The sequence below is a fragment of the Lagenorhynchus albirostris genome, chromosome 13 (assembly GCF_949774975.1).
Source record: "Lagenorhynchus albirostris chromosome 13, mLagAlb1.1, whole genome shotgun sequence".
In the NCBI taxonomy this organism is placed as follows: domain Eukaryota; kingdom Metazoa; phylum Chordata; class Mammalia; order Artiodactyla; family Delphinidae; genus Lagenorhynchus; species Lagenorhynchus albirostris.
The window spans coordinates 12190559-12245227 of record NC_083107.1 but is presented as its reverse complement, the minus strand read 5'-3'; the positions used below and the strand labels follow the sequence as shown (position 1 = coordinate 12245227).

At 46.0% G+C, this 54669-nt stretch overlaps 1 protein-coding gene across 3 annotated transcripts; it reads right to left on the bottom strand.

Annotated features, from left to right (window-relative positions):
- Positions 1–14505: 14505 nt before the first annotated feature.
- IL1RN (interleukin 1 receptor antagonist) lies at positions 14506–29708 on the bottom strand. 3 transcript variants are annotated; one of them, XM_060168800.1, is made up of 6 exons: positions 29690–29708; positions 29396–29556; positions 20807–20858; positions 18279–18367; positions 17044–17156; positions 14506–15831 (listed from the first exon to the last, which is right to left on the bottom strand). In XM_060168800.1, the coding sequence occupies exons 2-6, from the start codon at positions 29406–29408 to the stop codon at positions 15616–15618; spliced, it is 483 nt and encodes a 160-aa protein (XP_060024783.1). In that variant the 5' UTR covers positions 29409–29556; positions 29690–29708; the 3' UTR covers positions 14506–15615. The 3 variants fall into 3 exon arrangements, with proteins under 3 accessions (XP_060024783.1, XP_060024782.1, XP_060024781.1); XM_060168799.1 differs by lacking the exon at positions 29690–29708 and having other exon boundaries at positions 29396–29627; XM_060168798.1 differs by lacking the exons at positions 29396–29556; positions 29690–29708 and having other exon boundaries at positions 20807–20937.
- Positions 29709–54669: the final 24961 nt, after the last annotated feature.

Here is a 54669-nt window from a genome sequence, read left to right as displayed (position 1 = left end):
TCTGTAACTGTTGACTTACAGACAACTGGTGAACTTTCGCTAGCTGGTTTGGGGATCGGTGGCTTGGAAGCAAATAGTGGTGTCTTGAAACTTCCATTTGTTTTAGCAAACATGTCCTCAGACGTAGTGATATTGGCAAGAAGCTCTTGTTTTTTAATGTTCCACTTGATGCCACTCTCTGGTTTCCAGTTCTGTAACTATATGTGAAAATAGAAGTTGATTCCATTTTTCCAGTATAGCCAGTGATATTTCAGCTTCCACAGAGATTGACAACGTGGAGAAGTCCGTCTCTATGGGATGCTGAAGGTCCTCAAGCAACAACAGCAGCTAATAATTTATGAGTGTTATTGATGCGCCAGGCACTAGCTCTCTACCTGTCTTAATACTTAATCCTCACAACCGCCGTACAAGGTAGGCAGCTTTCCATACAATAAGGAAACTGAGGCACAGAGAGGGGAAACAACCTGACCACGGCCACATAGACCGTCATCACTGTAGGATCAGCGATCCTACAACTTATTAGTAATTCACTTGTTAACGCTACAGACATTTATTGTGCACCTACTGTATGTATGCCAGACACTGACTAGGCACTATGGGATAGAAAACTGAACCAAATACTCCAAAAGTTTGCAGCCTAGCAGGAGAGATAAGCAGTGATGTGATGTAGATGGGGGCTGGGAGGTGAGGGGTCGCTCCCTGAGGGGAAGAATCCTGGAGAGGAGGGAACCACAAAGGGGAGAGGTCCAACATCTGCCTGCAAACTTCCCTCAAATCCGTGGCTGACTCCTGAATGAACACGCCTGAGGCAAGAATCCACATGACCCAAAGGAAAAGTATAGCTGAGCAGAGATTTGAGCAGTCAGCTGCCTGCTGCTGGGGAATGTGGAGTCAAGTCCTGCTACCTTAGAGGGGGTTGGCAAGCACTTTGGACTGTCCATTGACACCTCAGAATGACCACACTTAAGGGGTAAAGACTGCATTCCAGGATTAAGGGATCTACCCCAGGATTAGGGACGAGCCAAGAGAAATCTAAAACCAAGCCCCCGCAAAATCAAGGTGCATTTCCAATAATGTAACTTCCTGCTAGAACAAAATTTGACACTCTTCAGAGGAAAATAAAAGAATCCAGGGCATCTACAATGCATCATTCACAATGTCTACCATACAATAACAACAAAATAGCAGACATTGTGAACAGAAAATGTGAACTGTGGTCAAAAGGGGGAAAAAAATCCAGTCAATTAAAATATACCCACTAAACGAAAACTGTTTTCCTCTATACTCTCAGTACTTCTGACATCAAATATGTGGGTTTTCCCCTCACATTAATCAGTTCTCCAACTCTTCAGACCAACAGAGTGTCCTACAATTTAATTATGACACTACCCAGAGTTAGTGCAGACCTCACAGGTTAAAGCCTCAGTCTCACAAGATTGCCCCCCATTGCAAGTCCCAGGTTGTCACCTGTACTTCTGACCCACTGGCTATAAATTGAGGACTCCCAGGATCCCCTCCTCAGGTTTGTTAATTGCTAGAATGGCCCACAGAACTCAGGAATCACATTACTTACTATTAGCAGCTTATTATAAAGGATATAACTCAGGAGCAACCAAATGCAATGAATACATAGGACAAAAAAAGAGTGCAGAGTTTCTATACCATCTCCAGCCACACCACCCTCCTGGCACATGGACGCATTCACCAACCCAGAAACTCTTCAAAACCAGTTGTTTAGGGTTTTTATGGAGGTTCCATTACGTAGGCATATGATTGATTAAAGCATTGACCACTGGTGACTGAATTCAGTCTCTAGCACTTCTCCACTCCCTGGAGGTCAAGGGGTAGGACTGAAAGTTCCAAACGTCTAATCACATGACTGGTTCCCCTGGCAACCAGCCCCCATCTGTAGGACCTTTCCAAAAGTCACCTCATTAGCATAAACTCAGGTGTTGTTGAAAGCTGCCTGTTATGAATAACAAAAAACTCTCACCTTTGTCACAGCAGAGCTATTTCAAAAACTGGGGACAAAACAAACAGACAAACAAACCAAAAAAACCCAAGTATTACAACAAAAGATGCTCCTATCACCTTCTCACTCAGGAAATTACAAGAGGTTTTAGGAGTTCTGTGTCAGAGACCAAATATGTGTTTCTTATTATATCACAATATCACACGTACAGACAAATAAGATGTTGGAATCAAAAATTAAAAATAAAAATTAGATAAAAATAAAGAATTAAAAATAAAAATTATGATAAAAATGTTAGAGAACCTACAGCAAAAGGTAGATATAAAGGGTGAAGAGAGAGGGAATTTCAGCAGAAATACGATCCCCATTACTTTTAAAATAAACAACCAAAAGGAATATAAATATATCTCCTCCAGGGAGGGAAACATCTCTATCTGTATTAACCTGGAATGAAGAGATACCTCAATCTTTCCCTGCCAGAGGGGAGATAGGCAAGTTTGTCACTTTCTGCATAAGATCAGAGCCTCCCAACATTGGGCTTCCTCTGCTATAGCATGGCCCACTGTCTGTGCAGGCAACATCTGGACCTCATCATATCTCCCTGTGGGAATTGGGGTAGGGAGACCTAAGCAACAATGTTCCTCTCCTATTGCTATGAGTCATAAATTATCTCTTATCTCCTGCCAGTGTCTACGAAAACTGTGACATGCTAACTTGCTGGCTTACAAGCAGAGTAAAATCAAATCTTGGATTTTTTCACAGTTCCTGACTTAACAGAGATAAAGAGAAAAATCTTATAAGGACCCAGGGGAGAAAATACACATTGCATACAGTGACCCAATGATAGGAATAACGGCTAACTTCTCATCAGAAACAATGTAGGCCAAAAGACAATGGGACATTGATTTTAAGGGCTGAAAAAAAAATCTATTAACTTGTAGCTCTGTATCCAGTCAAAAACATGTTTTGCTTTTTTTTTTACAACTTTATTGGAGTATAATTGCTTTACAATGGTGTGTTAGTTTCTGCTTTATAACAAAGTGGATCAGTTATACATATGTTCCCATATCTCTTCCCTCTTGCATCTCCCTCCCTCCCACCCTCCCTATCCCACCCCTCTAGGTGGTCACAAAGCACAGAGCTGATCTCCCTGTGCTATGCGGCTGCTTCCCACTAGCTATCTATTTTATGTTTGGTAGTGTATATATGTCCATGCCACTCTCTCACTTTGTCACAGCTTATCCTTCCCCCTCCCCATATCCTCAAGTCCATTCTCTAGTAGGTCTGTGTCTTTTTTCCTGTCTTACCCCTAGGTTCTTCATGACATTTTTTTTCTTAAATTCCATATATTTGTGTTAGCATATGGTATTTGTCTTTCTCTTTCTGACTTACTTCACTCTGTATGACAGACTCTAGGTCCATCCACCTCATTACAAATAGTTCAATTCATTTCTTTTTATGGCTGAGTAATATTCCATTGTATATATGTGCCACATCTTCTTTATCCATTCATCCGATGATGGACACTTAGGTTATTTCCATCTCCTGGCTATTGTAAATAGAGCTGCAATGAACATTTTGGTACATGACTCTTTTTGAATTATGGTTTTCTTAGGGTATGTGCCCAGTAGTGGGATTGCTGGGTCATATGGTAGTTCTATTTGTAGTAGTTAAAAACATGTTTTAAACAGAAAGCCAAATAAAGATATTGTCAACTAAATAAAACCTGAGAGCTTTTGCCTCCAGCAGATTCACACTACAAAAAAAAAGTGAAGAAATTCTTCAGGAAGATAGGAATGATATAAGATAAAAATTAGAATCTACAGAAAGGAACAAAGATAACTGGAAATGATAAATTTATGGGTAAATATAAAAGACAATTTTCTTTCTTGTATTAAACGATTTAAAAGTCAACTGACAATTTAGATAAAAAACAATAATATTGGGGGATTTATAACACACGTAGAGTAAGGTATATGACAAGAAAAGCACAAAGCATACAAGGGGAAGGTAAATAAAACCATATTGTTGTAAGGTTCCTATAATGTGAAGCTTTATAATATTAATTCAGAGTAATATCAGTATAGGATATAAAAATAACTACTGAAAGAAAGAAGTCAGGAAAGTAAGGAAAAAATAAACAAAAAAAAGAGGGGACACATAAAACAAATAGCAAGATTGAAAAGTTATCATTAACTACATTAAACACTTCAGTTAAAAGGCAGAACTTGTCAAAATGTCTAAGAAAATACCCAACCCTATGTTTAGAAAAGACACACTTTAAGTATAAAAGATATACTCTAAGATATAGACAGGTTGGAAGTAAGTGGATGGATAAAATATACTTTTAAACATTAAGCCTGAGAGAGCTTGGTGTGGTTATAGTAAGTGTGGACAAAGCCGACTTCAATACAAAGAGTATTCCCAGAAATAAAAAGTGTCATTTTATAAAGATAAAAGGATCAATTCATCAAGAAAACATAACAATCCTAAATATGTATGAATCTAACAACACAACTTCCAAATATATCAAGCAGAAATTAACAGAACCAAAGAGAGAAATATAAAATTCACAATCACAGTTGAATATTTTAACACCTCTCTCAGTAATAAATAAAACAAGTACAGACAAAGTCAATAATGGTACAGAAGATGTAAACATTATCATTCATCATTACCAAATCGACATTATAGAATATTACATCAGCAGCAGGATACATATTCTTTTCAAGTGCACATAGAACATTAACCAACACCAACTATATAGACTATAAAACAATCTCTAAATTTCAGCGGGTTGAAATTGTATAGACCATGTCTTCTTGATCACAATGAAATTAAACTAGAAATCAACAACAGCACTTTATCTAGAAAATGCCCCAAAATTTGGAAATCAAGCAATACACCTCTAAATAACCCGTGGGTCAAAGAAGAAATCCCAGGGAAAATTAGGAAATACTTCAAACTGAAATGGCATAAAGGTAGATAAACAGATCAATGTAATGGAAGTAGAGTGTCCTAATATAGGTTCACACATGTATGGTCAATTGGCATCTTTTGGCAAAGGTATGAAGGTAATTCAATGGAAAAAGGAACGTCTTTCTACAAATGGTTCTGGAACACCTAGAAACCTGTATGGTAAGAAAATGAACTTTGGGACTTGTATCTAGAATATATAAAGAAAACTTTCACCTCAATAAAAAAATGGGCAAAGGATCTGAATAGACATTTCTCCAAATAAGATACACAAATGACCAATAAACATATGAAAAGATGCTCGGCATCATTAGCCATCAGAGAAATACAAATCAAAATGACAATGAGATACTACTTCACGTCCAGTAGGCTGGATGTAATAAAAGATAATAATAAGTGTTTGTGAGGATATAGGGAAATTGGAATCCTCATGCTGCTGGTGGGCTTATAAAATGATCTAGCGGCTTTGGAAAACAGTTTAGCAGGTCCTCAAGGTTAAACATAGAAGTACCATATGACCTAAATCCCATTTTCTGCTATATCCCCAAGAGAAATAAAAACAGCGTCCACATAAATAAATAAAAGCGTCCACATAAAATAAAGCGTCCACATAAAAATTTGTTTATTTTTTTATTTATAAATAAATAAAAAAATTTATATAAAATTTTAAAATTTTATATAAATTTAAAATTTAAAAAATTTAAAAATTTTAAAAAAAATTAAAAAAAAATTTTAAATATTTTTTAAATTAAAAAAATTTTTTTTAAATTAAAAAAATTTTTTTTTAAATTTAAATTTAAAAAATTTTTTTAAATTTAAAATTAAAAAAATTTTAAAAATTAAAAAATTTAATTTAAAAATTAAAAAATTAAAAAAATTTTTAAATTAAAAAATTTAAAAATTTAAATTTAAATTAAATTTAATTTTAATTTAATTTAATTTAAATTTAATTTTTAAATTAAAAATTTTTTAAATTTAAATTTAAATTAAATTTAATTTAATTTTAAATTAAAAAATTTTTTTTTAAATTTAAAAAAATTTTTTTTAAATTTAAAAATTAAAAAAAAAATTTAAAATTTAAAAATTTATATAAAAATATTTTTTTATTTATAAATAAATAAAAAATTTTGTTTATTTTATTTATTTATAAATAAATAAAAGCGTCCACATAAAATAAAGCGTCCACATAAAAATTTGTACTTGAATGTTCATAGCAGCATTATTCATGATAGCCCAAATTGGAAACAACCCAAATGTCCATCAACTGATGAATGAATTAAAACAATGTAATGGGACTTCACTGGTGGTGCAGTGGTTAAGATTCCACGCTCTCAGTGCAGGGGGCCCGGGTTCGATCCCTGGGCAGGGAACTAGATCCCACATGCATGCAGCAACTAAGAGTTTGCATGCCACAACTAAGGAGCCCTCAAGCCGCAACTAAGACCCGGCATGACCAAATAAATAACTAAAAAAATATTTAAAAAATAAAATAAATGTCTCACCTTTTAAAAAAAAATGTAATATATTCATACAATGGAATATTATTCAGCCATACTGGCCCATGATACTACAATATGGATTAACTTCAAAACTTTATGCTAAGTTAAAGAACTCAGGCACAAAAGATCACATATTGCATGACTCCATTTATATAAAATGTCTGGAATAGGCAACTCTATAGAGACAGAAAGTACATTAATTGTTGCCTAGGACTGGGGGAAAGGGAAAGTGGGGAGTGATTGCTAAAAGTTATGAGATTTCTTTTTAGGGTGATAAAAATGATGAAATTGTGGTGGTGGTTGCATAACTCTACAAAAACACTTGTATTAGCCAGGGTTCTCCAGAGAAATAGAACTATTTCTATTCTAGAGAAATAGAAAGAGGATTTATTTATTCATTCATTCATTCATTCATTCATTATAGGAATTCTCTCCTGATCTGGCATCTGCAAGCTGGAGGACCAAGAACCCACTGGTATAAGTCCCAGTCTGAGTCCAAAGGCCTGAGAACCAGGGGAGCCCATGTCCAAGGGCAGGAGATGATGGATCTCTCAACTCAAGAAGAGAGAGCAAATTTGTCCTTCCTATGCCTTTTTGTTCTATTCAGACCCTTAGTAAATTGGATGATGTCCACTGGCAATAGTGAGGGCCATCTCCTTTACTCAGTCTACCCATTCAAATGCTAATCTCTTCCAGAAACCCCTCACAGTCATGTCCCAAAATAATGTTTTACAGCTGTCTGGGTTTACAGTATCCGTTAGCTCAGTCTAGTTGACACATCAAATTAACCATCACAATACTAAAAACCACTGGAATGTACACTTTAAATTGCATGACATATGAATGATGATATCTCAATTAAACTTTTTTTTTTTTCGGCCTTGCCGCATGGCTTGTGGGAATCTTAGTTCCCCGACCAGGGGTTGAACCCGGGTCTCCGACAGTGAGAGCACAGAGTCCTAACCACTGGACCACCAGGGAATTCCCTCAATTAAACTGTTAGAAAAGAAAAAAAATCCAAAACAATCTTGTCCCTTACCTCACAACACACATAAAAATTAACTCAAGACAGATTATAGACCTAAATATAAAAAACAAAATATCTGGAAGAAAACAGGAGAAAACCTTTGCAACTTTGTGGGTGGCAACGATTTCTTACAAATGGATAAAAAGACCTGATAAACAGAACTTTATAAAAAAATTTTAAATTCTGTTAATCAAAATAACCTGTTAGGAAAATGAATAGACAAACCCCAGGTTGGGAGAAAATATTTACAAAAAAATATATCTGACAAAAGAGTCATATTCAGATTATATTCAACTTCTACAATTAATTAAAAAAACCTCAATTAAAATAATGGCCAACATGAAAATATCCTCACATCGCTAATTATTAGAGAAATGCAAATCAAAACTACAATGAGATATCTCCTCACACTGGTCAGAATGGCCATCATCAAAAAGTCTACTAATAACAAATGCTGGAGAGGGCGTGGAGAAAAAGGAACCCTCCTACACTGTTGGTGGGAATGTAAACTGGGGCAGCCACTATCAAGAACAGCATGGATGTATATACATTACCACGTGTAGATAGCCAGTGGGAAGCTGCTGTATACACAGGGAGCTCAGTGCTCTGTGATGATGAGAGGGGTGGGATGGGGGTGGGCGTGGGAGGGAGGCTCAAGTGGGAGGGGACATGTGTACATATAGCTGATTCACTTTGTTGTACAGCAGACACTAACACAACATTGTAAAGCAATTATACTCCATTAAAAAAAAAAAAGGAACAGCATGGAGTTCCCATTAAAAACTAAAAATAGAACTACCATATAATCCATCCATCCCACTCCTGGGCATATGTCCGGAAAAGATGAAAACTCTAATTTGAAAAGATATATACATGCACCCCAATGTTCATTGCAGCACTCTGAACGCGAGACCAAGGGCCCCATCTCTGCACACAGCTTCCTGTGTTTCTTCTCTAAACTGGGATCAGCCCTACCGAGATTTTTGTGGTTCTCACAACAGGGACACAGAGACACCCAATTTGTCCCCGCAGACCCCCATATCTACCCCAGGAGAAGGAACCGTTATTTTCCCAATTCACCCCACAACACACAAGAAAGAAGACAAAAACTGGAAATACCGATTAACTATGGGAAAATACTACCAATTACGCGTGGGTATTTGAACTGGTTTCCACTCCTGGCTAAGCTCGCTAGGGGGCGCTCTGTGTGTCATCTCCAGCACCTGGAACTGACGCGGAGTCCTTGCTCCATGAAGGTTGTTGAATTAATAATCAGGCACTGATGTGGGGAAATGTCCTTGCCCTAATGGAGCTTGAGATGTAGTAGGGGAATAGACAAATAAGCAAACAAGCAAATATATAACATGTCAGGAAGTAATCATTGCTAGGAAGAAAAATAAACAGGCCACAGAGAGAGCGAATGAAAGAGTCACAGGTGGCTTTGGGTGAAAGAATGCTATTTTAGGCAGGATAGTCAAAAAAGACCTCTCGGATAAGGTGCCATTTGTGCAGATGTCTCAGTGAAGAAAATGGAAAGGGAAGAGTAAAAGGGAAATGCACATGAAATTAATATACTTCAGAACGTATTTGCAACAAGTTTTACAGGTATCCCCCGCTTTTCGAAAGTTTGCATTACACCGCTTCTCTTTTACAAAAGACTTACTTAGTACCCGTTTTCACCAATGGAATCCGAAGAGGATTTTCGCTTTTACAAAAAAAGGAGAAAAGCAAAAACAGCATCAGCGTTTGTTTTGCAGCCAACCGTTACAGAGGCAGCACACACTCCAGAAGCAGGAGTAGCACCTAAGCACCCCTGAGCTCCTTCCCTGGGAGCTATACTCAGCATCTCAGCATCAAGGCACCATAGCTTTGAACTGTGTCTGTGAGCATCTGTGCTTTATCTCGATTTATTTTGTGCATCTGTTAGCAAGATGTGTCCTAAGCTAATTTCTTCTTCACTTTATGCCATTCATGCTTATGAAAGGTTTCACAGGAACACTCTACTTCCGGACAGGGGAGAAACCTAAAATCAGTTTCAGGTAAGTGGCTAGGTGCTCTGGGGGGTTGCAAAATGCAAAACACTTAGTCCCTACCTTAGGTTATTCAGGGGACGGCTGAAACATGCCCACCTGGAAAGACCTCATCAGTATTATGCAAATCAGTGCTCTGAACCACAGGTCCTAGTGGAAGTTTCAAGAAAGTGGGCTTAATGTGGGCTGGCATGGATGGTCCTCAATGCCTTCATGGAAAAAGTGGCCCAAGAGCCTGGATTTGAAAGTTGAGTAGAAACTAGTTGGTGCAGAGAAAGAGAGTGGACACTCCGAATTAGGGCACAAGGTGGTGGAGGGGTAAGGGATTCAGAGTTTCCAAAGCCTGTTCCTGCCTTAGGACAGACTATAATGCTAGCCATCACTAGCCAAGCCCAGCAGGATCTAGCCCCTGCCTACCTCTCTCCCGTCCTCGTGCTCCGACCACATGGCCTGTGACACAAGGAAAGAAAACATCCATGACTCATAAGGAATGCTGCCAAGGAGAGAGAAGAAAGTGGCAGAGTGACTCCATCACGGCCCATGGAAGGGGATGCCTGACTCGAGGACATAGACCTCCACTCCCTTTGCAGGGAGACCCGCAGAGTGGAGGTGGAGTAACAAGAGAAGCTGTCTGAGTTCACTGGCCACCAAGATCATTCCTCCACTCTGACTTCAAGTCAAATTTTCCGAGTCATCTGACCCTGCGCGGACTTTCCCTGGGGAGAGGATGCAGGCACCGCTGTTCGCTCTATAGATCCAGTCCTCATTGTAATGAGGGTCTTGGCTTTTTTGTTTATCTGTTATGGAGAGCTCCAGCCACCACCCTCCAACATGAAAAAGTGCACGTCTCCCTTGCAGACATGCCGCAGGGGTTCCTGTGTTGAGTTCCGGCAAGGTGGGTGTGTGTTCTTTCCTGGGTGGAGGTGCGGGTGGGGGTGGGGGGTGGGGTTAATTCCACATGTCAATCAATCATCCAGGTAAGCGGTCCTTAGCTGGAAACAGGACTACAGTATGTTGGCTTTCAAGCAGGTGTAAGAAGACCCTTAGAATCTCTCAGGTCACACCCTTTGGAGAATAGACATGGATAAAAGACAACATTTGCTGGGTGCTTGTCAGGGGTCAGACTCCTATGTGTAAATAGCCCATATCAGGACTAAACTACAGCTCAACTGACAGGTGAATGAGAATAAACTTTCCCTGGAGTGAAAAACCAGGTTTTTCTTAGGGAATCTTTGAAAGACTAAATCTTCACCCCTGAGAGCATAAACTGAAATAGTTATTTGTCTTCCCAAGATTTTTCCCAAAACAAGAGAATAATCGGACTATCTTCAAGAAAATGCTGACCCCTGGTGGACATTTCTTGAACTGCGTTTTCAAACCCACCCCCCACCCCTCCCCGCTCCCGCCCCCCCAAGTCTGGGTAACAGCAGTAGACCCAGAGGCAAAATTTTCTTTTGAAAGTTGAACATCTCTCTAAGTTTTCTCAGGCTAAGAACCCCCACAGAAATAGGGTATTTCACTATCTCTCCAAACTTTTCTGAGAGCTGGGTTTAATATCAAGCATGTTGAGATCTGCCATTACGACTTAGGGATTTCATCGTTATGTGAAGAGAAAAGACAAAATTATTTGGTTTGCCCAAGATCTGCAAGGATTTTGCCCCGATTCAACACCTTCAGTTATAGCACAATCTATGTCCCCCCAAAATTAAGCTCAAAGTGTCTTAACAAGACTAAGAAAATAGAAAACTTTCTTCTCCTGAAACCAAATCCCCCTAAAACGGAGTTCCTCTGCCGAGTTTAGGATTAACCTCTCTATCCAAAACTGTATTATTCCCTTTCTTGTCCCATACCTCTCCCGCTTCAAGATTGAGGTGTGTCAAAGAAAAGAGGGATTGTAACCAAGAAGCCTATGGGGCCTTCCCAGAACAGACCCACCCTGGCCCCCCGCATGTCCTCTGCTGACCTTTGCAGCTCTCTGACCTAGAGATTCCTGCTGTGCTACTGAGTGACATCGCCTACACACAGGAGCTCCCCTCGCCCAAGTCCCCTTGCCCTCCTCTCCTTCTAAGCAGGGACCTGCTACTGTGTAGCCTCTGGACGGACCCCTGCTGTGATGTACCTCCCCGAAAACATCATCCAGTAAAGTTTTTGTGCGCTGCTGCCACCTGGTGGTCAGATCTTCTTCCTCCATCAGCCTCCAGATACCTCAAGCCTCCTAGACTCGGAGGCCTTTCCCCTTCTCTAGGTTTCTTTTAAAACTTCCCCGGTCCGAGTCCTCTCTCTCCTTAAATTTTCTGACCAATGAAATAGGTTAATCCTACTGAGAGGTCAGTGGCCGATTTATTTATTCACCAAATATTTATGGAGCACCCAGTATCTTCCAAGCTGGGTACTTGGCATACACCATGGAACAAAACCGATGAAAGCTCTGCGTGTGTGGAGCTGATGTTCTAGCAACATGAGGGCGGCTTAAAGCTTTTCCTCTCTTAAAGAACATTTCAAGCCAAAGTGAAGAGATGGTAAGAGGGGAGTTTTCGGTACCATCAGGGAGCTACTGGGAGGGATAGCAAGGATGTTTGGGTTTGTAATTACAAGAGTCAGTTTAACAAAAATGCCAAAATAAAACCCAAAATAACAAAAAAAACCCCCAAAAAACCCATGAAGGCTTCCCTGGTGGCGCAGTGGTTGAGAGTCCGCCTGCCGATGCGGGGGACGCGGGTTCGTGCCCCGGTCCGGGAAGGTCCCACATGCCGCGGAGCGGCTGGGCCCGTGAGCCATGGCCGCTGAGCCTGCGCGTCCGGAGCCTGTGCTCCGCAACGGGAGAGGCCACAACAGTGAGAGGCCCGCGTACCGCAAAAAAAAAAAGCCAGAGCTTATACATGGTATGAGTGCTTCCCTTCAAAGCAGAGCTGCCCAGACTTTAAGATGCATCCAGTCACCTGGAGATCTGGTTGAGAGGAAGACCCGAAGTCAGTAAGTCTGGCGTGAGGCCTGGGATTCTGCATTTTAACTCCCAGGTGCAGCTGCTGCTGTGCCATGGACCACCTTTTGAGCAGCAGGGCTTTCAAACAGATTCCTTTGAGCACTGATTCCTGCCGGACTAATACTAGTAATCAGAACATTCCTACGGACCACAGAAAGTTGTTGCAAAGATTGAATAACTCAGCCCTTTGCATCGGCTGATTTCTGCAGCAGAGGTAGGAAAACTGAGACTCCAACACTTTAACTAACTCATCCATGAGCACAGTTGCAAACAGGAGAGCCAGGAAGTGCGTCCAGAGTTCCCGGGCTCGCATGCATGCGTGGCTATGTGACTGCCTCGCCTGTTGCTAACCTACGGTTGGCTGCTTAACCAAATCGCGTGGTGTCTGAGCCCTGGGCTTCACCTCCTGTTTCATGAGGGGAGGATGTCTACGGAGCCTCACAAATGTTAGCTGCTATTGTCACCATGAAGCCTGGAAGGGTTTTCTGCCTTGAACGTCCTCCTTTTACCAAGATTGAAAATATAGCAGCCACACTCACACTCTTACCACACACGGCGTTTCACTCATATCGTCTCACTTCATCGTGTATTGTCCCCGTGGAGCAAGCGGCTCCTTCCGTTTCACACACGAGGGAGAGAAAGCTGAGCGGTGGGGCGACCTCATTGTCGTCTTAGGATCTGGGATCTCGGCGAGATCTTAAAGATTTTCTCCAGTCGGTTGCCTTTTTTTTTTTTTTTGGCCATGCCACATGGCTTATGGGATTTTAGTCCCCTGACCAGGGATCGAACCCAGGCCCTCGGCAGTGAGAGCATGGAGTCCTAACCACTGGACTGCCAGGGAATTCCCAGTCAATTTTAACCTGCTCAGTTTTGTTTGTTTGTAGCAAGGACATCTCTTCAGATAAAGCCCTGCAGGGAAGTCCAGTTTGGGAAGCAGAGGGCTGGGTGGGAGCTGAGTCCTAGGGATGGAGCCTGGCCTCTCCATTCCCCTTTTATGGGCTTTGTTTCCAGGGACCTCAGAGAGGCATCCAGGGAGCTCTGTCTGGAAAACCCCAATGTAAGTCAACACTCTTCCTGGGAGAAGGAGGGACCTGGCTTAGGAAAGGGAGGTGACTTGGCCAACATCACACAGCAGGCTGTGGGCCCAGCGGGGCCTGACTCTAGGACTCCCGGGACCCAGCCCAGAAGTCGGCAGAATCCCAGGAAGGGACAGCGCCCCTTGCTGGCCTGACTATTTAGCCGAGGGGTGTCTGATAAACGGTCATTCTTACAGTCCTGCATTCCCATCTCATGGGGCCACATTCAACATTCCACCCGTTAATTTCACCATTTCCCAGGTGCCCCCTTCCCTCACATCCCAGGATGGGGGGAGGGGGCAAGGCTTTTTATTTTTAGACCTTTCACAACTGTGAATATAACATCCATACAGAAAATCGCCTAACCACGCCCACACCAAGAAACAGAATGCTGCCTGGCCCCTCGGGCCACCGCCCCGCTTTCAGGCAGGGCGCGTCCTTGCTGTTCTCTGTGTCTCTGCATTCCTCCCCACGACGGTTCCATCTGCCTGTTTTAAACTGTCTGTAACTGGAATCGTGCTCTACGCATGCTTTGGGGATCCTTGAAGCCCACAAGATGTTTGTAAGATTCATCCGTCTCGTGGCTGCAGCCAACGGCGGTTTATCCATTCTCCTTGCTGTCGAGCGTTACCTTGTGTGTACGAACGTACACGGCTTACGTGTTCATTCTTCTGGGCTGGGGGGTTGGGTTGTTTCCAGTTGGAGGCTGTTGTGCACGATGGTGCTGCACACCTTCCTGGCAGAGAGATTTGCTCTCCTGTTATTCGAGGAGAACGAGGCCCAAGGAGGAAAGGACTCAGAGGAGAGACACCCAGGCCCGGCCCCAGGGTTTGAAAGGCCTGTCGCTCGACATTCCACCCCGCCCCCGTTTTCCAGTTCTCTTTGCCCCAAGCCCGGCAAGCCCATGGACACAGCCAGCAAAGTAGATGAGTTTTCAAGTTTTCAAGGTTTTATTGTAAAACAAAGCTCAGGTCACAGGGAGTAGGAAACTTTCCACTCAACACATACAACACACGTTCACTGAGGGCCAGGCCATGTGCTTGGCCCTGCAGAGACCTAAGACATGGGGGGGGTGGGGGTCAAGGTCCCTGCTCTCAGGGGCTCACAGGATGGTGGGGAAACAGACAGAGGCACAACATCTTCCAAACAAGTCTCAGGGTGTCGGAAGTGCTAAAATGGTCAAGGAGCGATTCATTCCTCCTGGGAGGTCCGGAGAAGCCACATTTGTGCTGTGTCTTGGGAGCTGGGGGATTCTGACGGGAGGGCAGGGAAGGGGACAGCACTGCAGGCAGCTGCAGGAGGTCTGCAGTGGACAGGGCGCTCGGGGCCTGGGCCGGGGGGCGGTCTAGACTTATAGGAATGTTCCAGAAAGAAAAACACTAGGGGACCAACCTAGTCCACTAACTTTTCATTTTTACAGGTCAGGGCATCACAAAAACAAGAAAGACAAAGAGGAAAAGTTATCACCTCCTTTCACCATCATTTCCTAAACAAGGGGATATTTTAATCTTCCACCCCCTTCCAGAAAGGACATCATCTCCAAATAAAGGACTCTCTCTCAAAGCTGGCTTAATGAAAAAAAAAAAAAAAAAAAACCAGGAAACGCTTGTTTTCCATTTTGCCACAGAGCCTAAAATTCTTGCCCTTGGAAAAGCACCAGTTTGCAAAGAGAGGAATGGAGCCCCTTGGGGGGAGGTCAGCGAGTGGCCTGCGGGCTCTGGGGCCTGGAAGGGAAGTGAGGGAGGAGCTGGGGCTGGCCAGGGTGCCTGGTCTTTACCCTGAAGGTACAGGCGACCCTGAGGGCTTTGATCGGGGCCGTGATCCCATGTGCACTTTAGAAAGACCTGGCAGAGGCCTCGTAGAGGCTGGGTAAGTAGAGGAGGCTGTTCCCAGGGCTCTCGTACCTCCTTCCGAGGGCCGCCCCCACCCCCGGCCAAGGCTGCCCCGCTGAGCGCTCACTGCGCCATGGCGAGCCCCCGGGTGGGAGGGGGAGGCATCTCTGGAGTCATAGATGTGCTGGGAGTGGGGGACAAGGGATGCTGAACAGCACCGCTACTGGTCCTGCTGGAAGTAGAACTTGGTGACCTGGACAGCATCTTGAGGCGTATTGGTGAGGCCTACGGGCTGGTCGGTCTCCAGCGCGGTACAGAGGAACCAGCCGGGGCAGGCGGCTGACTCGAAGCTGGTGGTGGGCCCGTTGTCGGAGCGGATGAAGGCGAAGCGCTTGTCCTCCTCCTTGCTGCTGTTCAGGTCAGTGATGTTTACCGGCTGGGGGCCAAGGAAAGAGCAGAGAGGTCCTTGCACCCCAGCCCCCAGGACCTGGCCCCGTGACTGCCCACGGAGAAATGCTGGCCCAAAGACCATGGCAGGACACCCAGCGTCCTGGGTCTTGTGACACAAGGAGGCTGTCCCACGGTTACACCTTGATTCGGGGAAATCTGGTCACTCCAGCCCTCGGCCAATATGTTTTGGGGAACACGTGGTACCATCAGCAGAGGCCAAGGCCTATGGAGGCTGGCGGTCTGTTGTGTCTGCACCTCCAAGAGAGGGGGCAGTGGACAAGGGGGGCCGGGTATCGCAGTCTGTGCGAGACGTTACCACATTATCGTGGTCACTCCAGCGCCACACAGAGCAGGCAGCCCCGCTCCAATAAAGTGTCTGTCCACTAGCGGACAGAAGGGACAGTGCCATAGTTACGGCCACTCACAAGCTGAGTTAAGATTTTGTCCAACAATCCCCTGATACAAAGCCCTCTTTTCCCAGGGCTGGTAGCCCATTGATGTTGCACAGGGGATTTCCCTGGTGCCCTAATGGTTAGGATTCCAGGCTTTCACTGCCATGGCTCGGGTTCGATCCCAGGTCCGGGAACTGAGATCCTGCAAGCCACACGGCATGCTTCACCCCCCACCCCACCGCAAAAATAAGAAATATTGCACGGGAGTACAGGGTCTTGGATGGGATGCCCGCTCATGGGTTTGAGTAGATAAGGGTTGGAAGAGAATGATCCCAAAGGTTGGCTTTACCGAAAGAGGACAAGTCCAAGTGGGTTGGGGACCCTTGGGCAAGACAGCAGCATACAGAGATTGAGGTCCCTAAAGGAGCCATGCCTCCTGGTGTCCACACCCTGGTAGTCCCCTCCCTCGTTGAGGCTAGGCTCAGCCACCTGACTGGCTTTAGTTAATGCGACATTAGTGGTATGATACAAGCAAAAGTTTAATAAGCGTTTGCACATTGAGGCTTGTCTTTTTGGAGTAATCCCTCTTGGAAGCCAGCACTTGTGTCATAAGGAAGTTCAAGAGGGCAGCTGAACTCAGAGAGACCCCGTGGGAAGAGAGCCTGGAGGACGGACCCCAGCTATACCACGTGGCAGAGAACTGCCCAGCTGATCCCAGTCAACCCACAGAATCATGAGAAAGAACCCATTGTGCTTGTTTTAAGCCACCGAGTTTGAGGTGTTCGTTAATCGGAGACGGTCCTTACCTCCAACCTGAGCTTGATCTCATCACCAGACTTGACACAGGCCAGGCACAGCTTCCCCCCGTGGATTCCCAGGAACATAGCATGGGGCTCGATGGGCACCACGTCTATCTTCTCTGGGGAAGAACAAAGGGGAAGTTCGGGTTGTAAAGAAGAGGAGGCACAGATGACGAAGACACGGCAGGCTGGACTCTCCCTGGGGATTCTTCCAGCCCCTTAAGTAAAACCCCAAGGTCAGAAGGACAGCAAGGGCCCCCCTTCCTGGTCTGCATCCCAACAGAAGATCAAACCAAGCACACTAGTTAGCTACTCCTCAAGGTCCAAGGCACCTAGAATCTGCTCCAGGTGATTTCTAACCTTCCCTCCCTTCCCCAGGACCCCTGCGCTCTAGGTCAACAGGTGCGCTGCCCATGGGCAGGGAAAACAGCACATGAGGTCATGAGTGGGGCGCCGGGGCTTGGTCCACAGGAGCCTGGGTGACTCTGAACCCGCCTCTTCCCCTCGGTGGTCTCCATGCCCTCGTGAGGGAGTGAACATCTCAGCCTCTCTGTGTCCTCATTAGGAGAATTACCAAAAGGACAGGAAAGGTGGGTCTCACACCCTTTAAGAGTGAGACGGGGACAGAGGACAAGGGGATGGGGATAACGCCATCCTACGACGCCAAGCCAGCCATCGGGGACGTGAAAACAGCCTAGAGGGCCGGTGCTGAAAGAATCCCACGGCCCATCATCCAACCGCTCTTCTTTTACTAAAGGGAAAACTGAGGAACAGAGTGGGCGAAACTTGTTCAAGTTCATCCAGTTTGACATGGATCTGGAACATGACTAAATGTGGTGTCCGTGATTAAGGGACATAACCCAGCCGTGTTGATGGTGTATGACTTTTGCGTGGGAGTGAGAGTCTGATCACACAGGAACACAGGGGCTTTCTAGGCACCAGAGGAAGGAAAGGGCTGAGCTTGCCTCCTGGGCCATACCTCCCCCCAGGTGTGGCCCTGGGACCACGGTGCCTGTAGGTGGTGGCTCCCAACCAAGACTCCACCCATCTCTGCCTTCTTGAGGCTGTGCTTGTACGTGTCCTTCAGTGGCCAGGCCTCTCCAGCTTCAAACTCGGCCACAAAGAGCCAGCAGCGTTTAGGACATCACACCTAAAGTTCCCAAGGTTGGGCCACAAGGTTGCAGACCCCAGGCAACGTGACCAGTGCCCACATCACATTGGCCTTCCTTGCAACCACTCACCTTCCAATTTAGTATTTGGTCCTTGCAAGTATCCAGCAACTAGCTGGTTATTTCTCAGGTAGAAGGTCTTCTGGTTGACATCCCAGATTCTGAAAAACAGAAGAACCTAGCTGTAGTGGACAGTTTCTATGTGCCCAGCCCCTTCCTGTGTTCCCCAGACTTTGCGGAATCTGCGCCCAACCTTCTGCCTGGGGTGTGGAATTTAGCACACCCGTATCATGGATGTGGAGACTGAGCTCAACACTGGTTAAAAGAGTGGATATAGGGCTTCCCTGGTGGTGCAGTTGTTGAGGGTCTGCCTGCCAATGCAGGAGATACGGGTTCGTGCCCCAGTCCGGGAAGATCCCACATGCCGCGGAGCGGCTGGGCCTGTGAGCCATGGGCAGTGAGCCCGCGCGTCCGGAGCCTGTGCTCCGCAACGGGAGAGGCCACAACAGTGAGAGGCCCTCGTACCGCAAAAAAAAAAAAAAAAAAAAAAAGAGTGGATATATGTATATGTATAACTGATTTACTCTGCTGTACACCTGAAACTAACACAACATTGTAAACCAACTATACTCCAATAAAAATTTTAAAAGTAAAATAAAAGTCAACAAAAAATAAAATAAGTAACAACTTAAAAATATTTTAAGTAAGAAATATATTTTGAATATGAAAAAAACCAAGAGGCCCAACCCCCACAGCTGGTGAGCTGTGCGCCTGCATTCTACCCCCTCTCTCTCTTTTTTTTTTTTTTTTTTTGCGGTACGCGGGCCTCTCACTGTTGTGGCCTCTCCCGTTGCGGAGCACAGGCTCCGGACAGGCAGGCTCGGCGGCCATGGCTCACGGCCCAGCCGCTCCGCGGCATGTGGGATCTTCCCGGACCGGGGCACGAACCCTTGTCCCCTGCATCAGCAGGCGGACTCCCAACCACTGCGCCACCAGGGAAGCTCCTACCCCCTTTCTTTACCTTGCTCCTTATGCTCAAGTTCTCAGGGCAGCCACCTTCTACTTCAGCAAAGCAGGCTCTAGGGTAACACCATCAACAGAACTTCGTGGGTGCAGAAATGTTCTGTCTGCACCATCCAATATGGCAGCCACCAGCCACATGCAGCTATTGAGCTCTTGAAACGTAATGCGACCAAGGGTCTGGATTTTTTACTTTCTTCTCTTTTTATGAATTTAAATGTAAATTTTAAGATTCATCCAAGACTAGTGGCCCACACGGCACAGGGTTAGAAGTTTCGAGGGTCAGAGTCCCTTGCAGCTAACTCCCTCCAAGCCTTAGACCGTGGAGGTCTGTCCCCAGAGCCTGTCCTCTATTGGCCAGTGGCCTGTTCTGGGTCTGTCAGGGGCCGCTGTCCCCAGGGACAAGTCAGCTTCCCCTCCAGCTCACCCCATGGCCTGTTTCTGGCTTCCAGTTTTTTCTTCTTGGTGAAGGACCCCTCCGGCTGAGAGCAGGGCTTGCAGCGGTGAGATGCAGTAAACAGAGCCCCAGCTGCGACGCGGACCCTCTACTCCCTGCCGCCCACCAGCCTGACCTTGGACCTGTGCTTCATCTCCTCACCTGTGAAAGGGGGCTAGCAGCACCCACCTCAGCAGGTGGCTGTGACGAGCCCCTGAGCCCAATGAGAGGGGGTCAGGCAAACTGTAAAATTCCTGGCACGAGTGAGCATTTGACCTTTTGTGATTATGCTTAGCTCCTGGATGAGCTGAATCCCATCTGAAGGGATTAAACATCCCTGGAGCATCTCCTAGAGCTCCCAGCCTATGGGAGGAGACAGAGGCAGACCCCTGGGGGAGGGACTTCTCTGGAACACACACAGGCACGCAGAGTCCCGTAGCCTCAGGCAAGAGAAACTCAGAGCTGGAGGGTGAGATCACCCTGACACGTACTGGGACATCCTGGCCCAGAGGCCGCACTCGGACAGTGTTCTGTTTTTATCAGCATCACAGCCTGCTATTTTTACAGCCAGGAATGATGACATCTCACAAAGTCCCTGACCTAATTTTTAATAAGCGTAATCGTTGCCAGGCGCTTTACTGCTCACAAAACATCGTCATGCTGTTATCCGTGCATTTGACCTTAACATCGACCCTGTAATGCAGGCAGGGTTAGCATTAACCCCATGTCACAGATGGGGAAACTGAGGTCCCAGGGGAGCGGGACCCTCTGATATATCAACACAGACAGGCACTGTTAACAGTCAGTCTGGAACTCTGGGCTGTGCCCTGCCCACAGCGCCCCTCTCTGCCTCTTTGCCTAGCATGTTCTGCCGGGCCCAAACCCCAGCGTGGTTCCTGGGCACGTGTCTGTCACCAAGTTGCCAGGGTCTCTGGGAGAGTCCGCCAGGCCTCCAGCCAAGCTTCACACATCTGGGATATTTTGAAATACAAGTCCCGAAGACCGCGGATGTGGCAACCTCTTACTTGAATAACGAGCATCCCTTTCCAGCCCAAACCTCATGCAACCTGGCAGCCACAGATGGCTCTCTGTTCTTTCTCCATTTTCTACCCGTCCAGCCCCACCTCCTCTGGGTCGGCCTTACCTGAAGGCTTGCATCTCGCAGGGTCTCTTTCCCAGGGGATAGCAGGCTGTCTCTGAATGGAACAGGAAAAGGAGGAGAGAGATTAGGTAACCGTGGCGACACCTGCAGACTTCCATCCTGTGACCGCAAGGCAATGGGAGACTGCCATTTCAGACCCAGAGGAGCTGCTTATAAAGAAAATAGTCCCTCACCAAGACCAGGCTGCGGCCACCCTGTCCCACTGTGAGAAACGGAAACGCCCTCACATTTTCAAAACGAGAAACCTTGCTGTTGTCACTTTCAGCCCTGCTGAGTGTCGCAATGGGATGTTGTAACCCATTCCCTCCCCTTTTCCTCTGTGCAATTTCCCCAAAATTGAGATTTTTATTTCCCCTTCACGGAGTTCCTGGGAATAAGAGCACACTGAAAACCAAAGCCCTTCATCTTCCGGACAGGTATCCTGAGACGTTGCAAAAACAGGTTTGAGTAGAAACATCCCCCTTTCCTAAGAAGTCGAGTGGCAGGACTCCCAGCACCCGTGACAGACTCAGGTCACTTTGTGTTCTTTGAAGGCGGGACGGCCTTGCTGGACTCTGGACCAGGCGCTGGCAAACATTCTGTTAAGGACCAAATAGCAAACATTTTAGAATTTGCGGGGCCGCACGTCATTATTACCCAACTCGGCTGTTGTAGCTGAAAAGCAGCCTTGGACGATCTGTAAAGCAACAAGCTAATTTAATTGTGCTCCAATACAACTTTATTTACAAAAAACAGGTGGTGGCTGGATTTGGCCTGAAGTTTGCTGCCTCCTGCTTTAGAGTCAACTTCCTGAGAGGGGCTTTGAAACCAACCCTATTCCTGTTATCGACGTCTTTGAAGTTACGGTCTCGGGAAAATGGGGTGAACTCAGCGTGGGACGGAAATGAATCCAAAAATCTACCTCTAGCACTCGCCGTTTGCCACCTGTGTGACCTGGAACAAGTCACTTATCTGGGTCTCTGCTTCTCTCTCCTCACGCTCAGAATGAGGTTGATTATGTCATTGTCATAGGTACGAGGACGGGAGGACGGAAGGAAGGGAGGAAGGAAGGTTGGTTGGAAGGCAAAAGTTCTGGCTCACAGTGAGCACTAAGAAACATTCACTTCCTTTCTTACTACATTCTAGACAGTTAGGAAAAAAGAAAGTATATTCCTATTAATGGACAGAAAAGAGGTGAAGCGGGTCCTACATGATCTAAATGGTAGGAGAATGTAACGCTAGTGCAGAAGCGCAGACTGTAGCCTTTGAGGACCGGATGGGCACTCAGCATCATTCTACCTCACCCCAGCACTGTTTCTGAAGAAGACCCAGAAAGACCCAGAGAGGGGAGGGCACCTGCCCAAGGTCACACAGCTCTTCCATGGCAAAGGTGTAGCCAGAAATCCAGGTCTCCTGACTCCCACCCAGGGGTTTCCTATTACAGCAGGAGTCTGACTTTATTTTCAACCAACCAATCAGAGGCTGTGTCCAAATGAGGGTAAAATCTGTCAGAGAGGTAGGGTCCACTGCATATTTGAAAGTTACTAAGAGAGTGGATCTTAAAAGTTCTCATCACAAGCAAAAAATATAATTGTATAACTATGTTGTACATCCGAAACTCACGTAATGTAATATGTCAATTATACCTCGATAAAAAATTTTTTTAAAGAGGAAGTTTGCGAATGAATTTCTCAGATCGTTAATGAGCTCCTCTTCCAGAGCAAGTGAGACATTTCTGCAAAAATTGTCACCTCCCTGGGTAGGACAAAACGGCACGTAGGCACATCTCCTGCTCTGTTCTCACAAGCTGTGCGACCTTGAGGGCTCCTGCTCACCTTTGAAACACATGTAAGAAATAATGTCTACCTTCGAGGGCTGTGTTGCGGGGTTGATTGTTTTTGTTTGTTTTGGGGGGGGCTGGCTGAAGGAGGTGATGTGTATGAACCTGCTTGGTTATCTGTCACTTCCAGTATTTGCTGAATTGGGGTTTATAATTTCTGGAACACTTATGAATCACCGGGTGCATACCTTGGTCATCACACCTGCTGTAAGGGAACAAGGCAGCTTGCCACCTCCCAGGATAAGTTCTCTCCTACTTGTCTTTCTTAGGCTACTTATGAAGTACTCCTCGACTGTTAAACCAGCATCACTCAAAAATTGTCCTTAAAGGGAATTCCTTGTCAGTCCAGTGGTTAGGGCTCTGTGCTTCCACTCCAGGGGGCACGGGTTCGATCCCTGGTCAGGAAACTAAGATCCCGTATGCCATGCGGCACGGCAAAAAAAAAAATTATCCTTACATACTGAAGAAAAGCAGTGACTTGCCACGGTGAGACCAAGGGGTCAAGGTCCTGCCCACACTGCAGTGCCTAGGTAAATGTTCCTCCGTTCCCAGCCCAAATTCTAAGAGACAGGTTTCTCCCTGAGAGCAGAGGCCCTGGGTTCCACCCCCCCAACCCCATCTTCCTAGATCTGTATCTTTTTCCTTCTGTGGCCTGACGAGTCTTTCTGGACATGGGGGCGGGAGTCCCTGGGGCCAGGCCGACTTCGGGCTGCATTCTCCTGTGTCAGTTATGAGCTGGGCCACCCAGGCAACACGCCGGAACTCTCCAAGTCTCAGTTTCGTTATCCATTAGATGGGGCTAATAATAGAAGGAAGACTTGTCACGGGTTGCTTTGAGGATGGAGACATTTTGCACACGATGTATTTAGCCCCGTCCTTGGCACGTAGGAACTACTTAAACAATAGGGAGGTATGATGTCTGATTCATCACCCCAGGTAGAGTGGGAGGGGACAGTCACAATGCCCTGATCCCCGTCCACATGCCCAACAAGCCCGCTTGACTCCAGAGGGGAGGGATTCATTCCTGTGGCGGGGTGAGGGGGAAACGAGAGTGGGCAGGGGAGGAAGTAAGTGGGGAGGAGAATCTCCTCCCTTTCCTCACGCTTCTGGCCACAATTCCACTCTTTGCTCTGTCCCATCAAATCAGTTGGTGTCCCTGTGATGTCTGCCCACCCACGGGACATCTCTAACTAAACGTATTCTCCCTTCTAGTGCTCACTCGTCACTCTGCTTCCCGAATTAAGCTTAATGACCACGCCATGGAGTGAACTCTGCTTCCCAGTCAGCACCCTGTGCTTTCCCCGGGCACCAGGCATCACAGCTATACTGGTACCTGCTACGTGCCGAGCCCTGCCCTGCTAGACACCGGTGACAGCAGAAATGACTAAGGCCCACTTGAAGGGAAACAGGACAGCCAGGCTAAGTCCGGGTCCTAGGAGTGACACGAGACAGGCTCCATGGAGACCACGTGGGTGAATCTTCATTGTTGTTGCCAGTAAAGTGTTCAGTGCAGTCTGCCCACATAGGAAGTGTTCAATACATGCGAGCTCTTTCTCAATTTCAGTTAATGGCATCTTTCAGTTCTAGGATTTCCATGTGCTTCCTTTTTTGTAGAGTTTCCAGTTCTCTGCCAGAAGTTGCAATCTTGTCCTTTACACCCTTGATCCTATTCTTCATTCAGGGTTCTTACAAAGGCTGCCCCTGTTGACTCCATTATTTGAATCCCCACTGGATCTCCTTCTCCTGTCTGGTTTTCTCTGGTACACACGTTGTCTTGCGTATGCCTGACTACTTGTTATTAACTGCTGGACACGGTGTAGCAAAAACTGTAGGGATGATCTGAGGCCCTGGAGGATGTTGTATGTACCCAGAGAAAATTCACTTTTGCTTTCTCTGGGCACTGAGGCCAGGAGCACGGCAGCCCCAGGTGACTTCACCCAAACAGGGCTTGAGATGAGTCAGAAATGGGCTTTGGGAAATCCATTTCTGTTCACTTCTCATGCTCCAGAGTCCATTTCTGTTCACTTCTTCATTTCCATTCACTTTTCACGCTCCAGGGTCCCAGCCCAAACCTGGGTTGTCGTGGTGGGGGGGCCCTTCCTACTCAGTGGGAGATAAAATATAAACTGCATCTTCCCCCGCCCCCGAGTCCCATGAGTCTGCCCAAAGACGTGATTGACAAGTTGAGCAGGAACCAGGGAAGGAGGGGCCTTTAGTTCCCCTTCAAGGAGCAGGGAATTTATCTAAAAGAAAATTGAATCAGAGGGTGACACTGTCATATTTGTTTTATTAAGACCATCCGGGGAACAGCGGCCAGGTGGATTAGACTTGGAAGAAGTTTTGGGGTGATTGAACCTGAAAGCAGGGCAGTGGTGTAACCCTGATCTCGGCAGTGCATGTTGACAGCGGGATCTCCAAAAGGAGTTCTGACTTGTAGCATTTGCCAATTTCTCTGGTGTAGATACGCCCACCACGGATGATTTCAAGCCACCCACATCACTGAGTGTGAAGTTGGGAAGAGACGGGCTCTTCCTGGCTCCAGCACCCTGAGGGGACAGGGAGATTTGAGCGTTCTTTCGTCTTTCTAGACAGAAATTGTCCCCACTTTTCCCAACTCCAAATTTCCTCCTCCTCAGCCCAAATGGCTCACCCCACAGGTCCCATCGCCCTCCCGGGAAACAATCCCTACCAATAAATCCCATTTATCAGGAAACATCAATGCATCTTGGTGCATTTCCAGCTGTGCCTCCTGGAGCTGCATTTGTTGTCATCCAAGTGTCCCTGGGAAACACTTAAGCAACAGGCTTGGGTGGACAGGTGTGTACCTTACATTGTAATGGCTAAATCCCATATTCGGAATCTTCAGCCAGTTCTTGAATGCCTGAGTGTTACAGCACATACCACACAATACAGGCAGTGCTGTTGTCCAAACGTTGTAAATGTTTACTAAGATAATGGCACAAAGGCTCCCGTTACTCTCTCCAAGAGATGAGTAAATATATTAATACAAAGAGGAGGAAAAAGGGTGATCAATACAGGCCCCCGTAGTATAATCTGCTGTCTTCCCTTTGTCAGTCTCCAGCTACCCTGCCCTTCCAGGCAGCCGAGTCAATTTTAACCAAATCCGTTAGTTTATTAGAAGCTCCCGATAGCGGCAGGTCAGGCTTGGAGACAGGTGTTCTCCTCGGCGTCTCTGCTCACCAAGCTGCAGCCATCGGAATGACCGAGTTGCCTGTCCCGGCTGGTAAACGTCAGGAGACTGTGTATAAAGCCGACTGTGATTGATTGCTGCTTTACAAGACGCTTGCTCTCCTCCCAGATACAAATGGTAAACTCACTGTGAATCCTTTCTGAGGTTCAGAGTTTTCCAAGATGATCTTTGTTCCAGCAGTTTCTGGCTTTGATAGGGATCTGCGCTGAAAGCCATCATTTACCTACTTATCTTATGTTTTTCCAAGGTACGTGTTTACTCTTGCCTTCTGGGCTTTGATGACTGATTCGCTTTGTAAGGTAGCTTCTGCGCAGGCAGGAGGAGAAGGGGAAGGACAGGAACTTGGGGGAGGGGACTACCCTGTTTCTTGCCTGCAGTATTTCGGCCTCTGTGTCGTACGCTTTCATACAGATCTTATTTAGTCCTCATATAGCTGTGCAAGGCAGGTATATGTACCCCCAGTCTCAAGACGGGGATATACTTATACTCACTTTGTAGAATAAGAAATCGAGGCTCAGGAAGATTAAATCACTTGCCCCAGATCCTGGCTGAGCCAGGATTTGAAGCCAGTTCTTCCTACACTGCAGTCCTGCCAGAGAGGCAGGTGACATTTTTTCTTCTCTGCTTGATAGCACAGGAACAAGAATTGTATTTGTTCTTATGCTGTTCCTTTGGGTTTGAACTCACATCTTATAGAGCAATGATTTATTCTATAACTGTTTGGAAATTTTAGGAGGTATTTTGCTAGTAAAGAAAAGATGATTCTAAGACCTTACATAGGTTAAAAAGAAACCTCTTTACCTTGTTATGGACTAGGGTGGCCAATTGCCCTAGTTTTTCCAGGATTTTCTTGGTTTTAATACTGAAAGCCCTGCATCATAGGAAACCCCTCAGTCCCTGGAAAACAGATGATTGCCTTATCATACAAACCCTTAGAAGGTACTGGCGCCATCTCATGGCTAGTGCTGCAAATTGCAGGCACAATTAACTATCAATCATTGTACCTTGCCAATTAGCCCAGTAGCAGAGATGTTGTCCATTTTATTAGATGAATAGACATATAGGCAAAGCACACCAGAGGACCCCAAGGCCTTAGTAAGTCTTCCACTCAAGGACAGAGACTATAGCAGATATAATATTGATCAATCACTCTCATTCTAATCAAGTTAACTTTTAATTAAGTCATTCATATTTAATTTCCCCCAACTATGTAATCAAGATATGGTCAACATTCAGTAGCTTAAAACTGTTTTCAAACTTAGGTCATGGGCTTCCCTGGTGGCGCAGTGGTTGAGAGTCCACCTGCCAATGCAGGGGACACGGGTTCATGCCCCGGTCTGGGAAGATCCCACATGCCGCGGAGTGGCTGGGCCCGTGAGCCATGGCCGCTGAGCCTGCGCATCCGGAGCCTGTGCTCCGCAACGGGAGAGGCCACAACAGTGAGAGGCCCACGTACCACACACACACACACAAAAACTTAGGTTGTAGAAAGGATTTACCTTTTCATTGTCACTTCTTCACCTCCTCCCGCTCCTTCACACACATTAGCTATAAAGTCAGCAGTGTAGAGAGGAAACAGAGGTCCAGTGAGGTAAATGGCTTGTCCAGGGTAATGCAGAATACACACAGGGTGGTTCCATCTTCATCCTGTCTCTGTCCTCACTTTCCCGGCTCTTGAATCTCACTGGGTTCTCTCTTCTCAGATCCCCGTTCTCTGGTTGGCATCAGTGGTACCACCCACGTTCCTGATGTTAGATGGAGAATGTGGTTCCTCCTCCCAGGAGACATGGTGTCTTCACTGGACTTACATGCAATTGTCTCCTGAATTCAATCCAGTTCAAGTTATACACTTTATTTAGCACCAGCTTAAAATATTTTGGAATGAACCTTTTATAAGTATAGTGATTCCTTCACAGCATATCACTGTCTGGTTCTGAGAGTTACATCTTCCCTTACACATTTGAAAACTACAGCAGACCATGGGTTAACAGTTTAACGCACCCCACTGGAGACTGTTACACCCGCTGGGGGAAGGGTGAAGGTTTGCTGCTCCTGGAATCACTGCTGTGGTTTACAATGCACTTCTCGCTTCCTGATCTCATTTGGTCTCCTTACCCCTAGAGCATATCCAGTGGTTTGGAGACAGACTGTCTGTTGTCAGGCCCAGCTCCTCCGCTTATATTGGCTGTCTGGCCTTTGGCAAATTATTTAACCTTCTATGCCCCAGTTTCCTCTTCTGAAAATGTGAACCCTAATAGTCCTTCCTCATATGGTTATTGTGAGAATTAAATGAAGTAAACCACGTAAATAGTTCGGCAGAATGCCCAGCTTGTAGTAAGCACTGTGGAAGTATTAGTTATTACTGTGTCCTTGAAACCCCGAGTTTGCCAGCCTCCTCTCGACATTGAGGAAAGTGAGACCCAGGTGGGAGTAATAATTTACCCATTAGAGGCCAACTTAGAATTAAAAACTGGCCCTTCAGACCACCATCCTTAAGATCTTTTCTCTGCCCCTCATGTATCTTACTTAACCAGAGGTTGCAAGCCAGTAGCTCATAGATTAAATATTTTATTTTCTCACTTTATTGTTTTATTTAATCAGAATGCTACACATCACAAAATCAGAATATCTGATTCTTTTTGAAAAATGAGAAGTTTTGGGACTTCCCTGGTGGTCCAGTGGTTAAGACTCTGGGCTTCCACTGCAGGGGGCGCAGGTCCCATCTCTGGTTGGGGAACTAAGATCCCACATGCCACATGGTGCGGGAAAAAAAAAAGAAGAAAAATGAGAAATTCTGGTCACTTGGGCCTGCATTCTCATGGAAAAACCCACCTGTGGAACTGACTAGTGACAACCCCTAATTCTCCACCGTCCCTACCCTTCCCTATTACCCCTCAGATCTATGGTTGAGGAACAGGTTCTATTAGTATTTCTCATTTAGCTCACACTGTTCTTTCTCTCTCTTTTTTTTTTTTTTTTTTTTTTTTTTTTTTTTTTTTTTTGCAGTACACGGGCCTCTCACTGTCGTGGCCTCTCCTGTTGTGGAGCACAGGCTCCGGACGTGCAGGCTCAGCGGCCATGGCTCACGGGACCAGCCGCTCCGCGGCATGTGGGATCTTCCCGGACCGGGGCACGAACCCGTGTCCCCTGCATCGGCAGGCGGACTCCCAATCACTGCGCCACCAGGGAAGCCCTTTCTCTCTTTTTACAGAAACAGTTCTCCAATTTTCCACATCTCTATCAACAGTGGGAAATGCCCAAGTGACTCCAAGGGCTTCCAGATTTTTTGCACAGCAGTTTTTGCACCTCAGTTCACCTGCTCACCCAGCACGCACGGGGCTCTCAGCCCCTGCCTCACAGCATCTGCGTGGTCTCTCCATGGAGGCTGTTGTCTGTACAGTGGCCAGCTCTCCCAGACAAGCCTGGAGCTCCACGCCCTTGACATTCCCCTTGAAGCTCACTCTTCAGAGTCTGAGAGCATTTAGCAAATACTTTTCAGTCCCATGTTTCAGATGGAAAAATAGGAGTGGAAGGAGCTTACCATGGGTTTCCATGGGGAGGGCCTGGTAGAAGACGAGGTGTTCCAAGGTCTTCCAGCCTCTGGCTCCAGACTGAGCGCTTGCACAGGAAGGAAGAGCAGCCAGGCGCTACCTATGCCACCAACGCCTCCCAGGGCAGAGCTGCTCCCTCCTCCTTGATTCCCTGAAAAGGATGAGAGGAGAAGCCCCAGCCTGCCTTCCCATATACTCACGCAGGGCTGGCCACCGCAAGGAGGTGGGCAAGCCCAGCTTCCGGGAAGGTGACTCAGGCGAACAGAAGTCAAACTGGTTCTTACCTGCATAAAACTGGAGGTCACGTGGGAGGGGCTGAGCAGGCTTAGTGGGGCTGGACCTTCGTGCCCACCCAAACCCGACGACCGTCAGCTGGCGCCTGCGTACACGCCTTCATCCAGACAACGTGGGTGGACTTAACCCTGTGTGCCAAGTTCTCTTCTGGGCCTCGGGGGAAAGCCACAGAAGCTCCCTGATGTTCTAAGGGGAAGGCAGACAAGAAACAAACGAACTAACTTCACATGGCAGGAAGTGCTAGAGGGGAAAGAAGAAACGTGAGGTTTTCAAGGGACGTGGGGTGGGTGCGATTTTAGGGAAAGTGGCCAGGGGAAGTCTCTCTGAGGTGATATTTGAGCTGAGACCTGAATGATTAAGAAGGGGGAGGAGTGTTCCAGGTGGAAGAACAGCAAGCACAAAGGCCCTTGGGTGGGATCATCATGGTTGGATTGTGGCCCATGTGGTTGGGGCTGGGCTTGGGGAGCAGAGGGTATGCGTCCCCTCCTCCAGTTACCCTCAGGCCCCGTGCCCAACCCTGGCATGATGCTGTCTTCGAGGTCAGATACTCTCTCCCCACCTTCTCTGAAAGATTCTGTGTTCTCAACCCTCTCTTCCTCTTTGCCATTCAGAACTGACCTGCTCGTTAGCTTCATGCCCTGGACCCTGCCAGCAGGGAGCAGACAACTCAGGAATCTTTAAAACCACCCAGGTCGATGCATGGGAACAGTGGCAGGGTCTTCCCGCCAGGCTCCAAGTCCCGGGTCTCATCCCCAGGTCTGCAGCTGCATGACTCTGGATGCGTCCCTTTCGTTCTCCAGGCCCTCATTCTGATAACTGCAGAGGGAGCAATCACTTCCTGCCCTGCCATAGCGGAGGGGCTGGCTAGAAGAAGGAATGATGGGCAGACTCTAGAATGCTTTATAAGTTGTGCGCATTGAAGCAGGGCCTTGCTGTAGGCAATGCCGCAGGGCGCAGGTGAAGGCGAGGCCAGCCTAGTGGCTGCCTCCACCCTGATCCTGCCACCTTCGAGCCTCTGTCAGGGAAGGACAGGCCAGTCGCTTGACGAAGTGTCCATCATTCAGGACCCTCTCCAGAGGGGTCTGGGAGGAGCAGCTCACTGTCCCCTCACACAGTCTCTGCAGCCCAGGCTCATTCCTTGACTCAGCCCATGGGGTCTGAAGCCAGGTCGGGAGGTGCAGGGTGCTGGAGCGGGACAGGGCCCCATCCTGGTGCCCTAACCGCAGGGACTTCCCAGGAAGGGCCTCACTTCCTGCTCTCTGCAGCCCTGCCTCACCACCTAGAATGCCAGGGCCTCTGAGCTGGGGCTGGGAATTTTTGAAGCAGCTTTTGTAGAGAAATGTTTTCTTGCTAAAGAATCAGGAACTCAATTTTGTAAACCTGGAAAGTTGGGCCTTGGGGCAGCCTGGAGTGGTGCGTGTCTGTTATTACATCAGGAGGGCCGCTCTGGGAGACGGGCTCTGGTGCCTGGAGGTTCAGATCCCTGGCCTCATGAACTATATCTGTGGGATTCTGGGAACATCTGGAAAATGAGGGTAAGACTGTGGCCCCCTTTGTAGAGGGGTTGGGAGGACTGAGCTAATAAACGTGCTCAGGACACAGGAAGCATCATTTAAGTATGAGCTATAGTCTCACAGGCTATGGGTCTGATGTCTCCCCTGGGGAACCAGGGGCCTGGCGGGGCCCGGGGTCAGTAAGGAGATGGTAAACTGGGCTACTGATCAGGGGGTGGCATGTGGATCAGAGCCGAGGCTGGGGCTTCCCTGACACGGGGCACATCCAGGGTGCGAGGACCACTTGTGAGCACATCTAACCCCCCAGGGCCCAGCCCAACTGCAGAACTCTCCTCTCCTGCCGACACTCCTGCAAATCTGCAAAGCTCTGAGGGATCAGAGCCTGGCCTTGAGTACCCAGAGCCCCTTGGAAGCCTGGAGCCGAATGTCCCAGAGGTGGGAGACCGGCAGCTGCGGGGAGAGCTGGCATTTGGGAATTTGGGGATTCCTGGTGGCTGGTGCCCCTTGGCCATGGAGGTTGGGGTGCTTCTGAAGAACCCCAGTGGCAGTGACTGACCTGCCTTGGGCCAGCCCCCTGCACAAGGAAGAAGGGCAGCGGGGTGGGATGGGGGGAATGAGATATTGAGGCTGGATGTCATTAGAACCCCTATCTTGGATTCAGACGGTCGCAGGTGAGATCTCCTGGCAGGAGAGACCCCAAGGTCCTAAAGGGAAGTCATACTGTGGAAACAGAAGTCTGGGCCACTAGCTGGGCCCAAGGCAGGGCCCCTGGTGCCGTGGGAAGACTAGGAAGTCGGGGGGGGGGGGAGATCCCTCCACTGCAGCCAGGAGAGCAACACCCAGGGGGCGACCTGGTTCCTGCCATTCTAGGGACATGAGGCCACGACACTGAACTTGAGTTGTGAAAAGAGATGGCATCGGTTTTACAATTCTGAAGACTGTAAACCCTCGAGGAGTTTCCCATGGTCTTAGACAAACCCTAAAGCCCTTACAGCGTCCCTCAGAGTCGACGCCACCAGGTCTGGGCTGAGCTTGCCAAACAACCCCCTTGTCCTCTGAACTGCAACCACACAGGCCTGCTTTTGATTCCTCAAATTCCCCTCTTCCCCCGACCTCAGGACCTTGGCATTGCTTGTGCCCTGCACGGAACGGCCTCCTCTCCCCTGCTCTGCTGACTAGTCCACCAGCCTCTCCCTGAAGACCTCAGCTCAGACACTCATTTGTGTGATACTCCGTGCAACGCCCGCCTCCCTGGCAGGTCACCGCAAGGACAGTGTCTGCTTTGTTCTCCGCTGTGTCCCTGACCCATAGCACAGGATCTGCCACGTGGAGAAAGGAAACAAAGAATGGATAGGAAGCCACGACGCGTGGACACGGTGCCTCTCTCTCTCTGACACACACACACACGTACATCGTTGCAGATAAACGAGCCTCCCGAGCATAACATTCGTAAGTGATCACACCCTGAAACACACAAGTTCACGTCCGTCAAGGTCAAGACACGCCAACTCTGCTTGACCCACGATCCCCTCTTCTGGGAACTACCCCCATCATCTGCATCCCAACACACAGGGCCAGTCACCTTCAACGTCCCGACTCTGTCCCCAGGCCATAGCTGATTGGACCTGTGAAGCCAACTGCTTCCAACTAACCCACGGCCAGGAATAAGGAAGTAAAAAGTAGAGAGGTCAGGCCACGTGTAGCTGCTCTCAAACCCAAGACTTAAATCCATCAGCTCTAGAAGGGGCCCCTCTCGGCAGATGTACAGAGAGAGAAGCAGATTCTATGGGAGAGAAGAACGGAGCAGACAGACAGAGAGACGCAGAGGTGAGGAGGCAGTGGCCTCCAGCTGATAGATGATGATGCCTCCATGTCTCATAACCTTCGCGTTCCCATTCAGGATCTCTCATGAGATCCTGTACTTCCTGCTGCTGTCTCACAAATTCCCATCACAGCCAAAGCTAGCTCAAGCGTGTCCTGTCTCCTGCAACCAAAGCCTTCAATTAAATAATCCCATAAAAGCCAACGAACAGCACATAAGGAAACGGAGCAGTCAATCAACATGAAATTCCAGAAGGGACAGTCCAGTAAGGCACAGGTTGACGATGGGAAGAATCATTTCCTGCAACCGTACGGTGCGTCCGGTTTGTCTGCCGGCCCCGCTGCCCCGTGTTGGCGAGCTGCTCCGCCTTTTCTCACTCCAGCCGTCTCACCCCGTCTTCGGCCGCACTGCGTCGGGCACAGGACAGGAGTCAGAGCCAGCTGCATCCTCCTGGCGGTGTCCAAGCCGTGTCTGAAAGAAGAGGAGTAGTTCCTGGTGCTTTCCCAGGAGCTAAGGGGTAGAGCTGCCAGCTAGTTCAAGGTGGGCTGGTCCCTGCAACACCAACCAACAATCAAAACCTAAAGCACATTTGCTCCGAGAAGATTCACTCCCCACCCACCCCCACCAGGTGCTACGTTGGACCCTGAGGGCACAGAGGTGAGTAAGGTGGGCGTGTCCTCATCCTCGCGGGACTCAGTGTTCACACCTCCAGAAAAAGGACATCACGGGATGATGTGTGCATGGATAAAGGAAGCCCAGGGTTTGGTGGCTCCCTCCAAACAGGGGCACCCCACTCAGGCTTGGGGATGGGGTGGCAGGAGGGAGATGGGACAGGTAAGGGGGGAGGATGGGACAGAGGCCCCAAGGGGAGAGAAAGCACTGCTGGGGGCTTCGGGGAATTAATTATAAGTCATCAGAGCCAAAATGTAGAGTTCAAGGGGAAAAGCAATAGGAGGAGGGTGATGGGGGCCCTGGCACCCAGACCCTGGCCCATCTACCCCATCAAGGGCTCTGGACTTTGGCCGAACTGGGGGCTACAGAACTTCCAACAGGGGAGACTCGGGGTAGCAGTCAGGTTGGAAGTGGGGGCAAGGCTAGCAATCTTTAATTCGCATTTTCCCTCTTACATTGTAGGCTTATCTGGGGGGGAAGAGTTGGGGAGCTGGTGGTAGTTATCTTACCCCACCTCACCCTCCCAAAGAAAAACAACCCGAGCTAAAGTGTATCTCTGTTGTTTGTTTCATGTCTCAGGGTGGCTGGACCCTGGGAAGCCCTGACCCACACGTTAGTCACCTGAGAACGCTTCCTTTTCTGAGACCAGGGGCTTTCATGGGGAAAGTAGAAGCATTGCAACCACAGAGTCTTGCAGGACATCAGAATTCCTGGAGAGACTGAGCGACAAGCCACTCCTTGGTGGGTAACAGGAAGGTGCAATTGACCTGTGGTCTGTTACAAAGTATTGCATCATTGGGGAAAGAAGCCTATGCCCAAGAACAGAACGGCCCAGAGTCTGGGCTTGTCCCAGACCTAGAGGCTCTACCCCGGCTGACTGGATCCCAGTGCTGGGGGCCAGGGTCATGGACTTGGATGTCAGGAGGGCCGGCCTGTCTTGGTCTGTTGCAGGAACACAGGGTGCGCACCTAAGCCAGACGAGCCTCTCTGCTACTCCAGAAAGGTTCCACTGCAAATGCACACTCCTCTTTGTGGTTCCTGCCTGACTGACAGGGGGTGGTCTTTATATGCCTGTACAGAATCTAGCAGGCAATGGAGATGAGCGTGCAGGCATCTACTGGGGAGTCAACTCCGAATCCACACCTGTATGGTGTGAGGAAAGAAGGAACGAAGCCGAAAGAAAAGCTGAACTGCAGTGCAGTCGCACAGGCCTCCACCCACCCCGTAGAAATCTGGAGCTAGGGTGGCCCTGGGAAGGGAGTCAAGCCTCTATGTCCCCACATTTACTGGTCATTTCCCTTGGAAGGGAGAGGTGACCCCTACGGCTGTGGCCCATTCTCAGTGGGGCTGGTGAGGGTGGTGATCTGGGTAGCGCCCCCCAGCATCTACTACAGTGGCAGTGACTAATGACAGCTGTCGTGCTATCATATGAACCCTGTCATTGAATTTTCACAACAGTCTTTAGAATGTATAACTATTCTCTTTATTTTACAGATGAGGAAACTGAGGGATGGAGCTGTTTGACTCGGAGGTTGCTTAACGATCCGAACACCTCCTTCACGAATCAAGCACTAGATGTGCTTGACCAGCACATCTAGTCAGGAAACCTCAGTTCCAAAAATCTTAACTTCTCATTCACCCACGGACTGTTCCCAGACAAGCCTTTATTCCTTCCTAGGATTCGATTTTCCCAGCTCTAAAATGGGGATCATAACACTTGACCTACTTTTTACTTCCCTCATTGCATTGTTGCCAAGACCAATTAAAAACAAGACTGGATCTGTGGGTGTGCTTTGGGAACTGCTAAGTCCTATACAAATAGAAGATGGCATTCTTACTACACATGCAGGATACGGGGTCTAAGGGATCAGCCTCCTGCCCAATGAGGAACTTGCTCCAAAGCCACGGGAGTCATTGTGGAGGGGATGCTGGGAGCTTCACAGGTTGGCCAGCACCTGAACCTGTTTCTACCCAGAAGCTCAAATGGTGGAAGGGAGTGAAAGCCTTTGTCTCTTGCAGCAAGATCTGTTTCTTTAATTTGGGGATTGGTCTGAGGCCCTTTCTGGGGTTCATGAGCTAGGGGACCTGATACGGTTGATCAGAGAAAGTTGCAGGCTGTGGAAGGCAGGATTTCAAGCCCTCAGCACAGAAAGAAACCCCAGGATAAGGAAAAAGGGGCACAGAAAAGAGGCCTTCCTGTAGCCCAGAATGATAGCAGTTTCCTCAAAGAGCTCCAGAGTGGAACCTGGGATCTGAGTGTTAGCACCACTGCTAGTCCAAGAGAAGGCTGTGTGTGTGTGTGTGTGTGTGTGTGTACAGTGGTTGACCTGGGGTCAGATGTACCACGGGGCCTCTTGATTCATTTGAAACCAGAGTCCATCCAGATCTGTTTTGAGAGTGACTTCGGTCCTTGGGTAAAAGCACGGCATACTCATCCTAACAGATGATGAAAAAAAGTTTGCCAGGTGAGGTGTGGGCTCAATGAGGAGGGAGCGGAGCCCAGGAGATGCCAAGGCATGGCTGAGGTATAACCTCTTCCTATATGGGGACAGTTTCCCCATCTGTGAAATGGGAATGATGATAGCACTTTAATAATACTAGCAAAGCTTTAGTAGAGTAATGCAGACATAGTATGTACCTGTCAGCTGACGGCTGTGGCTCTTTCAAAATGTTATGTATGGCAAGGTTATTTATTTGTTTGTTTGTTTGTTTATTTTGCAGTCATACAAGTTCAGAAGTGTCATATATTTGTGGTGAATTAAATACTTGGTCACTAGGTTGTGGCCCTCCCCTTCCTGTTCGTGCTTTCTCAATGAAGTTCTGCTCTGATATCCAGAGTGACCCCAGCTCTCTTCCGGTCCGTGCTTGGCTGTGTTTTTTCATCCTTTCCCTTTTAACTTTTCTGTTTAATATTTGCCATGTCTCTTGTAAATAGCATTAAGCCAGTTTAGAATCCAATCTGACAATCTTTCAACTAGGAAGTTTGGTTCGTGTTCATTTAGTTGTCATCTTTAATATATTTGGACTTGCTTTACTACCTTAATTTTTTAAATTTCTATTTTAGCCCTTTTTCAATGCTTCTTATGTCTCCTCTTTTGCCGTTTTTTGGTAGGGAGGTATTGTTGTTTTTATTCGAGTTCCCCCTCCCCTATTGGTTTAGAAGCCACATACTCTGTTTCTGCTCTTTCAGTAGTTACCATTGAAATTTAACCATGAATATTTGACTTTCCAGAGTCCAGAGGTAATAAATATCTAAGCTTCCTTCCCCCAAAATACGTGGATTTACGAGCACTTTTAAGTTCAGCTATCTCCCCCTCAGCCTATTGCAGAGTGGCATTTTAGTTCTGTCCTTTCTCTAACCCACATCTATTGTATTTATTTACTTTTGTCTGTGTTGGATCTTCGTTGCTGCGCGCGGGCTTTCTCTAGTCGTGACGAACGGGGGCTACTCTTTGTTGCGGTGTGTGGGCTTCTCATTGCGGTGGCTTCTTTTGTTGCGAAGCACGGGCTCTAGGTGCACGGGCTTTAGTAGTTGTGACACGTGAGCTCAGTAGCTGTGCCTCACAGGCTCTAGAGCACAGGCTCAGTGGTTGTGGCACACGGGCTTAGTTGCTCCGCGGCATGTGGGATCTTCCCGGATCAGGGCTCAAATCTGTGTCCCCTGCATTGGCAGGTGGATTCTTAGCCACTGTGCCACCAGGGAAGTCCCTAGCTATTCTTTTAATGAGGGCTAATTGGTGGTAAACTCGTTTATTATTTATCTGGAAATATCTTTATTGTGTCCTTTTTCTTGAGAGATAGTTTCAGTAGGTACACAATTCTATATTAATAGTTAATTTTCTCTCAGCACGTTGAAGATGGCATTCAACTGTCTTCCTGCTTCCATAGATATGGAGAAGTCAGCTGTCAGTCTACTGGAAAAATAATGTCTAATTTTGGTGTTTTACAGATTCATTGCAATGTATCTATGTGTGTATCTTTATTTACATGTCTTTTTATGAGCTTTGTTTCCCAGATCTGTGGATTCACTTATTTATCAGTTCTGGAATATTCTAAGATATTAACGTTTTGAGTATTGTTTTTCTCCCTGCTCTCTATTTCCACCTTAAGGGGCTGTAATTAGATGTATGTTACACTTTCTCATGCTTTGCTTACAGTGTCTTAACATGTCTGTCATACATTGAATTGCCCTGTTTCGCATTCTGTGTGATTTTTTTTTTTTTTGGACTGGACTTTTCAGTGTAATAATTCTTCTTTAATTAGTCATTCATTCTGCTGTTTAAACCCACTCACTGAGTTTTTATTTTAAAAACTATATTTACTATTTCTAAAAGCTCAATTTATTTCCCCAAACTGCCAGATCATTTGTTATGTTTGTCTCTTGCTCACTTTTTGATTCAATTTTTTTTTTTTTTTTTTTTTGCGGTACGCGGGCCTCTCACTGCTGTGGCCTCTCCCGTTGCGGAGCACAGGCTCCAGACGCGCAGGCCCAGCGGCCATGGCCCCACGGGCCTAGCCGCTCCGCAATATGTGGGATCCTCCCAGACCGGGGCACGAACCCATGTCTCCTGCATCGGCAGGCGGACACTCAACCACTACGCCACCAGGGAAGCCCGGCAGGCAGATTCTTAACCACTGTGCCACCAGGGAAGCCCCTTGATTCAATTTTTGTGTTAAATATTTTACAAGTAGTTATTTAAAATTCTGAATCTGATAAATCTGAAGTCTTTGTGGGGGTCTCAATCTGTTATCTTTGTCTCAGACTCTGAGGTTCCAACATCACTGGGACCATCTTATACCCAAAGTTGGCGGTCTGAATGGTGAGGTCAAATTCCCATCTGGGATTTGAAGTCCACCCAGCAATAACCTCAAAACTCTCTTAAAAATAAAAAAAATTAAAAAAAGGAAAAAGGAAAAGAAATAAAGATCACATTGAGTTTTATTTATAACATTAACCTTCTAACACAAAACATAACTGTTTAGCTCTTTAAGATAGCTAAAAATAGCAATAATTAAATGAACATTTTAGTTAAAGCAGTTATTACAAAACAAAGGATCCCAACCTAAGAGGGGTCTGTGTATAGGCCTGAGGGCCACAAACTCATTTAAATTTTATGCAATAGGTCAGGTTCATCTTGGGGATAAGGACTCATACCTCAAAAGGATGTATAATCTCAAAAAAGGTTAAGAATCACTACTCTGGGGAAACTTCAGAAATGAAAATAAACCCTCAGGTATTATTTTGTATCTTTCTTCCCTATCCCCTTACTGTATCCCCCTATCCCCTTACTGTTTCCTAATCCATTCCTTCATTTCTGTGGCTTCTAAGAGAGACCTTAGCTTATTTTCTCATGTGAGATTTTGGAGTCATACAAATTTGAAAGCAAAATATTAAAATTCCAGTAGACAAATGAGCAAAGGAAATCTTACAAAATGTTGAAATCAGATGCAAAATAGAAATATAGTAAATGCTTAGCTTCCACCATTAACAAGGAAATCATAGATAAAATAAGGTATTTACACCTGACGAATTAGCAAAAATTAGGAAAACACACCTCCCAACATGGGTGATGGTGCAGTGAAATCTGATGATGATGACAAGCTATTGTTCAAACTTTTTCAGAAGGTGATTGTGTGACGTGTATCAAAACAAAATCATGACTCTTTGATCCTTTAATCCCATTTCAGGGACTCTTTCAACAGAAAATAATCTGAAGGATAAAAACCACATGATTATTTCGGCATAGATGAAAACATCAAAACATTAGAAGAGAACTCAATGTGCAAAAAAGGAAAATTAATTAATAATGTTATACCATACGACCCAGCAATCCCACTACTGGGCATATACCCTGAGAAAACCATAATTCAAAAAGAGCCATGTACCACAATGTTCACTGAAGCACTATTTACAATAGCCAGGACATGGAAGCAACCTAAGTGTCCATTGACAGATGAATGGATAAGAAGATGTGGCACATATATACAATGGAATATTACTCAGCCATAAAAAGAAATGAAATTGAGTTATTTGTGGTGAGGTGGATAGACCTAGAGCTTGTCATACAGAGTGAAGTAAGTCAGAAGAGAAAAACAAATACGGTATGCTAACACATATATACGGAATCTAAAAAAGAAAAATGGTTCTGAAGAACCTAGGGGCAGGACAGGAATAAAGACCCAGATGTAGAGAATGGACTTGAGGACACAGGGAGGGGGAAGGGTAAGCTGGGACGAAGTGAGAGAGTGGCATGGACATATATACACTACCAAATGTACAATAGATAGTTAGTGGGAAGCAGCTGCATAGCACAGGGAGATCAACTCCGTGCTTTGTGACCACCTAAGGGGGTGGGATAGGGAGGGTGAGAGGGAGACACAAGAGGGAGGGGATATATGTATACGTATAGCTGATTCACTTTGTTATACAGCAGAAACTAACACAACATTGTAAAGTAATTATACTCCAAAAATAATAATAATGTTACATTTATGGAAAATTATGCAACAATTTAAAATGTTTAATTTTAAATACTGAGTAGCAAACATGATAACTGGTTATAACACACTCTTATGTCATCTTAGAGGCTCAGAAAACACATGGAGATTTCTGAGGTGCACAGTTCTCAGAAGATATGGAACTAGGATGCAAATTTCCCTCTATGTTAAAAAAGTTCTGAGCAGATAGTTGTGCCTCATGATTGGATGACCATATTGTATGAGTAACAAACTGAGAAGCCTATGACTCCGTGTATAGAGTTTACAGTTCTCAGCAAACAAATCTCACCAAAAATGTTACTCTGGCGTATACCAAATGAGCAACATAGTGATTCCTGAACAGAATAATAAGTAGACCCAAATGTTCACCTGCTCTGTTCTCATGAGGGATGATGTATAACCAGCAGGGCTTTAGGACTCAGTTGGAAGGGGTTTTCTTTTCACAGGCTCTCCAGCCGTCATACACGTCTACAGTAGCCCCTGATGCCATAGGCTCTTGACTCATCATTGTGGTCACCAGCCTACTCACTCTTGCCAAACACTTCCACCATCTTCATGTCTGTGTAATACTCCTTCTACCCAGAATGCCCTTCTTCTGTCCAGAAACTCATTTACCCCTGAGCTCAAAGGCCACCTCCTCTGAGAAGTGTTCCCGATGCATTCCCCATCAGTGTTAGTTCTTTCCAAGACTTCCCTGTCCTTCTTTTTATTTCCACACTGCTCTACTGTGTTATAGTAAATTGCAATTCCATCTGTTTCCTCACTGAGATTGAGAGTTTCTCCAAATCAGAATCATGTTGAATTCACAGCAAAATGGATCAAATATGGGATCTGGAGTTGGATAAACCTGATTTTAGATTTTGGCCACACACACAGACTCTATGACCTTGGACAAGTTGCTGAGCTTCTCTGAACTTCTGTTTCTTCATCAATACAACAGAGGTCAAAGAAAAACTGTTCATTAGGCTCTTAACACACGCTAAATGCCCAACAAATGTTAGCTGTGCACTCAGGCGGTGAACACATGGTGTAGACCAAGACCAAAGTCTTTTGACTCCCAACTTAGTGTGGCACCTTCCGGGCCAGGGGAGGTGTATGATACGCAGAACACCCAGCTCCTTGAGCCAACAAGAGTCCAGCTCTGAAAATCCCTTGGAGCCCTCAGACATTGGGGAAATCCCTTCACACATCTCCTGCCCCCACAGTGAGGAGACCCAGGAATAGATCACCGTAGGGGTAGGAGTCAGAACCCTGAGCCACTGTCCAGGCTTCTGCCCTCTCCGTGTCCTGGGCCAACAGACAGTGAGTCACTATCAGCATCATCCATGACACCCACTGGTCTTGGAACCTATGACCTCATGACATGAAGAAACTTTCCTTCTGACAAGCATCACTTCCAGGTAACCAAAGATTTGTCTCTGTTTCTACTACTGTTGCTCTGAACTTACCTCTAAGTGACTCCTTAACCCTGAAATTACTTGTTGGGGACCTCATCTTCTGTGTTACTGAGAAGAATTAAGACATTTGTCAGGAACTCCCTTGACTTCCTTCTTCCGAACTGCTACAGAACCATAGCAACGCATAATGAATGATAAAAATCACAAAATCTGGAATCAGATTGGACCCAGAGGTGAGGCTGGTTTCTGTCTGCTATTAGCTGAGTAATTTTTAGCATATTTTCTAACCTCTGGACACTTATCTGGGCTGTTAACCTGTGAAAATCAAGTTAAAAAAAAATAAACCTCCAAGATGCCATGAGGATTACATACCATAACTTAGTGAAAGAACCAGAAACCTTGTAGGTAGTCAACAAATATTGATTATCCACTTGTCTTCCTTTCAAAATATTGTTGTTCCTTACTTTCCATCCCTGAAGTTCCAGCTGTTGGAGGGACATGTTCCCAATAAAATGTACCCTACATATGACATCCACAATGCCCAAAACGGAATCTGTCAGCTTCCCGCTCCATCCTTCAGACTACTCTGTTTATGTTGATGACACACCCTTCTTGTATTCATTTCCTATTACTACTGTATGTAACAAATGACCAAAACTTAATGGCTTGAAACTCAAAAAAAGGGCGAATTTTACACCTTCCTCCCACATAAAATATGTTCTCAGAAGAAAGGACAGCCCTTCTCAAAAAACAGAGTTGTCAGCAGTACCCCCAATACATTTAAACATCAGGTACAGGGCTCTCACTTTTCTCATTTTATTTGGTACTAGTCTAAGAACCAATATGTAGAAACGACTGTTCTGAAAGATTTGGCAATAGTATAGAAGGCAGATTGGAGCCGGGGAGGGATTACAAACAGAGGAAGGGTTTCAGTTCAAAAGGGGCTATTGCAATACTTTGGACAAGCAGTTCTAATAAGACAGTGTATTGGACAAGCAGTTCTCATTGGGGGAGGAGAGGGGTGTAAAAAGGGCCTTTCTTTTATGAAGTAATGGTGATAATAGGTGGAACCTGTTATTTTTATTAAGGTCTTTGTCAGAATTAAAAGGGGATTTCCCCAATTTAAATAAATTATTGCCATGAGTTATTCAATAGTCTGTGAAGAGTTGTTTTAAATCATAGCTCTGATCACAGTAAGCCTCCTGCCCCCAATCCACTCTCAGTCTAAAAATGTTAATGCCTCCCTTTGCCTGCAAAAGGAGACCGTCTTGCTTCTTCTGCCAACCCAGGTCTTCACAGCAGGTTTCCCATCTGCTCAGACCCCTCCACACGTTCCCACACAGGTCACATGGACCCTTCACTGTCTCTAAATTAATTAATAAATTTAATTTTTAATTTTTTTTTTGGCCGCACTACGTGGCTTCTGGGATCTTAGCTCCCCAACCAGGGATCGAACCCGGTCCCTCAGCAGTGAAAGCGTGGAGTCCTAACCACTGGACTGCCAGGGAATTCTTTACTGTCTCTGGAAGTCTCCCCGCTCCCCATTCCTTTGGTTTGTTTTGCTCCCTCAAACTGCCACGTCCTCCTTCTTGCCTATAGTCACCTGTTGAAATCCTGGTGGACCCTCAAAGCCCACACAGAATGCTGCTTCCTCCTTGAAACCTTCCTGATGCCCCAGCCATTTGTCATCACTTCCTCCTCACAGGCTGTTTGGACCTTCCTGGCAGCACTAAAACTTGGCTTTTTTGAGCTTGTTAGGCACCCTGTACTCAGAAGGAGGAGTGAGTAGTGATGATGACAAATACGGGCTTTTGGTCAGGAAGGTCTGAACTGGAACCTAGTCTACAAAACTTACTAACCGAGGCAAGTGACCTAACTTCTCTGAGCCTCTGTTTCTTCGTTTGTAGGATGGTGTTGGGCTGCACTCCACAGGCCTACAAGTCCTGTGCTTGCCCAGCTTCAAGACGGAAGAAAGAGCCCGGAGTCAGCAACAGAGACATCAATGGTTTAATGGATGGGAGGAATCTTACACGTCTGAAGCAAGGTCCTGGGGCTACACCCCACCATATGTGGCAGACAGCAGGCAGGACACTGTGGCAGTCTTTGCTCCCACGGGGATGGGGAGATGGCCAGTTATAGGGGAACTGACATCAGGTTAGCTCATTACTTACCAGGGAAACCAGTAGAGGGGCACGCCCCTCACCACCCCTTTGATAAACTGTCACTAGCTGGGGCCTGGTGTAAGCACACAGGTACACGGGTGAGCGTGAAACAGGCACTGGTTGGGCAGGGGATGTTCAGAGAGCAAGAGAACAGCCATCTTGAGTGGGCTGAAAACACAGATGGGTTCTGAAAGTGCTGATGTGAGGTGTCCCAAGGTAATGTGCTCGACACAGCACCTTCAAGGTCAGCCATTAGGCCAACTTCATCGATAATAAGACCAAGACCCACTTCTTCCGTCTTCCACCATATCCAGCCCTTGGCTTGACAGGCTTCTGTCCTGGTACTACATCCTGGCATTTTCTGCTTCTCCTGAAACAGGACTCAACTAGCCCCTGGTGGTGTGAATATGGATGCATCTAACCACAGACTATCTCCAGCTTTAAAGAAAGAACAGAATGCCGCATGAGAATGCTCCCTCCTCTGTGAGTGGCGTTTCTCTCTATCCTTTCTTCGCTCTTTTTTCCTCCATTTGTCCCACCCCACCCCCATGCCTGCAGAAAAAAAGCCTCCCTTGATTTCTGCTCGTGTTCTGAGCCCGTTCTCCAACCTTCCTGTCACTTCTGGAAACTACCTGATGATTTTTTCAATACATTACTTTTCTATTTCCACTAGTCTGAGTCCCTTTCCATTACTTTTCCCATAGATCCCGGCTGATAAAGACGGACCTGTCAACAATGATTGGCTTCTCACACTATTATTGTCAACACTCCACCTGCCGTGCAGACATTTGGGGTCACTAAATGCATGACGGCTCTCACTGGCCGTCCATGAGACAATTTTAGATCTCAGAATTTATATATATATAAATTTTTTAATCTCAACTTTTTAAATATTATTTGGCTGGGACGGGTCTTAGTTGCGGCACTCGAGATCATTTGCTGTGGCACGTGGGATCTTCCGTTGTGATGCGCCAGCTCTAGAGCGTGCGGGCTTAGTTGCCCCGCAGCGTGAGGGATCTTAGTTCCCTGACCAGGGATCAAACCCGTGTCCCCTGCATTGGAAGGTGGGTGGGGTTTTTTTGTTTTTAGGAAGAACTTTCTTTTATTTTTCTTATTTGTTATCTATTATATACATATTAGCGTATACATGTCAATCCCAATCTCCCAATTCATCCCACCACCACCACTCCCCCGGCCGCTTTCCCCCCTTGGTGTCCATACATTTGTTCTCTACATCTGTGTCTCTATTTCTGCCCTGCAAACCGGTTCATCTGTACCATTTTTCTAGGTTAGAAGGTGGATTCTTAACCACTGGACCACCAGGGAAGTCCCTCTCAGAATATATTTTTATACATCGATAGTACAATTATGTGTTTATTCTCAGATGTAATAGAAACAAATACAGCTTTCACATTTAACTTGTGATTTTAAGGATATCAGTGGAGGAGGAGGGTAAAATAGATAATTCCTATTTTAAAAATGCATGTGTGCTATAGCTACTTTTTTGTTTTCTATCCACCAACTAAACATGCTTCCCACTGGGGATAAATCCCCCACCAATCTTGTCTGGGTAGGAAGTGTCTGGGTTTTGCTTTCCATCTCATAATTTGAAAGAACCAAATACTCCTTTCCTCTTCCCAGGACAGTGAGGGGATGGGCACATGACCAAATAGGGGCCGGCTGGGTGCTTCGACTGAGAACTTTGAATTTGAGGGAGTGACGCAAAGACACAGAAAGCATTGTTACTTCCCTCAGTGTAAGTATCATATGATATCGTTTATATGTGGAATCTAAAAAATGGTACAAATGAACTTATTTACAAAACATAAGTTTGTTTTACAAACAAAAAAGTTTGTAAAAAACAAACTTATGGTTACCAGGGGGCAAAGGTGGAAGGGAGGGATAAATTGGGAGATTGGGATGGACATATACACACAACTGTATATAAAATAGATAACTAATAAGGACCTACTGTACAGCACAGGGAACTCTACTCAATCCCCTGTAATGACCTATATGGGAAAAGAATCTAAAAAAAGAGTGGATAGATGTATGTGCATAACCGATTCACTTTGCTGTACAGCACAAACTAACACAACATTGTAAATCAATTACACTTCAATAAAACTTTTTTTAAAAAGAGAGCCTTGTTATCCATGGCAGCGGTGGCAGCAGCTGCTATTCTAACCCCTCCTTTATGGCTGAGCATCTTGATGAAATGAAGCACTGGATGAGATCTGGAATGCCAAAGTAATTTGCCCACAGTCACAGAGCTATTGCAGAGTGGAGTTCATGGTGGGGCAAGACTTCTGCCCACCCCTCTCCGCTCTGCTGACTGCACCCCCAGTAAGAGGATATCAGACTTGTCACTGTGAGTCTGCCACCACACGAGCACAAGCCCCACACATGCTATGCTAAACTGGGCTCCAAGCTACAAGGTGGAGACCCAGGAAGGAGCATGGGCTTCAATGGACAAGAACACGAGAGCTTTGGTTCAACTTTCTACTGTGGGCATAAGGCCCCGCAAAACCTGCACAGTCGGAGCGGGGGAAGGAAGTGGGAGGCCACTGCCCTGCGTAGAGCTTTGCCTTCTCTCCAAAGTCGTGCGTGGACTACATCTGGTTACTATGAGTCTGTAGGCACGGGAAGGGGCCGTGCACATGGTAGCCTGGCTCTTGGGCCTCATCTTTTAGCCTCCTTCCAGCTTGTCCTTGCAGGGCCTGGAAAGCTGAAAACACATCTCTCAGACTCCCTGTGATGTCAAGTCTGCCAGACACCTCCACGGGAGACCCAAATTTAGAATGCATTATTTGGGGCGAGTCATCCATTCTCTCACTGCAGATTTCAGCAAGCCAGGCATGCTTCCATGGGTGGCTTTCTGGTCTCCAGGTCACGGGTGAGCCCCTGTGTTTCTGGAGCCGACAGCCATGGCAACTGCCTCCTGACCCCTGCACTGGGCTCAAGTGGTGTGAGTTGGAGCCAGGAGTTGTGATAGCATCTTCTTGACTGTGGCAGAGACGCTGGTGCTCCCAGCAAGCCAGTTCTGGAATGTTCCCCCAGGGATGCTTCCTGGATGCCTCATGCAAAGGTCATTCCTTTAGTCCTCCAGCTGATTCTGTAAGTCCCCAGTTCTTCATATGAAAACATTTCCTGATCGAATCAGCTGCAGTATTTTCTGTTACCTATGTCCCAAAAAAGCAAGCCAGAAAAAGACATCTTTGCCTCTTCCTCTTTCTTTGTGTTATTTTAATTGGTAATGTGTTGCTGTTGTTTTGAAACATGCCAACATATTCCTTGGGATTTTTCTCATTAAGAGGTAGTCTAATTTTCCTTCCTTTGAATGTGGGCTGACATTAGTGATTCACTTCTAATCAATAGAATGTGGTAGAAGTGATGCTGAATGACTCCCAAAGCCAGTCATCAAAAGTTATACAGCCTCTGCCTGACTCTTCCCCAAGGTAGTCACTCTTGGAATCCAGTCACCATGTTGTGAGGAAGCCCAACCAGCATGGAGAGGACATGCAAAGGTGTTTTGGGCAACAGCCCCACTGAGGTCCCAGCATGATGGAGATGCTCCCACCCTCTGAGCTCCCTCAGCTGATACTGGGTGGATAAGAAACAAGAGGTTCCCCCCTGAGCCCTGCTCAGTTGCAGACTCACAGCAGAATAAACATTGTCTCCTTTTTTCTCCTTTAAGCCACTAAGTTTCAGGATGGTTTATTTCACAATAAGAGATAAATGAAACAGTTGCCTCAGAAATAATGCTGAAAAAGCATTTCCAGATCCTTAAATGGTATAAAGATCTAAAAGATTTCTTGTTAAGACTGAAGAAGGTCATTGGCACTTTTGTTTTAGATGCATTATGGAAAGATAAAAGCGTATGACTCTGAGACATTTATAATTTTAAAAGGAACTTGAGTATGTCTATTTCATTCAATTTACTCAGATGAGAAAGAGCAGAGTAGAAATTTAAAGTGAGATGGATTTTCTCCAGAGCCCATGCACATACCCAGGAACCCGTACTGCATACCCACCCTGTTTTTTTCAGCCTGTCCTTCTTCATTAACTTCTTCCTATCAGCTTTTACACTTGTTTAAACCTGTCACATCTTGAAATTTTCTTCCATTAGACCCATGTCTCCCTCTAGCTACACCCATATCTCTCTCTCCCCGTTCACAACCAAATTTATTGAAAAAATTATCTCTACCTACTGCCTCCTCTTTCTCACCTTCCACTCACTCTTGAAGACCCTTCATTTTCACTTTTGCACAGCTCTCTTCCTGAAAGCTCTCCAGGGTGTCTTAGCTCCTAGACCCAATGGACACTTTTCAAACTTGACCAGACTTGATGTGCTGTTAGTTTGATGCTGTTGATTCTCACCTTGAACCCTCTTTTCTCTAGACATCCATACTCCATGTCTCATGGTCCTCCTTCTACCTCTGAAGTCCTCTCCTAAGCCTCCAGAAGCCTCTGAATCTTCTGCCTGATTCTCACATATCTTTCTGTCCTGACCATCTTCTCTTTTAAACTAATCTCTCTCCCCATTTCATTCACCCCCTCAGTTCCATTATCTTCTTTATGCCAAAAACTCTGAAATTTATATGTCCATTCCAAATTCCTCTCCCAAACTCCAGATCTGCCCACTTCACACCTCTATCTGGATGTTTATAGACACCTCAAAATTCAACATAGTCAAAAGCAGATCTTATTCTCTTTCTCCCCAGACTGCCACCTTCTCTTCCATTCTCCCTTTTGTCGGTAAATGGAATCACCACCCATCAGTAGAAACGTTCATTAATAGACACCAAAACTAGAAATCTGGTGGTCAATCTCATTCTGCATGCAATAAATCACCCAAACCTATTGACCCTACCTTCTTCCTTTTCCTTAAATCCATTGACTTCTCTCAAATCCCCTGCAACATTCGACACTCATCTCTCAACTGGATTGGAGGAGAGCAAGGCTGGAGCAAGGAAAAACCACTTGAGAGGCTGTGCCAACATCCATTCCCCAGCCAGCAGCCAGAAGCACTAATTTTAGGAGGCAAATCTGATCATGTCATTACCCTGCTTGAGGTCATCTGCAGGGACCTCCTGTTGGAAACCAGGCTTTTAGCATGCCACAATGAAGTTCATGATCTGGACCCTATTTTCCTCTAAGCCACATCTTTGCCTCTTCCTCTTTCTTTGTACCCTTTGCTCCAGCCATTGGTGGCTCCTTGGAGTGAATTAGCAGAAGGTTTCCTTTCCTGATTTTATTCTCATCAGCTGGAAAATCATTAGAGAGACTTTTTTTTTTTAGTATAAGGCAGTTTATTGCCAACGGCCATAACGTTGTCATAATAAATATTATAGACTGTGATATGGAAATGTGGGTGATGTGCCCTAGAGCTGAGGGGTAAAAGCTACATAACTCTATGAGGTGACTCCAGCATCTTTGTACTCATTTATGAGCATATGGAAATGAAAGTGTCAAAGTCTCTGTCCCTTAGGAGCTCACAGTCTGGTGCCATATAAGAAGAATATTGACAAAGGGACAAGCATTCACCTGCTGCCTGCAGAGTATTGGGGGTGAGGAAGAATGGGTTCTGCCACACCCATATTCCCTTGTCAAGATACCTTCAGGGTGGGAGTTACCATCCCTTTGGTTAAGCGGTTGGCCAGGCCTAGGAAGTACCACCTACAAGGTACAGCAAAAGTTTACCCAAGGACAACACAGTAAGGAGAGACACCCGACCTCCAGAACAGGAAAGGATGTAACATCAGCCTTGAACCGTCACCCAAAAACTATGCCCCTGTCCGGGCGAAGCACCTCCTGCCCCAGTGGAGTCTATTCTAGTGAATTCTCCTAACCAAGCTTGCCTGAATTTCCATGCTGATCACCCCCTTCCCCTCTCTCGCAGGGCATATGGGGAAGTAATGAACGATGAGCAGCCTCTCATAATGAGGATGATTTTCCATCTTCCATGACTGAGCATAAAATGACATATTGGGTCACATGTGAGGCACATATTTTTGTACAGGAGATTTATGTTTTGATTCTCAACTTCCTGTTTTAGTTATTCCTTTTTGGTCATGGAAACATACACATACAGAGTGTCATGTACTCTGACTGGGATCTAATATCTGTGGAGTTGATGCTGAAGGAAGTTCGGTATACATTGGGGATCCTTAGAGTCTTCCTAAGAATCAACTAGAGGCTTCCTAGAAATTCAGAAATACCTCAACCGCATAGTTTTGTATCAGCCAGTTGGAGGTGGGGATCCGGGAATCATTTTTCACTAGCTGACCCTGATGTAAGTGGTCAAGAGCATTTGAGAACCTCTGGTGCTCTGAGGGCAAGTTATAATTTAACATAGTAAACAAATCCAAATTGTCTACAATGTGAACGGCATCCTCAGAGTTGTACGATGTGAAGGGGACATAGTCTTGGATGAGGGTCAGACTACTCTTGAGGATATCGGTGAAAACGTTCTTTGCATCTGCAGTTTGCTTAGAATCATTCAAAGCCATTGATTAAGCTCTCACTGTGTGCTCGACACTGAATTCAGGGCTTTGGAGAGCAAGAAGGAAGTAAGAATTTGAGAAGGCTCGTGTTGGGGAGGAAGAAATTTTCCTCTACCCTTCTAGGTTCTTCTGACTGGTCTAAGAATTAAATTGACATGAGACAGATTAAGAGGAGAAAATCTAACAAAAGTTTAAGAACATGTAGACATAGGAGAGACCCAGGAAACCTGTGTAACTCACCAAAATAGCCAAAACCCTCACCTTAAATACCATCTTCAGCTAAAGACAAAAGAGGATGTTGAGGGGTGGAGAGTGGTTTGGGGCTTCAAAGGCGAGAAAGGCAATTAACATGGAAATGGAAAAGCAGATGTTTGGTAAATGTTTGCTGGCCCTGCAGAGACAATGGGAAACAGAGAGGAATTTTAACAAACTTTGCTAGGTTCCTCCCTGTCTACACACCTAGTTCATACTATAGTTATCTATGATGACAGCTCCCTTCCTGGAACAGGTCCTTTACCTACATTCTTTTAGGCAGTTGGGGGAAGGTCAAAGTTTCTTCTAGAATCTTTTTGGCCTTGATTGTTTTCAGCTCAAAATAATCCACATGCCAAAAAGACATTTGGGAGTGGTAAATTTTGTTCTCCTACACTAGGACCTCAAACCTTACATGTATTTCCTCACACACAGTGTAAAGTAGGATTCAGTAAATACACACGGAAGGAAGGGAAGGAGGGGAAAAAAAAGAAGGAAACATCAGAAGAATAGCATAAGTACCTTTATCATAATAAATATTGCTGGGGGCAACACACAGAATCATGAAAAATAATAAATTGTTGTTTTAAGTTGGTAAGTTTGGAATTGGTTGTTACACAGCAAGAGCTAACTGAGACACCATGCAAAGGGCTTCAGACATTGTCTGGGAGTCCTGAGGCCCCATCCACCCCCACCAGCTCTCCTTCTGGAAACTAGACCCTTCTCCACTACTCCCTCCCCCTGCCACAGTCCTTCCTGACAAATCTGTACAGGTGTCCTCATGCTATTCTCCATAGAGCCTGACCTCCAAATCAGACCATTTGGGGACTATTATTGGAGTTTTCTGGGACTGCTCCCCATGGTGACCTGACTAACCAATAGTTCCCCAACTTACTTGTGCATTTATTCCCATATCTGTTCAGCAAACGTTGATGAGTGTCTGACGCATGTCATAAAAACTTCTAAGTGCTCGTAAAATATAAATGAACAAAATGGGCAAAAACCTCCGTCCTGTGGAACTTGCATTCCAGTGGAAGGAGAAGGGAAGAAGTACTGATGAAATAAAATTCATATTTTATGGCAAGACAAGAAAACTTTTAACATAACATTTTCCTCTGCCCATTTAGGCCTCCTCCCTCCCCTTTAGTGTGCATTGTGCATCTGCATTAACCAGACCTCCTTAGGAGATAACATTCCTTCTCAATCTCGTAAGGGGTCATGATGACCCACTAGTTGCTTTGTACGTGCAGATCTGGATTGTGTAAACTGTCAGTGACGTGTAACCCTTTATCTCAAAAATGTGTGTCACTGTGCTGTGACCTCTGATGGTTGGAATAGTCCTCAGAGCTTTCTGGAAGACTGTCTGTTGGGTTATAATCCTCAGGTTGGCTTAAGTAAAATTTTCCATTTCTTTTTTAGATTGACTACTGATTAATTTTTTTGTCAACAGAATAATAAATAAATAATAAATCATAGTTGTGTTAGAATGTGATAGTACAATAGGGGACTCAGGAGAGCTGAGATTCAGAGAGGGGTCCATGTTGCAGTTATAAATGAAGTGATCAGAGGAGCCTTCATTGAGGAAGTGAGACTTCCAGACAGAAGGCTAGTGCAAAGGCCCTGGGGTGGTATCAGGCCTGGAGCATTTGTCTCTGGAAAACAGTGAGGAGTTTGATGTGGCTGAAGCAGAGTAAACAGGGAGAAGCATATAGGAGAATAGATCAGAGATAACTGTATTAGGGCTCTCCAGATATATATATATATATACACACACACACATATACATATATGTGTGTGTATATATATATGTGTGTGTGTGTGTGTGTGTATATATATATATATATATCTCCTCACACAGTTATGGAAGCCAAGAAGTCCCACAGTCAATCTGCTGGAGGACCAGGAAAGCTTGCGGTATAATTTAATTTGAGTCCAAAGGCCTGAGATCCAAGGGGGCTATGGTGGCAGGGGGCACTGCTGGTACAAATCATGGACTCCAAAGGCCCTAGAATCAGGAGCTCCAATGTTCAAGGGCAAGGGAAGATGAACATCCCAGCTCAAGAAAAGAGAGAGCAAATTCACCCTTCCTTGGCATTTTTGTTCGATTCTTAGCCTCAGTGGATTGGATGATGCCCACCCACATTGGTGACAGCCATCTCCTTTACTCATTCTACTGATTCAAAAGTTAATCTCTTCTAGAAACGCTCTCACAGACACACCCAGAAATAATGTTTAACCAACTCTCCAGGCATCCCTTAATTCAGCCAAGGTGACACATACATTAACTGTCACAATAATGCATTTTCCCCATAAACCCATGAACATTCATTGGAATAGTGTTCCCTGGAACCAGGCTGGAAAATACGTATCTTGGAGGTACCCAAGTCTGCAGTCTTCTGAGAAGACAGACTCACGTGACTGTGCTATTTTGCACGTCTCGGGTTCTATGAGTGATGGGCCCTCAGAAAACATCTGCAGGAAACAGTCCAGTATAGAAGAGCCTGTGCTGAAACTCCAGACTGCCAGCCTCCTCTGTCACTCTAATTCTATGACCAGAGTCTGGGCAAGGGTGTCCCAAGGGAGTCAGAAGGGATGAGTGTAGGAGAGGATGACTCACTGCAGCATCTCTGTCACAGGGAGAGGGACTGACACACAGTGGATACCAAATACCAGAGGGATTAATTTAATTGCTCACACAGCACCGGACCCAAAAGGCAGTGCAGGGAAATTGATCTTTGTCGCCACCTGCAGCCCAGAGGCCCCACTGCAGGCTCCCAGCCTGAGAAATGGGCCCATGGGATGTAGATCCTGGATTGCTCAGAGTCTGTGCCTATTGAGGGGGCCAAGATTAGAATTTACTTTGGGCATAGATAGACTTTTTGTTTTGGCTGAATCACTAGCAAACACTTTTAATTACACAAATGTAAAATCCAACCGGAAATGTAGTCAAATAACTCAAATGCTAGTGCTTCTAAGACATTAACTTTTCTGTCTATGCTTGTCATATTCACTTCTGTCATGATCATTTAGGAAATGGTTGCAAATTGTAGTAGAATGGTGTAACTGAGCAGGACCCTGTGGGGACTTCCCTGGACAGACCCCCCCAGTGTTCTCTGCTTGCCTCTTGTTTTTTAGGAATACTTTAGCTTCCTAGGTCTTCCGCAAGTTCCAAAGAATAAATTTAATCAGAGAAGTGAGAAAATGCAGAAACAAAGGAAAACAGTCGAGCAAGACAAAATAATAATAGTTTAGCCATTAAATGAAGTTAAGGGCATTTAGTTTCTCCTCAAGGGCTATATATAATATTCTGAGTCATGTCCTTTGAGCTGTTTTGCAGATACTGAAACCCCCACCAGGTGGAAGAAGTTAACGGTATGCTGTCCACAATCGCATAGACCCCAGACTGGTTGGAACCAAAAGGTTGATGATGCTGGCTCCCAATTACCTCACCATCAACCAGTCGGAAGAATGTCCATGAGCTGATCACGTACCCTGCAACACTCTCCCTCACCCTGTCTTTAAAAACCTTTCCCTGTAAGCCATTGGGAGTTCGGGCTTTCTGAGCATTAGCCACCTGTACTCCTTGCTTGGCGCCCTGCAATAAATGCTGCACTTTCCTTGACCACAACCTGGTGCCAATAAATTGATTTTATTGCGCACAGGTGAGTGGGCCCAATGGTATCCAGGAAATTTTGGTTTCCATTAGAGTGTTCTTCTTTACTTTTACTATTTCCCCCCCTAAATCTGGGTTTAGAGTTCCCCAGAACTTCCATGTGTTGTGTAGCCTGTGTAGTTCTGTGTGTGATGTTTGTTGTTGTGTTTTTTTTAATTTTTATTGGAGTATAGTTGATTTACAATGTTGTGTTAGTTTCAGGCGTACAGCAAAGTGAATCAGTTATACATATGCCTTTATCCACTCTTTTTTTTTTTTTTAGATTCTTTTCCCATATAGGCCATTACAGAGTATTGAGTAGCATTCCCTGTGCTATACAGCAGGTTCTTGTTAGTTATCTATTTTATATATAGTAGTGTGTACGTCAGTCCCAATCTCCCAATTTATCCCTCCCTCCCCCTTATCCCCTGGTAACCATAAGTTTGTTTTCTACATCCGTGACTCTACTTCTGCTTTGTAAGTAAGTTCATTTGT

Excerpts from the sequence above, each read along its gene's own strand:
- IL1RN (XM_060168798.1), bottom strand. The coding sequence starts at position 20,922 with ATGGAAGTCTGCAGGTGTCGCCACGGTTACCTAATCTCTCTCCTCCTT. Across the intron at positions 18,368-20,806 it reads TGCGAGATGCAAGCCTTCAG|AATCTGGGATGTCAACCAGA; the intron begins GTAAGGCCGACC and ends TCTGTTTTTCAG. Across the intron at positions 17,157-18,278 it reads ACCAAATACTAAATTGGAAG|AGAAGATAGACGTGGTGCCC; the intron begins GTGAGTGGTTGC and ends GTTCTTCCCCAG.